Source organism: Schistocerca gregaria, chromosome 2 (genome assembly GCF_023897955.1).
Source record: "Schistocerca gregaria isolate iqSchGreg1 chromosome 2, iqSchGreg1.2, whole genome shotgun sequence".
Lineage (NCBI taxonomy): Eukaryota > Metazoa > Arthropoda > Insecta > Orthoptera > Acrididae > Schistocerca > Schistocerca gregaria.
The window spans coordinates 219,326,645-219,398,733 of record NC_064921.1 but is presented as its reverse complement, the minus strand read 5'-3'; the positions used below and the strand labels follow the sequence as shown (position 1 = coordinate 219,398,733).

Sequence of the window (72,089 nt, the reverse complement as noted above, 5' to 3'; positions counted from 1 at the left end):
TTCGTTTGTAATCAAAACGTCCACGATCCCGGGCTGGAAAAATGCAATTACTTAAATTTTGAATAAAAATTGTCAGGTAATCAGAAACGCCAGCTGAAGACTTTGGCTTTAGGAATTAGTCTCATTCGACCAACAGCATTGTTAAAGAGGGCGCATGGAAAGACAGAGGTTCAGGTCACTCTTGTACCCTTGAGGTGATAAACTGACCCTAAAAGGACGAAGACTCAGCAATGATCGACGGCATGACGTCGTCCAAGGCAGTGGAACGACTGCATTAAAGACATATAACCTGGCCTGTAATTGAAAAAAGTGTCTTGATGATGATCTCGCCATTGGCAAAAGATTCCAGACTAGTATTGATCACTACGGTCTGCGTCCGTGGCACGATGCATGTTCAGTGCGGCCGTTTGCCGGGATGACGACTCACTTATACGACAGAGCGCACAAGCATACCAAATGGCAAGACTGGTAAACCAAAAACGAATATGAGTGCCCTCGGCAAATGAGTAGTCTTAGAAGTTTGAAATCACACTGTCGGTAGGGTAAATTCGCCACAGGTTACCCAGTCTAAGCTATTCGCAAGTGAAGTCCTCAGGACAGGTCCCAAGAGCCAACCACACATACCAGAGCATCGACCAGAAGTTCTTACCAGACCAAAGGACTGCACCCGAGTGCTTCGCACCTCCCCAGAAAAAAAAAATTGCGTTTTCCTGCAAAGTGCAATAACGACACTTGTGTCACCCCATCTTGAGCCAATGACAAGGCTCTAGAGGTGCTAAACCTCCCTCGCACATGAGAGCACAGTCATGTCGAACGAGGGCAAGAGTTAAGGAACCTGCATCTTTGAAAAAAAAAAAAAAGAAAGGAACCGCCAATTACTGGCCTTTTTATGTTTTCGCAGAGGGGTTAGAGATGATTTTTTCAGAAGTCATTTCTCTTCCCACGACAACAAGTGAACTGATACAGTCTCAAAGAACTTTATCTAAATTGCCTCTGCCTTGGAGCTTGTTAGTCCTAGCTATAAGGTGTAATAAAGATTCTATCTCTAAGCATTCCTCAGACGCCATAGTTTCCTTATACAACCGAGGCAGCCAAGGGAAGTGGTTCATTGGCCTATTTGCGTTATAGGCGAACACGGAAACATGTGAATTTTTACTACACGTGGCTCTGCACACAATGCTCGGCTTATGACTCCACTGGGTATACACGTTCCTTTAGACCGTCGCCCCTGCCCAGGCTTCTTCTGGCACCAAGGCAAATATCGCAGCATTGTTTTGCTGGAGCCCTATCTCGACGAAGGGCTGCTCTGTAGGACTGTTGGCCTAACCGGTAGGATTTACTAGGGGACGAAGTCGCAACCAATTGCTTTGAACGCCCAACAAGCCGTTCCATGAGCTAAGAATCATAAAAGTATCTCATGTTTTTAACTCCCTACCAGGCTGCATCAACGTCTGCTCAGGCCAATAACTTTCTAGAGTCTCGCTCAAGGTGTGTCACATTGTAATGAAATTGTAAGTAGGCTGTTTAGGTTTTTATATTGGTAACGTCACGTAGCTCTCTGTATGAAAATCACTGGCTGTGCTTTGTGCAGTCGATGGCTGGTTTGCATTGTTGTTTGCTATTGTAGTGTTAGGCAGCTGTCTGTTAACAGCGCGTAGAGTTGCGCAGTTGGGGGTGAGCCGCCGGTAGTGGAGGATGTGGGGAGTGAAATGGCGGGGTTTTGAGAGCGGATGGTCTGGACAGAGACAGTAAATTTGTAATATTGGATATAATGGACTGATATAGATATTATGACCTTTGAACACTGTTAAGGGAAATACATTGTTCTCTATCAAAATCTTCGATTTACTAACTAGTGCCTTCAGTAGTTTGAATCTTTTATTTAGCTGGCAGTCGTGGCGCTTGCTGTATTGCAGTAGTTCGAGTAACAAAGATTTTTGTGAGGTACGTGATTTGTGAAAGGTATAGGTTAACGTTAGTCACGGCCATTCTTTTGTAGGGATTATTGAAAGTCAGATTGCATTGCGCAAAAAAAATATTGTATGTTAGTTTAGTGTTGATCAGAATAAGTAAAGAGGGAAATGTCTGAGTACGTTCAAATAACGTAAGGGGTTAACCAGCATAGCAATTTTCCTAGGGGACGTTTCAAAACCTTTGACAATTGTCCATATGCGAAGAATAGGTGAGAGAATAACTTGTTCCCTCTCGAACTGATGCAGGAAGAGCTTGCGGACACGTAAATTAGCCGCGGATAGGATGAAAGTGTCCCATCGACTATGTTATTGTTATTGGAACTAGTTCGTTAAATTTACGATGCCAAGAAGAGCTACATCAGGGCATGGCTAACATTAAGGGCCATGGTTGCCTTACCAACAGTTTTATAGCTCCTGTAACTTTCCACAAGAGCTACCACCTTCAGTAGAATTGTTATCTAAATATGTATACACAGTGTACCAGGTACTATGTGTTATATAATAATTTGTTGTGGAAGTCGATTATCCCAAATCACATTCCCAGACGAGGCCCATTCCAAGTGAATTACGTCCAAGTATCTTGTTTTTATTAAACTGTCAGTTTTGGGCCGTAGAGCATTTTGCAGTTTATATTAACTTTGTGGGGTATGAAGTTTGTTTAGCTTTCTGTACAGTAGGATAGGATTTACTCTACGTAATTTTTCATCTTAAAGTTTCCTAAACAAGTTTCATAAAGAAAGCTTTTTATTAAATAAGAATCTGCCGTTAAAACAATCAATGACAGAATTATAACGTGCGTATAGCTGTCTGTAAGTAAAAGTTACAGACGGCAGTATTATTTCACTTTGAACAGGTTTACAAAGTTTTAATTGTTTGTTCCTTTTTAAAGTGATTTTTGAAGTTGTACAGTCGTTTATGAAGTCAGTTTGACTTTGAGTCCAATAAGAGACTGTTTGCTCGGTCCCCTTGTTAACTGTTGAGCTAATTTGGTATTACTAATTATACTTAAAGATGTTACTAATGGTGTATGACATTTTTTTAATTTTATGTTACCTTTTACAACTGGTGATGGTTCTTGACGCTACACCAGTTTAAGGGACCCCGTAAGCTACTTACCTTTTGTTACAATTGAAAGTAAAATCTCTTTCCGAACAAGTGCAGCAACCATTATGAGCTGTGGTGCCTTTGCGTTAGTAGACTGTGTAAGTAGGCTGTTTAGGTTTTCTTATTGGTAACGCCGCTTAGCGCTCGGTATGATAAATCACTGGCTGTGCTGTGCGCAGTGTGTGTTTAGTTTGCATTGTTGTCTGCCATTGTAGTGTTGAGCAGAGGCAGCTGGATGCTAACAGCGCGTAGCGTTGCGCAGTTGGAGGTGAGCCGCCAGCAGTGGTGGACGTGGGGAGAGAGATGGCGGTGTTTTGAAATTTGTAAGAATTGGTGTCATGAACTGCTATATATATTATGACTAGTGAGGTAAATACATTGTTTGTTCTCTATTAAAATCTTTCATTTGCTAACTATGCCTATCAGTAGTTAGTGCCTTCAGTAGTTTGAATCTTTTATTTAGCTGGCAGTAGTGGCGCTCGCTGTATTGCAGTAGCTTGAGTAAGGAAGATTTTTGTGAGGTAAGTGATTTGTGAAACGTATAGGTTAATGCTAGACAGGGCCATTCTTTCGTAGGGATTTTTGGAAGTCAGATTGCGTTGCGCTAAAGATATTGTGTGTCAGTTTAAGCACAGTCTTGTATAATATTTCAAAGGGGACGTTTGTCTGGCGCCACTGGCTCGGGTGTAATGGTATCGACTATCCCTCTTGCGGCCCAATTTCCAATATCTATGAGGAAGAGTTGGTATCTGTGGGTTGTGCCCTTAGAATGTCTTTGCTTGCCGATATATATATGGAGTTCTCTGGCCCGAGAGGGAGGAGACACGAAGTTTGGGAATGGGCGGTAGCGCCGCGACAAGAAGTGGTGACGAGACGAGCTGCGCAACGAGGGCCTACACAGAGCGAAGATAGCGGAGTACTTTAACGGGTTCAGCGTCGAATACAAGCAGCAGGTCGAAATCCCTTAGGTTGGTTAGCAACATTCGCGTGGACGACCGCTCGTGGCCTGGCCCCCCTTTTCTACATTGCCTTCATCTGCACCACTCAGTAACCGCCGTGACGCGCCGTGGATCCATGGAACTGCTTGCTGATAAAGGAGAGTAACATTCTGTAATCCTCGTGGTGATTTCTGTCATTGTCTACCTGCCCTCCTAATTATTTTCTGGTTTGTACTCCACCCTCAGAGTTTTACTCGGTCGACTCTTTGGTCGCTAAAATATGCCGTAATATTGTACTACGGCACTAGTTGTCGGTGGGAAATTTGTCCCGCTACTGTATTGCCTTACCTTTCTGGTTTGTACCCAATCATTAATGTTCTAGTGAATCAGCTTTTGTCGTAAATACAGCCGGAACGATTGTAGTAGCCGGCCGCTGTGGCCTAGCGGTTCTAGGCGCTTCAGTACGGAACCGCAGACTGCTACGGTCGCAGGTTACAATCCTACCTCGGGCATGGACGTGTGTGATGTACTTAGGTTAGTTAGGTTTAAATAGTTCTAAGTTCTAGGGGACTCGTGACCTCAGATGTTAAGTCCCATAGTGCTGAGAGCGAGCAATTGTAGTAAGGACCAGGTTGCCATTAAACCAAAACAGGGGTCTTGGGCTAAATTCAGATGTTAGCCGGTTTAATTCTTTGGTTGTAATTGCATTAGTTATAATCTGAACATTCTGTTGTACTGAGCTGTTCGTGGTCTTTGAAAGACCGGGTCATTGTTGGTGTATTTTTAGCTGAATCTTGTGGTTCCGCCGAGTGAGTCCTCTAGTAATAAGTTTTCACTAGAAATTTTTAAGACGTTCCTTCTGTGCGGTCTGAATAACTGACAATCAGTTTAACTTTGAAAATATTAACAACTAAATGTCATCATGGATTTTTACAAAATAAGAGTATCAAAAGGGACGGGTTGGGATCCAGTCGCACATTGGTTGCCGATTGAAGTTCAGAGCTTGGTTGCTTTGAAGTAAGACATATCATTGTTATATTGTCTCCTAATGTCTTTAACCTTTAAGCACAGGTGCGCATCTTAACCCCGAACCGCTCGACATATAGCTTTGATATTAAAAGTTACATCACATGTTCGCTTGTCATCAATGGTGCTTACATAGTTTTCATGTGTTGCACAACGGCATCTAATAACAGAAACTGCTTCCAGCGCGGTAGTAAACACAGCTGTTTCAGCCGATAACGAACGGGCTGCAGATCCGTCCGTCTTGTAATTACTGTAATATTGTTAGCTGTTGTGATTTCTCTTCCAAAAGCTTATTCATTTCACAATTTTTTTCATTTTGTAGCATAAAGATTTTATAGTTATGTATTGTTAAAAAAAGAGGTTGTGTGAAAAGAAAATTATATAGGTGAGTCCTCCCTTCTAAGTTCCCCTAATTACAGTGAGTACCCACGTTTCATGTTACGATATTTTATTCTTCACCAAAACTTTCCTTATAAGTAATAGCTGTATTACCAAATTTCTGAAGCCCATAGTAGTCAAAATCATGATATTTGTTGGTGAGAGTTAATTATAACAGTAGTTCGCGCAATTGCCTGTCAGACTTTGTTAGTAGTTCCATTCTGCATTTGTTCATTATACTACATATCAGTTTTTGCCAGTACCAAGAGCCATTGAGAGACAGCGTGTACCGGTGCATTTATACACTCCTGGAAATAGAAAAAAGAGCACATTAACACCGGTGTGTCAGACCCACCATACTTGCTCCGGACACTGCGATAGGGCTGTACAAGCAATGATCACACGCACGGCACAGCGGACACACCAGGACCCGCGGTGTTGGCCGTCGAATGGCGCTAGCTGCGCAGCATTTGTACACCGCCGCCGTCAGTGTCAGCCAGTTTGCCGTGGCATACGGAGCTCCATCGCAGTCTTTAACACTGGTAGCATGCCGCGACAGCGTGGACGTGAACCGTATGTGCAGTTGACGGACTTTGAGCGAGGGCGTATAGTGGGCATGCGGGAGGCCGGGTGGACGTACCGCCGAATTCCTTAACACGTGGGGCGTGAGGTCTCCACAGAACATCGATGTTGTCGCCAGTGGTTGGCGGAAGGTGCACGTGCCCGTCGACCTGGGACCGGACCGCAGCGACGCTCGGATGCACGCCAAGACCGTAGGATCCTACGCAGTGCTGTAGGGGACCGCACCGCCACTTCTCAGCAAATTAGGGACACTGTTGCTTTTGGGGTATCGGCGAGGACGATTCGCAACCGTCTCCATGAAGCTGGGCTACGGTCCCGCACACCGTTAGGCCGTCTTCCGCTCACGCCCCAACATCGTGCAGCCCGCCTCCAGTGGTGTCGCGACAGGCGTGAATGGAGGGACGAATGGAGACGTGGCACACAGGGCCAAAACCCGGCATCATGGTGTGGGGAGCGATCTCCTACACTGGCCGTACACCTCTGGTGATCGTCGAGGGGACATTGAATAGTGCACGGTACATCCAAACCGTCATCGAACCCATCGTTCTACCATTCCTAGACCGGGAAGGGAACTTGTTGTTCCAACAGGACAATGCACGTCCGTATGTATCCCGTGCCACCCAACGTGCTCTAGAAGGTGTAAGTCAACTACCCTGGCCAGCATGATCTCTGTATCTGTCCGCCATTGAGCATGTTTGGGACTGGATGAAGCGTCGTCTCACGCGGTCTGCACGTCCAGCACGAACGCTGGTCCAACTGAGGGGCCAGGTGGAAATAGCACGGCAAGCCGTTCCACAGGACTACATCCAGCATCTCTACGATCGTCTCCATGAGAGAATAGCAGCCTGCATTGCTGCGAAAGGTGGATATACAATGTACTAGTGCCGACATTGTGCATGCTCTGTTGCCTGTGTCTATGTGCCTGTGGTTCTGTCAGTGTGATCATGGTATGTATCTGATCCCAGGTATGTGTCAATAAAGTTTCCCCGTCCTGGGACAATGAATTCACGGTGTTCTTATTTCAATTTCCAGGAGTGTAGGTTGCAGCATGTATAGGTCCTTCTCGTTGTGCATAAGGGTTAGTTGCAGTATTGTTTGATAGGGCAAGTTATTGTATGATATGGAGAGTAACTGTGTTAGGAGACACTAGTTAGTTTATCAAGGAAGGTTAATTTTCTTAGGTGACCTTTATGTCCGATTTGGCATTAAACTCGATACCGCATTGCCTAATTAGGTTAACGACCGCACGTACATATAATTACAGTTTACTTTCGTAATAGTAGAATGTCAGTTGAAAATCAGCTTCCTGTGCTGTTGTTGCTGTTTCACTAACCGCGATACGAAATTACAGTCCGAGTTCATGTCATTGGGTACAGTCACCGTCAGGCTAAAACCCTACCCAGAAGGTCGACATTATCGGCGATTATCAATTTGTTAAGCGGTGGTAGTGTTACACTTAGTGCCCCGTGACAGGACATTTAATTAGGTTTCGTTCGCAATGTGCAGCAGATGGCATAAGTAAGAAGCAGGAAACTGTCGCGATTCGAGCATTGGATATCCGGAGCCGGGAGCTTGCAGTAAAGATCAGTAAGATAGACAACACGACACGTTATGTAAGAAGGTAAACTGGAGTCCATATTCCAAATGGAGAAAGATTCGAAGACGGTAACAGAACCAAACAAACAGATAGCAGCGGTGCAGGGAGCGATGTGGGACGCTGGTGGCATATGGCGCCAGTGGAAGACTGTGACAGTATTAACTACATGGCACGTACATAAATGAACAAATCCTAATGTTGAGGCTGTCCCAAATTAAACAGGAGAGAAAACACTACGAAAATGATGAGGATTTCGTAGATGATTGCTGTTATGCGAACGTTCACTTAACATGTTTAGTTCGCTACAAATATCCGAGGAACTTAATGAAACATATGAGATAGATTCAGAACACGACCGTTTGGGACAACAGGACAGTGAAAAGACTAAGCACGAACGACCGCTTTAAACTTCTATCGAAACAAATTACAGCGAAACTTATTAGTCTTCATACTCAAGTTATTGGTGTTGCCATTGAACCCAAAACTCAAATTAGTGGGCTCAATAACCAACTTAAAATACAGGCAAATGGCATCATTGCCTTTAATGATCAACTTAATGCGCAAGGAGTTAAAATTTGGATGAAGTTTGAAAACGTTGAAAACGTAGGTACTTTGAGTACTGCAGTAAATGACATGAAGAATTTAATTAAGACTATAAATGCAAATATTGCCACTGTGCAGGGACAAATTAACGATATTAATGAAATGTTCTAAGTTGAAATTGTAATTATCCAACAGAAAGTAGAACCTTTAGTAGTCAGAATAGTGGACGAAAATTTTTTTGGTTTGAAAACGGTAATTGTTGATGTATGCAAAAATTATATCTCAGACTTGAGAAAATCAGTTTCTGACTCCGAAGATTTAGGTAGAAGAGTTACTGATTTCGAACATAACTGTGATACAAATTTCTGGCCTTGAAAAGGAAATAAGAGACACCAAATAATAAATTATCGGAAGGCGAGGAACGTTCGATCACGCCAAGAAAGATAACTGTTGGCATCCTTTAGGTTTTACAAAGAACTGTGGAAAACTTTTCCTGACTACATGTACAAGCAGGAAGAAATAAATGTAGTGATCAGTGCCCTAGCAGGTGACGCTAAGAGCTGAGAACTTAACCTCAACACTGATCAAATGGGTCTTGACAAATTCAAACAGATGTTTACCGAAGAGTATTGGTCAGGAGGTGAATCACCACCTGCAGGCAGTAATGCCATACAATACTGCTTATGACGAGAGTTTACTATGGCTAAACTTCATGACAAAAGAGTCAGGAAATGCCGGATTTCTGCGGATATTGCTACTGTAAACTGATTCATTGAAGAAGCAGACAATCCGAATCAGACATAATGGAAAAAACTCCCAAAAGATTCTGAGAGGTACGTAGGAAGCAAACAAAGGCTTCCCCACGTTTCTGGAAAGAGTTGAAAACGAAGATCACTGGCGAGGAAATCATCAGAATATTAATAACAGGAGTAATATACAAAAAATGTAGTAACAACGAACAAAAGGTGGCTATTGATATCTCGTCAGTATGACTGAGAGGGGCAGGGGCAAGTGTCCAGACATCTTTGTAGGGCGCGGTAGAGGATTCCCCGCTCTTAATAACAAAAACAATAGCGCAGAAAACTAAAATCTGCGTACCTTAAGGGCCGAACTCTCAGAATCAATTTAACCAGCCAAGACGTAGAAAGCCGTACGGAAGTAGACTGAACAGAGTTATAACAACGCAGGAGACTGGCAGCACTGCACAGCATGCCACAGCAAGTGAAACACCTCGTGTGCCTGGAGGTGAAGGATGCATTAGAGGATGGCCAGAGACCCCGCTAGCAACGGACGATACAAGTCGATCAGCTGTTCCGAGGCAGCGGAAGCAAATGAAGGCGTCACAGAAGACGTCATTGAACCCGCTACGGCGAATATTAATTCCGTAGCCAGGGCAAACGTGGACGGATTCGTTGGCGGACGAGAAAGTGCCGATGACAATGTAATCAGTCCTGTACGGGGAAAATGAGTTATCAGAGATTACGGATTGGTGCCTACAGATAGACGATCTTTACGAGGCTTATAAAAATGCGAGTGGGAGGGTTTTAAGAAACAATTTGCAACCAAGAAGTATAGTGGTGATAAGAGGAGAAGAAAGCGAACCGAGAGTACGATGTGGTCGAATTTAAGGAGAGAAAAGTAATAACGCCGCTCAGAGTTCGTGTGCTGTTACAATGCAGGGAGTAGGCAGAGAGATACAAGGCACCACACAAAGTAGGAGTGCCGCCAATAATGTGGTCGCTAGGGATAGGACTATGTTGGAAAGCGAAATCCTCTGCATTGATAATGGAGTAACCTCTGTTAACAATTCGCAAACAAAACAAAGTTCTGTCCAAAGGTCTGATAATGTTGAAGCAGGCAGTTGTCTACGTTGTAAGAGGTCCATGACTAAGGATTTTACTGGTAGCGCACTGGAGCAGATGAGATGTAATTTCGATGGATTACTCACGCGCTGCCTGCGATATGTAAGCTATAAGAGAATCTCAGACCAGAGAGCAGTGTTGGCTGCAGTAGGGACTGTGTGGCAGTAGGTGTAAGTAGTAGGTAGCAGTCGTGTGTATGGAGTTGGCAGGGCCGGTCGTGGGGAGCGATGATGGTGCCTGAGCGATGTATTTTAAGGTAAAATCAGCCTCGCGCATATGTACTATTGTTATACCAAGTCCCATGTAAATGTTTTTAAAGAAATCTCTTAACGATAATATTTCTTATAAAACTAACTTTTGACTATCATTCATCTCAATTTAAACAGTTTTCCAATTTCTCCAGCCTATGGTCATCCCAATTATTGTAAAGAAACATCAGTTTTTTTTATACATGACAAATCCATCGGCTAGCATTGCACTGGGCTGTGCCAGAAAAATTTATTATAGGAGCAGATATATAGGCTTTATCCGGCGACTTCTCTTAGGTAAGAATTTTCAAATTGTTCAGAATTATCATTCAGGGCCATGACGAATCACTGCTGACGTCCAAATTTTAGCAGTTTAAATTCACAGTCAATTATTGAAAGGTTATAAGTGAGCCACAATTTTATTGAGAGAATAGTCACGTTATTATTCCAAGGCTACAGAAGTAAACTGTTGGTTAGTTACACTGAATGCGAATTATATGTATTTTTTTTATGTTACAACTTGTCCTCAAAGTCCATGGAAATTATACTAAATACGATGCAGTTGTGAACGTTATGAGGGTGATGAGGACGCCAGCTCCACAGAAGAGCCTGCAATGGACGAATAGAAACCAATACAGTTCGAAGAGAACTGTAAGTTTAATTTAAAGCCTGATGAAAGGCTAGAGGAAAAAGCCCGTCTTAGTAAAGCTTTCCTGCTATAACTAGAGAGCGACCCAGAATGGTCGGAATCAGATGATGGTTCGGAAGACGAATAGTCCGGTATCTCTGAAACTAATGAATATGTAACTAAGAGTAATTTAGTACAACTTGATGATGAAATTTCTGAACAAAATCCAGAATCAGATATCGAACCCAAACAGAAGAAACCGCTGGACGATATAATACCTAGTAAGCAGCGAGTTCAAGTAACTAAAGTCTTTCAACTCTAGAAACCGTAGAGACCTCCATACTTAGACAACCTGTAGGTTAACAACATGTCTTGGAACGATGTAATGGTCCACCAAGATTCGTTGTGTGGAAGAATAAGACAATACTAAAAGTTTAACAATTAAACAGATCGTTATTGCTGTTGACATTTATAGCATTAGACTACATATACTCCTGGATACTGATTCAAAGATCAGTCTTACCTCCCAGTAATTTTTCGAGTATATGGTTGACCTACCTAAATTGATAATGAGGTCCGTAAATGACTTGAAAATCTTAGGACATACTGGTAAAACCATTAAAGGAACAAAAAATCAGGTACTGACTGAATTCAGCATTAAAAGTCAGGAATTTGAGCATGATTTCTTGATCGTGCCAGACTGAAATGCCGAGATGATTTTAGTATAGATTGGCTACACAAAGCAAAGATTATCATCGACTATAGTCTAGGAATAGTCCAAATTAACAGCAAATCTAAACTTTTAGACGTAAGATTTCAAGAAAATAAGGTTCCAGTAGACAATATATTTGAATCATTGCAGTTAGGGATTGATCAAGAACATAAGGGAAACCTACCACGTTAAGAGCTTTATAGATGACAATTATAAAACGGAAGAATATTTCAAAGGAATTATTTAAAGCTGGAAAGATATTACCTCCGAACAAAAAGCACAACTGCTCAAAATTTGGGAATGTAATAGTAAAACATTTTTTCTGACAAATTTGGACTTGGTAAAAGCTTCTGGTATTGCATAGAAACAATACGACATGAACCATTATTTCTAACACAATGTTCGATACCTTTGTAAAAGAAACAGGCTGTCCAAGCAGAAATAAATAAAATGATACATTGCGACGTCACTGAACGTAGTAATAGCAAATACTAAAGCTGCCTCATTATCGTAAACAGGAAAGATGGAGGACTGCGTGTTACTATTAGTTCATGGACACTGTAAAAAACTGTAAAAAGACAGACAAATAGACATGAAAACTTGGACGAAATGTTACTAAGATTTCTGAATATGAGACACATAACCAGCCTTAACTTGATGGCCAGTTACAGGAAGATTCCGTTGAATGCAGAATCTCGCAAATAAACAGCATTTTTGTTTGCAGGAAAATGCTTTAAATACAACATTTGGACTTAATACGTCTGCAGCAGTTTTTATTACAGCATTAGACTTTGGGCGGGTATTATGTGGTCGGTTGACAATTTATGTAGATGACCTTTTAATTGCAACTGAAGATTGGCAATAGCACTGTAAGTTATTGAGTATGGCGTTTTCTGGTCTTAAAGCCAGGGGGGGGGTGACCTTAAAACTGAAAAAAAACTCAAGTTTGTTAAAATAGAAATTAAATTCTTAGGTCATCGTATCACCATAACTGGAGCTGGGAAGGACCCAATAAATTTAAGTGCCATAGAGAAGTGTTTCCCACCCAAGAATGGAAAGCAATTAAACACTTTTCTAGGTCTCTGAGGATTTTACAGAAAATTCGCCAAGTGGTAAGCTTTTAAGAGTCAGCATTTGAACTGAAGAGCGCCAAAAAGATTTCGAAAATTTGAAGAAAGAACTTAAGCAAAACTAAAACATTTCACTACCGTATATTATCAGAACTTTTTCACATGAATACCTCTAGTAGTGCTTATGGAATTAGCATACAGATCGTTCAGGGAATGTGTAACGAAGACAATCCAGGGCAAAAGACGATAGGTTTTATTAGTGGAACTTTAACAAAGTATGAAAGAAATTACACATCAGAGAAAGAGGCACTAGCAATTATATGAGGTTTAAAAAAATTCCGAAATTATTTGTGAGGACACAAAATCATTATACATACTGACCATAAGGGACAAACTTTTCTTGAGGACTGTCACCTACTAAATGGCAGGCTAACCCGCTGGGCATTATACCTGTAACAGTTTAACAAGGAAATCTGTTACATTAAAAGTACTGAAAATCACGTTCCAGATGCTGTGTCTAGATTGCCAACGGTAGTGAAGATGTACCAAAAGAAAGCAATGAAGATGGCACAGCTCAAATGAAATTCGTGAAAGAGGTTTCGAGTGCAAAGAAAATTAAATAAAGATGTATGAATATGAGGCACCATCAAAATGAGAACCAAACGTGGAAGTCACTGAAAGTAAATTTTGATAGTGTAAATTATACTCAAGTTAGAAAGTACTACCACATTTTCAGAGATATATTACATAGAAGCAACGATTTGAATAGCGACTCAGGGATGGTATTTTGGCCATCTCAATTTGATACTGAAGTTATATTCCACTCCCACCTGGTACTGGGGCACTGTGAGCCGAAAAAGTGTTCAGAGAAACTGGAGAGCATATTAGTAATCGCCAATAATACAATTAAAAAAAGTAGCTGAGAATATCTGGTCATGCGATTTTTGCCAAAGAACTAAGGTACCTAATAAAATTAGACGTAGCCCCACGCAAAACACCTTACCAGAACACGCACTACAATTATTGTCAGTGGAGCTATATGTTCCCTTCCAAAAAACCTCTGGATATTGTGCACATATTTTCCTAATATTAGAGGTACTTCCGAGATTCGTAAGATTGTATCCTCTTAAGAAAGCAACATCAAAAGCAATGTTTAACAAGTTGACTGAGTACTCCAATATTGTTGATAAACCTAAATCAGTACTGTGCGATAATGGGCCTCAATTTATTTCCAAAGATTGGAAAGACAGGATGGAACAAAATAACATACAAGTTAAATAAATTTTTGCCTACCATCCAGCAACAAAACTCAGTTGAACGTTACGTGCGAGAGGTAGGAAAGTTGTTGAGAACTTACTGTCACCGCAATCACCGAACTTGGAGGAGGTTTCAATATTTTACACCTTAAATATATGTGTTTTACACCTGAAGAGATGTTGCTACGTAACAAGAGTAAAAGTGTGATCCAAGAAAACCTAGAATATCCTGTGTAGGATTACGACTACTTTGCAAAATTTATTATTCATTTTATGTTGTCACCATCAATACAGTGTTTTAAAATTATATTTACCAATGTAAATTTGCTAATGTGTTTCTGTAAGTTTCAGATTATAAACATTGTATATGTGTCAAAAAACCTGTTGAAATGACTGTAATGCAAATTGTGCTGCAACTAAAAACAAAATTGGGATTTGCCAAAAACCAGTACAATTGACAGATAAAGTTTCTGCCAAATGAATGGGACAAGGAAAGAAAAGCATTTGACATAGACGGCCATCTCCTGAGTGGGAAGCCAAGCATTTAAACTGTGGTGTAAAGACGAAAAATAAAAGTGAAAATGGACTGCCAAATATAAAACACATTCAGTGAGAAAGTTCTATATATTTTCTTAGATATACGTGTTTGTTTAATCTTGTCTTTAAACTGGACTGACAGTTTTAAAACACAGACAGTGGAAATGATCTATATTTATTCTAAATTCTGTTCAAATGGTTCAAATGGCTCTGAGCACTATGGGACTTAACATCTTACGTCATCAGTCCCCTAGAACTTAGAACTACTTTAAACCTAAATAACCTAAGGACATCACACAACACCCAGCCATCACGAGGCAGAGAAAACTCTAAATTCTGTATGTGCCACTATGCCTTGATTAGTGGATTGGTATAAGGTCAAAGCAGCCACAAATGTCATTATTAACAAAAATTTAATTACTAGAAACTTATAAAGATTTAATGAAGTATTAATAAAGTAATATATTGTTCAAAACAATATATGCTGTGCTTATGTAGAGGAATGCAATGTAAAATTCTCTTTTAGTATAGTATGATGTGTATATAGGTTTCCTTATCGTATGTTTTTATCCTGAGTTACACTGTTTCCTTTGTAATACAGACATTTTCTATAAATAATAATTATTTTTGTCAGTGCAAGTATTATAATGCTTATGTGAGAGAAATGCCAAAATTATTCCATGTTCTCTAACGATAATTGTGTAAGGTGTATGTTATATTAATGTGTTTGTAATGAAACTTCTTATGCCTCAATCTAGTTGGTTGTTAATATTATTTTTCTATGCCGAAAACTGCTTAGGTGCTATGGATGTTTCATTGATGTGTACTTAACAGGAAAAGACAATGACCCATGGCGCATGTGTAACATCAATAATCGAATGGTAGTGTATAATTCATATAAGTTCTCAGCTGATATTGTATACAATTATACCTACATAGGATATATATATATATATATATATATATATATATATATATATATATATATATATATGTGTGTGTGTGTGTGTGTGTGTGTGTGTGTGTTAATTATTTAGGCGTTTTTAAGAAGTTATGTTGTAAGAGTACTTCTGGTTTTATATGTAATACTCTGTGATTGTAATAATTTGCATATTCACCACATTTTACTGGTCGATAAGGAGGGCAGCGAAATGTAAATCATGCAGGGATTTCTACATTGATTTTGAGGGTCGAAAGTGAATTTCAGTGTAAAATGAACTGCATAACAATGATTGTATTGTATAACAGTCTACTTTAACTGTCTAAAGACGTTTGACTCTCATTAGGTTTTCAAATATATAACACATAATGCCAATCTTGGGCATAAGATACAAATAACGTAAAATCAAACATACTAACAAAAAACTAATGTAAGCATAGAATGCTGCAGAAAATCTGGCCCTAATTCGTAGCTAATACATATTATAGTGATAAAATCAATGAAAATTTTATTCGTTGTAGCTCTAATGTTCATTCAATGAAAGGCATATTCAATAAGGGGTCTTCAAAGAGTTTCCATTCCAAGGCAACATTAACTCCTGGCCCAATTCTTGCTTATACGCTGCAACAACGTCCTCAAAGGGAGGCTTTTTGATTGCCCCTTATATATTTTCTGATGAAAAGATAATGAAACTGCTATTGTTCAATAGCTTGAATAAATTAGCTTGCAATCGCGATTCATACGAAGCGTTTATATGTCCAGTTTTTATGGTAATATGCTCAATACAATACGTTTCATTCTGAGGGCTCTGTTCCATCTGATCGTATCTGTATAAAGTCAGTGGCCTGGATTGCCTAGGACATGCCGCTTGAGCTGGTCGGCGAATAAGGAAGTGTGTTAATGAGCAGCGTGTAAGCTTGAAATGTTTAAAATTTTTCTTCCGACGAGTATAGCGACTAGCAGAATTTATGCGTAAGTTCGAGAACATAAAGAGGCTATAGACATCTGCGACCATCGACTCTGAACAGCTGAATAATAGTAAACTTCAAATAATTCAGGATCCTTACGTCAGGGACTGTGAATCTGAACTGCAGCGTCTGAATGAAATACCTGTGAAATTTCTGTATAGGTGCGTGGACTTTAACTTTGAGCTGCGTCGTTGTGATTAGACTTGTGAAATTTCGGCGTACCTTAGTGAATTTAAAGAGCCATCGACAAACGATTTTTTTTGAAACTTCCAGTTTGAACAGCAACATGATGTTCCATACTTTGTGCTTAACTGATTGAGCTAGAGCATCAGTCTGTTGATGCACTCACAGTATTAAGCAAGGTTTCAACATAATATTTTATTTATTAAAGAGTACGAAGCTTGTGCTGAGAACGTCCATTAATTTCGCCAACTGTAATCCTGCCTGCGATGTAATTAAGTCATATGAAGTTAACAGAACAACGGCAGAGCAAAGGGGCAATTGTGTGACCGTCCACTTGACGATAAAAAGTCAACGGACTTTAGAATTTAGTCGAGGACCTTTGACACAAAAAGTCAGTATTTAATGGAAAAAACTTGAGTACGTTGCAGTGGACCGCAAGGTTTCCACACAGTCACTACCTTAGCTTAAGATTAGTGTCAAAATATATAATCACTAATATCTGGGACGAATATGATGATTTCAGTTCCGGTGTAATGTATCCAGAATGAGATTTTCACTCCGCTGCCGAGTGAAAATCTCATTCTGGAAACATCCCCTAGACTGTGGCTAAGCCATGTCTCCGCAACATCCTTTCTTTTGGAGTGCTAGTTCTGCAAGGTTCGCAGGAGAGCTTCTGTAAAGTTTGGAAGGTAGGAGACGAGATACTGGCAGAAGTAAAGCTGTGAGGACGTGGCATGAGTAGTGCTTGGGTAGCTCAGTTGGTAGAGCACTTGCCCGCGAAAGGCAAAGGTCCCGAGTACGAGTCTCGGTCCGGCAAACAGTTTTAATCTGCCAGTAAGTTGCAAGGTGTAATGTGTTTCCCAATGAAAACCATGGGCCACATAATGCACTCAGCTACTTGTTTCATAATCAACATCAATCTCTGTCGACTTAACAGTCCTTACCCTCTACAGCTCCCTCAAGTATGACGAAAGTTATTCTTTGATGTTTAAATACATGTTATATTATCCTGTCTATTCGTATTCTCAATGCCTTAGACGTAGATGTGTTCCTAAGGCTAGGGAGTGGGTGGTAGGGATGGGGTGTGGGAAACCTCGTCATTTCTTATTAGGTCACCTAATTTTCAACAACCTTCAATAGTCCTACTTCTCAAATGCTTCAATTCTTTTCTTCTGTTGTTGCTTCTGTAGTTTGCTATTCCTTTCCATAAAAGTCGTGCACCTAACGCAATTTGGCGGGACTGGAAGAGGAGGACGTGGTGCACAATCTTTGATTCCCTTGTGGCGAGTGATACAGTCGAGTTTTGACTGTGTTACTGAGCAATTAGCGGCTATTTTGCTCAGATGTTGTGGCATAAGCTAAGGCAAGAAGAGCATACGAGCATGTAAATTAGCCTCGCATGAAATGTTAAGTGGTCTAACGACCATGGTATCACTATAGGACCCGTCTGGGTTAACACCAATAACCATAGTTCCTTACTGCCAATTTTATAGCCACTGTAATTTGTCACAGGGGCTACCACCTTCGGCAGAATTGTTATCTAAATATATACATGCCGTGGGCCTAGTAGTACGTATTCAATAATACATTTTTGTGTAACTCACTACTTACTTGTGCACACACAAGATTAGCCCCTGTGACATTCCTTGACAGTGACCTTTCCAAGTGAATTAAGCCCGAGTATCCTGTTTTTAACAAACTGTCAATTTTGAGGCGTAAACGTGTTGCATTTTTATTAACTTTGTGGAATATGAAATTTGTTTAGCTTTCTGTATATTAGGATATGATTTTTAACTCTTCAGGCTTTCCCGGCGATCTAATGACATCTTGGGTTGTCGAGAGTTCTGCCGTTGGTGGAGGGCGAAGACCATAGGCATAAATACTCGACCAGGTCCACTCGAGGAGCAGTCTCATGTCGCACCTGATGAAGGTTACGAGCTACGTGACCGAAATATCGTGCAAGTACGACGCTGATATCTGGCAGAACACCCGACAACCCAAGATGTCAGGATATGATTTACTCTGCATAATTTTTCATCTAAGAATTTCGTTAAGTGTGTTGATAGAGAAAAATTTTCATGAAATATTTATCTGTCATTAAAACAATCAGTTACAAAACTGTAACGTGCTTAAAGCTGTCTTTAAGTAAAAGTTACAAAAAGATGGCAGAATTATTTCACTTTGAACAGGTTCGTGAAGATTTAATTGTTTGTTCCTTTTTGTATATTGTCTTAAAGTGCTTTTTCAGGTTTTTCAGTCGTTTACGAAGCCAGTTGGAATTTGGGTGCAATGAGAGACTAGTTCCTAGGTCCTCCCGTTAATTGTTAATTCTGTATTATTCATTACACCTAAAGTTGTTGTTAAATGTATTTGCAATTTTCTTAATTTTGTGTTACCGTTTTCAAGTGATGATGGTTCTTTAAACTACACCAGTTTAAGGAACCCCATAACTTCTTAACTTTTGTGATAAATGTAAGTAAAGGCTCTTTCTGTGCAAGTACAGCAACCAGTACAATTAGTTATTGTGCACCAAATCTCTCCTTATAAATAATAACCGTACTTCCTATTTGTATACAGTAATTTCATGTGCAAATTTATGAAGCCCACAGTAATGAGTACTGTTTCAAAATGGTGATAGTTAATTAAAATAATAATAGTTCATGCTATTGCCGGTCAGATTTTGTCGGTAGGTTCATATGTTCATTCTGCATTTGTTCATTATAATGCATAGTAGTTCCGGCCAATAGCAGGTGTTGTTGTGAGATAGTGTGTATTTCTACATTTATTAGCCGTTCTGTGTTCTACAGAAAGGCTACCTGTTGTATTGTTTTCTAGGGCACTTTACTGTATAATATGGAGAGTAACTTGATACCTCATTGCCTCATTAGGATGGCGACAGTATGTATATATGACTACAGTTTACTTTCGTAATGGTAGAGCGTCAGTGCTAAGCTCGTTTGCTACGCTGTTGTTACTGTTTCGCTAACTTCGTGATTGAGAAAGTATAGCCTTACATCTTGTCATTGTGTTCGTGCTCAAACCGTTCACGGAAGGTTAACCTTATTGGCGGCTACCAATTTGGTAGGAGCCGGCAGTGTTGCACTGCCACAAGAACTCATCATAAATCTGACGGTCAGTGTTGGAGTTCATTGCCGTCCGTGATGATGACATACTCTACTAAGAACCACACCTCACCTTTTGTTATTTGCATGGGACCGTCATGAATAGCGGTGACTTCAGTATAATTATTATCTTTGAATAAACTTGTCCCTTCTGTCCGTCTCATTCCCTATTTCTTCTACTTGCCTACTTCACTGTAGCAGTTCTTTTTATGTATTGTCCTATTCCCATCGAGTTGTGTTACTTGGCAGTGATACATTAGGCGGAAATTGCTTTCATCTTTGCGTTTTGTAGTCCAGTGTACCTAAAAATATCGGAGTACCAATTTATGTGGACATGATCTCTGTATATTTCCAGGATGTTTGTCATTGACGCACCACGTATTGCGGTGTTTGTTTGCGCTGTCATTTCTGTCAGATTACTTAAGAGGCGTGTTTAAATCCTACTGGTTACTTAATTGTATTTTGTTACTGAATATTTTGTTACTGACCCTGGATTGGGATTCATCGGCAACAAAACCGTCGTACTGTCAGTGAAACTGCTTGGGAGGCTGGTACTCACTAATAATTCCTTAATCGTATTGGTGATGGTCTCTCATTATTGGTCTAGGAACATGTATCCTATGTTTTCACAGTTATTCCAATGGTGACCGGTGCTGTATGGGTTGCCGCCACCTTGATAATGTTTGTCATGTCCTCCCTGGTGAAAAACCCGTTGCGTTACTTTTGAGTTTTAGCTGAGCAAATGAATGTCTCTTTCTTATGAACTTCCTTTATCGGGGTAGTGGATGGAAGAGATCCCCTTTCGACCATAAAAGCACAAAATCCACTTCTACATATCTTTAAATATAGCACATGCTAGATTCTACATCCACATCTACATCTATATCAGCATACATTCGCTGCGAGCCACCATAAGTTGCACAGTGGAGCGTAATTTGTGTCACTGCTACTCATTCTTTTTTCTGTTCAGCATGAAAATAGAGCGAGGGAAGAAACGCTCTCTGATTTCCTTTTTCTTGTCTTTGTGTCTCTAATGCGAGATGTTTGTTGGTGGCAACCTGTAGCAAATGGCGGCACGCTGAACTTCCTCAATAGTCTTACGCGAAAAGAACGTCTTCTTCCATCCAGGGTTTCCCTTTAGAGATCACGATGCATTCCCGAAAACTCACAGTAACATATAGCAGCACGTCCCTGAATTGCTTCGATGTTTTCCCTTAAGAAGAATGGCGATATCACAAACATTTGTTCATTACTCAAGAATGGGTCGCACAAGTGTTCTGTACGTGATCTCCTTTAAAGCTAAGCTACACTTTCCTTTAATTATCGCAATAAACGGAAGTCAAAATTTCTGTTTCCGACAGCCGCTCTTACTTGCACGTTCCAGTTCACGTCGCTTTGCAACGATGTGCTCGCAAATTTAACACTAGAATGCCGACCGTAGTTCCACTCACTAGAAGTCCCAATGGGTATAATCTGGACAAACACATTTCAAAACAACTTTCTTTCAGAAAATAAGACGTTATTTCGTTTTTATTGTCATTAATATGATGACACTAAATTAAATGAAACAACAAGTTCACTGTTACCAGTCACCGTTATATTTATTTCCACGACGCGTTTCGAAGGTTTAAACCTCCATCATCGGGTGGATTTATATTAGTAAGTATTACATTTTTGTGTGTGTTGTGTTACGATTTTTGGAGGATCTTGTGACACTGCCTAGTGGAGAAACAAGACACAATTTCAGAATATTGGTTTAGGACTACTTTTGACAAAAAAATGAAACTGACATCTAATGGTAAACATTAAATAAGTAAAGTACAGTACCTTCAGTGGTCACAGGTTCCTTTTGCTGTCGTAACACATCACATGTATACTGCCACATTTGTAAACAAATATGGCGTCAGTTATCAGCTGGGTGTAAGGATCGTATAGCAGAAGAGAAGACATAATCGCAAAGTGCAAAGAATATACATCGTAACAACATTATTACAGAATAATTGCTTTAAGCATTTGGCGGTGTTTGTTTTGAGGTGTCAAATGTTTGTGTGTGTACTTCAGGTGGTATATAAATCCAATTCCGACAAGTTAAAACAGCTAAACATTCATACTCCTTTATACAGTCAGCTGAAATGTTAAAATGGCTTAAACTTCATACTTGTTCATAACAATTAGGTGAAATGTTACAGACTTAAATTACAATGATCATATCGGCTACAACAGTAAAGTCATGCATACATTACACTGTTTGATTGGGATTAATAAACAGATGTGAAATGAGGGGCTGGAGGCAGAAGGAGAGGTAAAGAGAGGAGGAGTGTGTGGGGGGGGGGGGGGAGGGGATGGAGAGAGCGAGAGAGAGAGTGAGAGAGAGAGAGGGGGGGGTAAGAGTGATTATGAGAGCAAACATTTACATGGTTTGCAGTCTTAAGATTGCATGTTGCATATATTAACTGCCTAAAGGTTGGGGTAATACATCGGTTAATGCTATAAAATATGCAGATAGATATACACTTGTGCCAGTAGTTGATGAACATACAGTTTTAAGCTGACAAGGGGTACAAGCTGTTGGCGTGGTGAATTATGTGTGAATGAGGCCAATCTCTTGTACTCTTGGTAGCTGTCAATATTTATGGTAAATATTAGGTGTGTGTGTGTGTGTGTGTGTGTGTGTGTGTGTGTGTGTGTGTGTGTCTGTGTGGGTGTGCATTTTTAAGAGTGTAGGCAGATGCTGAAAACAGAGATGAACTATTGTAAATATGGTCATTTTTGTCATTTAAGATGGATTCTGGTTGTTTCATTTGATGTTTGTATATTTGGAGTGTTTCAAGGATGTCTAGTTTTCTGCCTTTTTGTTGGATGTGTAGGATTGTAATGCTTCTGTTGTTAACATGGTGTTTTGTTTCATGCAGGTGGGTAGCTATTCCTGATGTGTGATAGTTTTTGTTTTTTAGTGCTGCCATGTGTTCCTTGAACCTAATGTCAAATGATCTGCCTGTCTGGCCTATGTAGAAGCAGTCACAGTCCAAACATGCAATTTTGTACACACCTGTGTGATTAAGTGGGTTTTCGTGTGCCAATGTCGTGTGGTAACTTCGGTCCAGTCTTGTTGTCTGTTGTAAAATATATGCCTATGCCTTTCCGTTTGAAGACATTGGCATATGGTATGAAATGTTACCCAGAAAGGGGATTGTATGGAAGATGTAATTTTCTTTTTGTTTTTTGTATTGTGATTCCTTTGCCATTGAGTGTTTTAGGGTGTATACTATGGAGCTGCTATAACCATTTTCAATAGCTGTTTGTTTTATCATTTCAATTTCTTGATCGCATTTATCTTCTGAGAGTGGTAGTTGGACAGCTCTATTAATCATGTACCGGAATGCTGCCATTTTGTGTGCTGCCCGGTGGCAAGAGGTGTTGTGGATTGTGGCATGTGTTGTGGTAGGCTTCCAATAAATTTCAAACTTACGTCTGTTGTTCTTTATTCTAATGGTAAGGTCTAGGAAATTTATACTGTCATCTTTTTGGTGTTCAACTGTGAATTTTATGTTTTCATAGGAGTTGTTGAAGAACTGATTCAACTCATTGATGTCATCTTTAGTGTCTTTGATTAAAATGATGGTATCATCTACATATCTGTAGTAGTAGATGATATTTTTGAGGAGGTGGTGATTGGAATTCAGGATTTTGTCTTCTAGGTTACTTATAAAAATTTCTGCTAGCAATCCGGAAAGATTTGAGCTCATTGCCAGACCATCTGTTTGTTTGTAGATTTTATTGTTAAATTTGAAATAGTTGTTTGAAAGTGTGGAATTCAAGCAGGTCAATTACATCATTAATGTGAGTGGAGCGGATTTTTTTGTGTTTATGTAGGTTGGCATTAATTGTCTGTAGTGTGGGATCTATTGGCACAGAGGAATATAGGTTTTGTATGTCAAATGAGGCAAGTGTGGCTCCATCAGTTACTTGTATGTTTTTGACATATTGTGTAAATTCTGTTGTGTTTTTAAGTGTTCTCTCATTATTGAATGTGTATGCTTGTTTGAGAAATCTGAAGAGTATTTTATTGAGCTTGAATGTTGGGCTGTTCCTACAGTTCACTATGGGCCTGATGGGGGTCGCGTTTTTGTGGATTTTTGGTTGTGACCTAAGGCAAGGTGCTTGTGGGCTCATTGTTACAATGTTTCTAGCTTCTTGGATGGTGAGTAGAAAGTTATTGTTGTTTTAAAATATGTTTAATCTCCTTCTGTATTCTGACTGTTGGATGTTTATGTATTTAAGTAATGTTGCTGGTTTGGAAGAAGTCTAAAGTTTTTTTATATGTATGTTGTTCTGTCCATTACAACAGTTGTGTAGGCCTTGTCAGTTTTTACAATTATTGCCTTATTCACATTTAATTTAGTCTTAATGGTTCGTGTAAGGGCTTCTTCTCTTTTCTAGTATACTGGGAATGGTTTTCCAATTTCCTTTTCAATGATTTCGTTAATTTTGTGGCAGGCTGATATTCTGTCAGTTTGCTTCTTAAAGGCGATGGTCGAGATCTGTGTTGCACAAGTGATGAGCTTTTCTTGGTTCTTTTGATCCAGCAGAGCTTGAACATTGTGTTTTAAGCCTTTGCAGAGTAGTGCCTCTTCTTCTGCAGTGAATGTTATGTTAGTGTTGTTGAGGAAAGGAGTGTAGAATGAGTGTTTATTTTGGCTGTTTTGGTTCGGTTTTGGAGGTAATTGTTGCTTTACAAGATTGGCTAAATTTTTCTTCTGTGTAGTTTTCGTTTTCTGTACAATGAACTCGGTGTACTCTTTGACTTTTTTGGTTAAGGAGTCAAATTCTAACCTATGAAGCAAGTTTCCCAACTGTAATTCTGCATTATAAAGCTGTGTGTTGAACATTTGTGTTTTAATATAAAGTTCTTTCAGTTCATTCTTCACCCAGAGTTTTCATGCGATTTCCATCGTTTTCTTCGCATTTGTTGTGTTTGTTTTGATGTCAATCTTGAGATAATTTGGGATGACGTTATTCTTGAGACAATTCCTATTGAAGTGTATGTGTTGTGTCGCCATTGCGACCTTTTCTGCACTGTTTCAGTACTAGAAAATAGCCTTTATTGCCTGACTAGGCAGATTAACTTTAAATGGGAACATTTTTAGGTTAGGCTTTACCGTGACTGTTACTGACATTAAATGAAACAACAAGTTCACTGTTAACAGTAACCGTTTTATTTATTTCCACGACGCGTTTCGAAGATTTAAACCTCCATTATCAGTGTAAATCCATCCGATTAGAATATGATTCCATAACCAAAAAAGTGAGAGAGTACAACGAGTTCATCGTACAGAAAACGAAAACTACACAGAAGAAAAAACTAGCCAATCTAGTAAAGCAACAATTACCTCCAAAACCGAACGAAAACAGCCAAAAGAAATACTCATTCTACAAACCTTTCCTCAAAAACACACACATAACATTCACTGCAGAAGAAGAGACACTACTCTGCAAAGGCTTAAAACACAATGTTCAATCTCCAGTGGATCAAAAGAACCAAGAAAAGCTCATCACTTGTGCAACACAGATCTCGACCATCGCCTCTAAGAAGCAAACTGACAGAATATCAGCCTGCCACAAAATTAACGAAATCATTGAAAAAGGAAATTGCAAAACCATTCCCAGTATACTAGAAAAGAGAAGAAGCCCTTACACGAACCATTAAGACTAAATTAAACGTGAATAAGGCAATAATTGTAAAAACTGACAAGGCCAACACAACTGTTGTAATGGACAGAACAACATACATATAAAAAACTTTAGACTTCTTCCAAACCAGCAACATTACTTAAATACATAAACATCCAACAGTCAGAATACAGAAGGAGATTAAACATATTTTAAAACAACAATAACTTTCTACTCACCATCCAAGAAGCTAGAAACATTGTAACAATGAGCCCACAAGCACCTTGCCTTAGGTCACAACCAAAAATCCACAAAAACGCGACCCCCATCAGGCCCATAGTGAACTGTAGGAACAGCCCAACATTCAAGCTCAATAAAATACTCTTCAGATTTCTCAAACAAGCATACACATTCAATAATGAGAGAACACTTAAAAACACAACAGAATTTACACAATATGTCAAAAACATACAAGTAACTGATGGAGCCACACTTGCCTCATTTGACATACAAAACCTATATTCCTCTGTGCCAATAGATCCCACACTACAGACAATTAATGCCAACCTACATAAACACAAAAAAATCCGCTCCACTCACATTAATGATCTAATTGACCTGCTTGAATTCCACACTTTCAAACAACTATTTTAAATTTAACAATAAAATCTACAAACAAACAGATGGTCTGGCAATGAGCTCAAATCTTTCCGGATTGCTAGCAGAAATTTTTATAAGTAACTTAGAAGACAAAATCCTGAATTCCAATCACCACCTCCTCAAAAATATCATCTACTACTACAGATATGTAGATGATACCATCATTTTAATCAAAGACACTAAAGATGACATCAATGAGTTGAATCAGTTCTTCAACAACTCCTATGAAAACATAAAATTCACAGTTGAACACCAAAAAGATGACAATATAAATTTCCTAGACCTTACCATTAGAATAAAGAACAACAGACATAAGTTTGAAATTTATTGGAAGCCTACCACAACACATACCACAATCCACAACACCTCTTGCCACCGGGCAGCACACAAAATGGCAGCATTCCGGTACATGATTAATAGAGCTGTCCAACTACCACTCTCAGAAGATAAATGCGATCAAGAAATTGAAATGATAAAACAAACAGCTATTGAAAATGGTTATAGCAGCTCCATAGTATACACCCTAAAACACTCAGTGGCAAAGGAATCACAATACAAAAAACAAAAAGAAAATTACATCTTCCATACAATCCTCTTTCTGGGTAACATTTCATACCAGATGCCAATGTCTTCAAACGGAAAGGCATAGGCATATATTTTACAACAGACAACAAGACTGGACCGAAGTTACCACACGACATTGGCACACGAAAACCCACTTAATCACACAGGTGTGTACAAAATTGCATGTTTGGACTGTGACTGCTTCTACATAGGCCAGACAGGCAGATCATTTGACATTAGGTTCAAGGAACACATGGCAGCACTAAAAAACAAAAACTATCACACATCAGGAATAGCTACCCACCTGCATGAAACAAAACACCGTGTTAACAACAGAAGCATTACAATCCTACACATCCAACAAAAAGGCAGAAAACTAGACATCCTTGAAACACTCCAAATATACAAACATCAAATGAAACAACCAGAATCCATCTTAAATGACAAAAATGACAACATTTACAATAGTATCATCTCTGTTTTCAGCAACTGCCTACACTCATCAAAATGCACAAACACACACAGACACACACACACACACACACACACACACACACACACACACACACACACACACACACACCTAATATTTACCATAAATATTGACAGGTAGCAAGAGTACAAGAGATTGGCCTCATTCACACATAATTCATCACGCCAACAGCTTGTACCCCTTGTCACCATAAAACTATATGTCCATCAACTACTGGCACAAGTGTATATCTATCTGCATATTTTATAGCGTTAACCGATGTATTACCCCAACCTTTAGGCAGTTAATATATGCAACATGCAATCTTAAGACTGCAAGCCATGTAAATGTTTGCTCTCATAATCACTCCTTCCCCCCCCCCCCTCTCTCTCTCTCTCTCTCTCTCTCTCTCTCTCTCTCACTCTCTCTCTCTCTCTCTCTCTCTCTCTCTCTCGCTCTCTTCCTGTCTCCCTCCCCTCCCCCCCCACACACACTCCTCCTCTCTTTACCTCTCCTTCTGCCTCCAGCCCCTCACTTCATATCTGTTTATTAATCCCAATCAAAGAGTGTAATGTATGTATGACTTTACTGTTGTAGCCGATATGATCATTGTAATTTAAGTCTGTAACATTTCACCTAATTGTTATGAACAAGTATGAAGTTTAAGCCATTTTAACATTTCAGCTGACTGTGTAAACGAGTATGAATGTTTAGCTGTTTTAACTTGTCGGAATTGGATTTATATACCACCTGAAGTACACACACAAACATTTGACACCTCAAAACAAACACCGCCAAATGCTTAAAGTAATTATTCTGTAATAATGTTGTTACAATGTATATTCTTTGCACTTTGCGATTATGTCTTCACTTCTGCTATACGATCCTTACACCCAGCTGATAACTGACACCATATTTGTTTACAAATATGGCAGCATACATGTGATGTGTTACGACAGCAAAAGGAACCTGTGACCACTGAAGGTACTGTAGTTTACTTATTTAATGTTTACCATTAGATATCAGTGTATTTTTTTTGTCAAAAGTAATCCTAAACCCTATTTTGAAATAGTTTCTTGTTTCTCCACTAGGCAGTGTCACAAGTTCCTCCAAAAATCGTAACACAACATACACACAAATGTAATACTTATTAATGTAAATCTTCCCGATGATGGAGGTTTAAACCTTCGAAACGCGTCGTGGAAATAAATAAAACGGTGACTGGTAACAGTGAACTTGTTGTTTCATTTAATGTCAGTAACAGTCACGGTAAAGCCTAACCTAAAAGTGTTCGCATTTAAAGAAAATCATGTCACTGTTTTTCCGTATAGAATAATAATGTGGGAACATTCCTATTTGAACATTTATTTTTATGTGATAAGAAACAGAAATAAGTGGCACCTTTTAGACGTACATAAAACTTCTTCATTTTCAATGTTGAAATGAAAACATTACACAGATGTTATCTTCATACAATTACTTAGCTTGTCTCTAAATATAATTTAACTTGTAATAAATAAGTACTGTTTTATTAGAATACTCAAGTGCATTTTCTGCAATTCCGTAGACCTATAGCTAGACATGAACCAGATGCAAATTTTTTAAATTGAAACAACTATGTCTACTTTTGTTTTTGTTGCACAATCCAACCTGACAAGATTTTCATTTAATTCAGTAGTCAAAGTAAACGAAGTCTGAAGTTGCTGAGGGCGAGAATTTCTTATGTTATCACTCCTTATTATATAACTTCCATTATCAGAGATAGTCGAGAGATGGCAGAACCTGTTACAGATTTGTACAGGGTATGAGCGTTAATCAGAGCCAGATTCGGAATATTGTAAAAGACATATACTGGCCAGCGTCTCGTCACAGCTCTTACACGGTTCTTACACAATATTTTCGTAAGATTCGATCCATCATATCTACGCCGCATTTAGTGGTGTTATAAAAATCGTCTCTTACTGGAGTGTTCGTTTCTGCAACCTCATTAATTGTTAGAGTGCAGCGTGCACAATTAAGAAGAAGCGCATTTTGGGTAATTTCTCCTTGGTAAGACTTTAAAGTAACGTCATCAACCTTGTGAACGGCACTGGAGCGAAGTACATCTTGCTCTACTCCCGTTCAAACTACCAACAGTGTTTATATCCCTCTTTTTCAGCTTCCTCACTTTCGCAACTTGAAGAAAGTGAGAAAGCTGTCTGTTGTAACATTTTTCTCCTTTATTGAGTAGTGTCCATGGCACGTAGCGTTATATGTTCTCCAAGACTACTACCTGCCGGTCTCGATTTGACTTTTCACAAGTAATGAAAACCTTCTAGAAAATATCTAACTTTAGCATCTGTGAACAATCAGTACTTTATGTTTTGTCACAACTGTACTGAGTGAATGGACACAAACATTTCGTCGAATATAACTGCTCACCCACAGTTATCAATTCGGTTGGCTTCTAACATTCAATGCAGTTATCTATAAACATGTACCAGATATCAGACGTCAAACAAAATTTATCTGCATCCATACGTTACTGAGGTGTGGCTTGGATGGCAAAGCGATGAAATCACATGATTTGTAAAACTTTATGTCTTGCCACTGTTTGAGTACAAAAGGCAGGACCCCGATTCACGACTCCACATGTCTCTCACACGAAGACTCCGTGCACCATATGCCCCACGAGCTTACAGTATTGCTGAAAATTCTTCCAGCTCCTTCAATGTCAAGTTCCACAAACTGTCGTTCAGTAAAATGCATGCTTGCGTTTCTGAGCATTTTATCACCAGGGCAACATATTTTGAGTAATGAATAGGCGACGTGCACCAATTGTGGGCTGTTCCCTAACAGCAGCCTTTGCATACCCTGTAGGTCCATCAGTCTCTCGAGTAAATCTGCTGAATCTTCCTGCCTGCAGATTTTGTAGAGGAAGCTGTTGTTGACCATTACCAGCTGTCATTCCAATATTTTTTACTGTAGTAGCTGCAAAAATTTGGATGTTTTTGGATTAAAACTTCATAATTATTATAAAAATAAGTTTTATAAACGTAGATCAGATAAAATTAAAAAACCTTTGCGCTATACAATTACACTTGCTGTAATATTTTACTCATCACTTGTTCTCCATTTGCGACGAGTACCAATACTAGCATTTCGTAATGCAGTGCCAGACATACCTACATTTCATCATTGTGGTTGGAAGAACTTCTTGGTTGGTCGTTATCATCGCTGCTTTATGACGAATCACTTGTTGAGCGTTAGGAAGATTTTATTCATCTTCCGATGTACCGCTTTCATCGTACTCACTCACAAACTCTTCTGCTTCGGAGTTTACTTGGAGATATTTGAAGAGCTTCTATAATTTCAGCTCCAGAAAGGCCACGGTGGCGACAGCGATTCTTTATGAGTGCCAGTCAAACTAGTAAGTACTGCTAGTAACAACAAACAGACGTGTAATAGCATTTAGACGCAACAATATATGAAACTGATCATTGCCGGCTAACAAAGACGCCAAATATACTGGGCAAACTAGGTAGTCGTGAGAAGCGTTCAGTTAATCGTCGTCTGGAACCAGTGGTAAATGTGTAATTATCTTTAAAACATGTAGTTACGAAGCAAAATTATTAAGGGAAATTAAACGTCGTCTAAAAATATTTATAGTCAGAAAATCACAGGAAAAGTGTATTTTAAATACCGAAGATATTCACATCTCAAAATACAAAATGATGAACTGACCCCTGCCGGGCGTTCTAGTGTTAACGAAATGACTGTCAAGGAGCACACCACTGACAGTCTGTTCCGACATAATAGATTTCTTCTTAATGTGTAGTGTTGGGAGAAGGGCCAACACCGTGTTACTAGAGGAGGCCAAAATGCAAGCGTTTTAGCTCACGCCGGTTGGCATGATGAGGGAAGGACTATACTGACGTGAGGTCTGGAACATGACAAGGAATTAGAATTCGCCAAGCGGACGTAATTAGATTGATACTTAACTGTAATCCATTAGTGATGAACGTCGCTCTTGACGGTACATGAGTCACAATATTATCTGTTCAGAAGACATAGTAACTGAATATGGCGCCTTGTTAGGTCGTAGCAAATGACGTAGCTGAAGGCTATGCTAAACTGTCGTCTCTGCAAATGAGAACGTATGTAGACAGTGAACCATCGCTAGCAAAGTCGGCTGTACAGCTGGGGCGAATGCTAGAGAGTCTCTCTAGACTAGACCTGCCGTGTGGCGGCGCTCGGTCTGCAATCACTGATAGTGGCGACACGGGAGTCCGACAAATAATAACGCACGGCGGCCGATTTAAAGGCTACCACCTAGCAAGTGTGGTGTCTCGCGGTGACACCACATAGTGTATTTCAATTCACATTTTACCACGTTTAGAGTAAGCTGTCATTTAATACAAAACTGGAATTCTCCTCAAGTCATAGGCAGTAAAGACAGCGTGATCCCTTATACTATAGCGTCATCAGCAGTGTAAAATAGCAGCTCATCCTATCCGTTTTGATTGTCATATCACACTTTTCTGGGGCACTTCTGACGACACCTTGGTCTCCGATGAACAATTGCCCTACAACACGACGTCTTTGAGCTGCTGACATATCAGAGAATGTATTCCGTGTGGTTGGACCTTTGTTAACAGTCATCAGTTTGGCATTGTGTCATTCTCGATCTAGCTAGAGTTTTACCCAATATTTAAACGCTTCGCTTACCACTATTTAGCGTGGGATTCACCCTTCCATTATTGTAACCTTACTACAAGTGAACAGATTTTCTCTTTCGAGCTTACTCTTAATAATTAAGCGCCCGCATGTGCTTTGCACATTATAGTGAGCTTTCACAGCAGCAGAGCTCTTATGGAGGTTTCAGTGTCCTTCGTAGGTGATTATGGCAAATCTGGCGACATAAGTGTACGCATACACCGTTGTCTAGCTGTTATTGGGATATCATTAGAAAATATCATCAGAAAATGTCCGCAAGTAGCCCCGCGCATCCACTCGCGTTCTTTGAAGGGAAGCTGCACACTGCCTGAAAGATGCAAACAGGCTCTGTGACGGCCGCTGAGTCGCGGATGTCGCCGTTGTCATGGCGCCAGCAAGGCAGGTGGATGGCTGCAATCTCCGGTCCCTGACAGCTTCCTCCCTGTGGCGCTGCGTGCCATCGCCCCTCTTCCGTCTCCGCTCGTCAGCCTTTCGCGTCTTGTGCTACCTGCACCGGCTGTCTTCTCGCTCTGCCCTCGATTGCTAGAGCACACAAGGCTCAATGCACATCCACTGTGTACTTGGGACACGTTTTTACCCATTTATACTACCTATGTACAGAAAAGTCTGTTCAGTGCTGTCACAAATACACACACACACACACACACACACACACACACACACACACACAAAACACACAGTGTTTGCGTTTTATAGCGTTGATGTGAAGAAATTATAACTGTTAATAACCTTGCACAAGTGCACAAGTGGTTATACACTGAGCTGACAAAAGTCGTGTGATATCGAAAAGCACATATACAGTGGAGTCTTCTCACACCAAACCGGTGTTACTTATGTTTTAATGTTTGACCTTTTGAAGAAATTATTTTTTTATATTTTTAATGCAAGACTTGAGCAACTCAGCTCTTAAATCACTGTACATCTTTGACGATATGTTCTTCATGTAATTACCTTACCTTCTGATGAAGTCACCGTTAAAGGTAACGAAAACTGGTCAAGGTATATAGAAAACCTGTGCAGCCGGTTGGCTGATTTTTACATATTTTCCAAATTTGTGTATACGGTTGCTGCAAACGTCAGCCATGTTTAAAGTTATATACAGATGGCGTTAGTATCGCATACACACAGTATAAACGGGCGATGCATTGGCGGAGCTGTTGTTTCTACTCTGGCGATTAGTTTGAAAAGGTTTCTGACGACGTTACGGCCGCATGACGGGAATTAATAGATCTGGAACGCGAAATGTTACTTTTAGATAGACTCATGACATATGCCGTTTCGGAAATCGCTAGGGAAGACAGTATTCCGAGATCCACACTGCCAACTCTGTGCCGAGAATACCAAGTCTCTGGCATTACCCCCCAAAACGGAATATGCAGTTCGCTTAAGAGAACCCGGAACGTAAATATGATGAAATTTTGGGTTATCAGTTTATTCTGAAATAAAATACTAGAGATCTTCCTCTTAAAAGGACATATTAATCTTACCTGCAGCTCAACTCCAAGTATTGAAAATATTATTTTCAATAATGTGCTGTAGAGGGCATCTCGCGACATTGAATTTCCATGGATACATGTTCATTGAAAACATCGTTTTTCAAAACTTCCGATCTTTTCAAAGACTTTATATTATGTTGCCAACACGATTTGATAGGCAATTGTTTTGTCTACTTATTGTAGTCTTTGGATACTGTTGTTTACATTGAGTATTTGGAGGTTTTTACACTATTTGTGTTGTATTTATATTGCGTAACTGGAACTTATCAAATATGCCTCGATTTAGTAACAGAGTTTACAAGAGGAAGAAGCCTCCTCTGAGGTACACTAGTGGAACTGTGACAATTTCTCAGACCTTGGGAAATGATTCTGAAAATAGTGAGGTTATTCATGAATTGAAATCTACTCGAGTCTCTAGCACAAGCAAGAAGTTGCATGGATCAACTGAAAAATTCTGCAGTTTATTGGAGAAGTGTAGTGAGGCTAACGTGAACGAAATAATTAACATTTCATTGCTTTCAAAGGTAACTGAGAGTTTAGTACTGTGTAAGGAATGTTGCAAATTGAGTATGTCAGTAAATGTCAATGAGACATAGGACTTGCAGCAGGAATCTGTCTCCGTTGTACTAGTTGTCATTACAGTGTTTCATTTTGGAACTCAGAATATGTCCAAATAGGCCACGGTGAAACTGATGGTGAGAAAAGCAAATACTATGGTGTAAATATTAGATGTGTTTAGGCTCTAAGGTCAGTCGGTAAACGATACTCTGCTGGTCAAATGTTTTGTGGTGTAATGAATCTAGCACCACCACCAACAAAATACACAAAATATAACTCGGTTGATGGATCCTGTGTTGAAGATATTGCCCAAGAATCCATGAAAGAAGCAGTGGAGGAGGCTGTGGCGGCGAATGAAGAAATTCGAGATGTTCAGAATCCTCGGGACCTGACTGTCGCACTAGATGGTGACAGAAGCGTGGGCACACTTCACATAATGGGGTAATAATGGCAACAAGTGCTGATACTACAAAAGTTATAGATGTTGTAATTAAATACAAGCACTGCAAGTGTCCTAAAAAAGCGAAGGATGAGCATGCAGAAAACTGTCGAAGGAATTACAGTGGGTCTAGTGGGACCATGGAAGTATCCGGTGTGAAAGACATTTTCAGTCGCTCTTCTCTGTGGTACAAGGTCAAATACCTACAATCCCTGGGTGACGGCGATTCGAAGTCTTTTGCTGCTGTATCTGAGCTGAAACCTTATAGAAATGATGCTACCATTACTAAACAGAAGAGCATGGTTCACGTTCAGAAACGTATGGGAACAAGGCTGCGTCGACTGAAGACCACAATGAAAAGCCAAGTACTCAGTGTTGGAAAACCTTTGGGTGGAGCTAAAAGATTGAGAGACGAGGTAATCAACAGATTGCAGAGAGACTATGGAGGGCAATAAAATACTCACAGTGTTGATGCAATGCAAAAGTCTGTTGTGGCACTTTACTACCACACATTATCGACTGACAAGGAACCACTACATGGGCTATGCCCACAGGGACCTAACAACAAATATCAGGAATCTGAAAGTGTATACAAGCATCAGCACAATCTACCAGACACTGCCATGAAGGCTATAAAACCAATTTTCAGATATCTTTTTGCAACTGAAATTTTGGGGATATGTCTCCATGGACGTGCACAAAATCAAAATGAGAGTGTGAATAATGTAATTTTGACCTGAATCCCAAAAAATGTGTATGTGGAAATTCATTTCATTTTGGAGTATATGACGCTATTGCTACGTACAACAAAGGTAACAGTAAAAAGTGCAGTGTGCTGTAGAAGTTGGATGTGATGCCCAGAAAGTACATGGTGAGTGCAATGATGTCGATAGACAATGATGCTGAAAGGAAAGAAAAGGAGTGTGAGAGGCAAGCCAAACAAAGAACGGAAGGTGTGAAAAGAAGGCTAGATAGGGAGATGTCTAGTGGCAGTGAAAGCCCATCTTATGGTGCTGGACTCCACTAAAATGTTAGTGAAACTTTGAATTTCGTTTTCCACAAGTTCACTTTTTTGCCATATAAAGAACATTCTCTGCTAAACTATTAGAGATAAAGACTTAAAATTTTCAAGGAATGTAAATAGCGCCAACATACACCATGTATCATAGCCTTTTTGTGATACATAATTGATAACAGATTTTATTTCAAAGATACTATGCCGAAAAATGTGTCAATTATTTTCAGTAACAAAATAATTAATATCTCCCAAAAAAAACCAGTAAATTAAACTATATGTAATATACTGTAAAAGTTTCATCATTCTGGTGTTAACAGTTCATAAGAAAATGTTCCTTACATTTAACATTGGAGGTAGAGGATATTCTGGGTCCCCTTATCCACCGACAGCAGCAGGTTTTGCCTAATTTGTTGGTGATAACAAAAAGCAACACTGCGTAAAATAACGGCAGAAATCAGTGTAGATTGTACGACGAACATATCCGTTAGGGCAGTGCGGCGAAATAAGGCTTAATGGCCTTTGCTAACATGACGATATCACCTGCAGGGAATCTCCTGAACTCGTGACCATGTCGATTGCACCTTAGACGACTGGAAAACTGTGGTCTGGTCAGATGAGTACCAAATTCATTTGGTAATAGGTGATGGTAGGGATCGAGCGTAGCGGAGACCCCACGATGTCGTGGACCAATATCTCTGTAAGCTGATACTGGCTCCTTAATACTGTGGGATGTGTTTACATGTAATGGACTGTGTCCGCTGGTGAGCTGAACCGATAATTAACAGGAAATTTTTATTTAGGAGCCATTTATGAACTTCATGTTTCCTAACAATGATGAAATTCTTTCCTATGACAACTGTGCTATCACCAGGCCACATTTAAAAAGTATTAACAACTGGTTTGAAGAAGATTGTGATCCATTCGAGTGAATGATTTGGGCACCCACTGACATTAATTGGGCATAATGGAGAGATCAGCTCGTGCACAAAATCCTGCGCGGGTAACACTTTCACAATATTGCCAGCTATAGAGGCAGCATGGAACAATATTTCTGCAGGGGTCTTCCAACGACTTGTTGTGTCCATGCCACGTCTAATTGCTGCACTACGCCTGATAAAAGAAGGTCTGACACGATATTAGTAAGTATCCCAAGACTTTTGACACTCTCGTCTAATACATGCATTGTATGTCAACAAATGGTGTCTCTTCATTCTTACAGTCGTACACATACATACCAGAGGAAAAATGCTCCTATCCGACACAGAACAGGCGAGTATGGTCCTGCTTAAAAGCTTACCATAAGCGGGGCACCAGCTGCCTCAGTCTATCTTCCAAAACACCTTCACAAACCTTCCCAAGACTTTCGGCATTCAGACATATTCGCGCTCTTTTCAACATGAAACTCTCATCTCCCTTCCAGAACCTCCTCAGCACCTTTACAAACTTTCCCAAAAATGTCGACATGTGAACGTATTATCGCTCTTTTTAACATGCAACTCTCATTTCCCTCACAGAAGCTCTCGTTATTGTAGCTCGCTCACACACTCTAGTCCATCTATGTAAGTCGCTCATCCTCATCCACTCCCATTTACCCATTTTCACTCTTTCACTCAGACCAACTCACAGACATTATCTCTTTGTGTCTTTGTGTCTCTCTGTCACGTGCTCTCCTGTTTTCCCATCCACATTCCTCTTCGTTCTTTCCAACTACAACAGTTTCCACTCACTGTCACTGTCTCTCTGTCTGTTACTGCTGCTATCTCATTCAGTACATTCATTTGCTATTGTCTATTCTCAGTGTTACCATCTCGCTCTCCCTCATATTATCACAGACTCTCCCTCTCATTATCACTGTCTTTCACTCCCCACCACTTTCTCCTTTTTATTCCTCTCCCACTGGTACTGTCTCCCTCACTTTTTCCTAGCACTGAACTGTCAGTAGTGTTTCACTATGTCCTTCTCTTTCTCTCATATTACCATTGTCCCCATCGCTCTTTCTATATCACAGCAGTTTTCTGCTGCCTTCCAGTCTTTACTACTTTTCCGTCTCTTTCCCATTGTCATTGTCTTCTTATCTGACAGCATAAATGACCGCGGGTATATTCGCATGCGGAAATTTTTGAAAAATATGTTAAGGTGCTGATGAAGGTAGAATGAAACAACTGAAACTCCACTTTTCAGTCACAGTCTTTCGAAACAAAAACAGCCCCAGTAGGGGCCTGTCTCCACTGGTTCCCTTCTTGTCCCTGCTACAACAGTGCACATCACTCATATGAAAAGGAATTTACAGTCAGTAAAATATTGATAGATTACTAATTAAAATAACACAAAATTAATTTAACATCTCAGACCAGATTTCGCATGCACAAAAATTTTGAATGTGGTTCAGTATTACAATGCGTGGTTCCCAGAATCCTTCTGATGATAACTAAGGCTGTTTAGAGCACATACTCCTATCTCCGTACTACGTCACATCATAAACTACGTTTTCATCTCACACTTGACATTAAGAGGGGATTTTCCTTCTACAAGTAGAGTAACTTAGAACCTCTGATATTGGAAACGGATAAAGATATCAAGGAAATTTTCAAGGTCTTCCCATATCGGTATCTTAGTAAAATACCTTATTAATTTCAGCAATTTTCTGTGAGCACCCATCTTGGAATCTGCGGTTCGGTGTTGGTGCCCTAAAGCTATTTTGTTCTGGTTTTCGCAGGAACTACCCGTGAACTAAGTAATGCCTCCACAAGCCCCGTAAGGCACACTCTAGATCACATGTAACACACAAAGAACCAACTGATTTTCTCCATTTGCCCAAGCTGGAGGAAGTGTATAATATTCAAAGTCTTATCCTGTACTGTAGAACAGCTACTATCCTTCTGTTTGATATACTAATGGTCCCTGGACCAAGGGCTATCCAAAATACTTTGCCCTGCCTTTCGGTCACCAATAGACCCCGAGGTTTGAGGCCCGTAAAATGCCTTTTCTTTGTTCGGCGTTTTGGAGCATATACTTTCACCATATGCTGGCGCTACCATACCGATATAAAGCTTAAAAGTTAGCAATAATAAGTCCATAAACAGAACTGAATTCGGTATTAGTTTTTGAATTTACGAGTAAGAGAAAACTGTAAATCGATTTTAGATGTACTTTCTGTATTAAACAATTACATTGGCCACATGTGAACGCTGAGCTGCCTCTGTGAAGCTGAAAGTGAATGTGTTACGCATATAAATGCGGACAGAGAGCTACAGTTTCAGTGCACCTAGATTGTTGTTGTTTATAGTTCCCTAACTCTGCCGTCAAAGCATTTCTGCTCAAACTAGAGAGGGTTCTTGGTTCACTTTATCGGAAGTACCAGAAATTAATTATATGCGGAGACTTCAATATTAATTCCGTATCAGATTTTTCAAGAATAGGATGTTGGTAGATCTCCTACACATATAGAATCAGATGCAGGCTGTATTTTATTCCAACTAGAGTGCAAGGCAACAATACCACAGCCATAGACAATATTTTCATTCATTCTTCATTACTAGATAGACATTCTGTTAGTAAAAAGGTGAATGGCCTTTCAGACCATGATTAACAAATTTCAAAACTAAAAGGCTTTTGTACTCAAACAAATGTCACAATAATTACAAACAATGTAGAAAGATAATAAAATGGCAATAGAGAGTTCTTTTAAACCTCGTTAATAACATAGATAACAAGTATAATAATTTCCTTACTACATGTCTCATGCTCTTTGAGAGATGCTTTCCATTAGGACATTCTAAACAGGGTACTAGCAGTAAATGGCAGCCTCGGTGGCCGACTAGTGGGATATGGATATCACGTAGAACAAAGCGCGAAATGTATCAAAATGTTAGAAATAATCACAATCAGACTACAATAGCCCACTGTAAACAGTATCTTAACCCAGATAACCCTGACGTCCTTCTGGAAAGACGGCGTCATTCACTGTTGAAATTATTTATTTTTGTGAATAACGCATTGCTGCAACGGACTGTGACGCATTGTCACATGAAGTAGGCGGAGTCAGTTTAGTGCTGCGACAGTCAGTTTGGCGCTGTCGTGAGAAACTGTGTCTTGAAAATAGGGCCGATTTTACCATGGACGAGCTGACTGATCTTGTCAAAGATGTGTATGTATATTTTCTTTCATATTGCCTCAATAGTTCTGAAATTTGTCATATAACATCTTCAAGAATTAACCTATATCATGTACGGGTTCATATTACGACTGAAAGCTTTCGTCAGTTATAATTCAATAATGTTTTCTACCGTTCTTGCAGAAGGACGTCAGGGTAATATATTGTCTTTTTGTATTCACAGAAAACGATGTGCACTGATGGAGCTTTTGGACAAGTTAGAATCAAAATATGAGGAAATACCTAATGCTGGTCCGTGTAGTAAGGATTATGAAACTAAAGGTATGAGGTATGGTGTGGTAATGACTTATGTTGACCATTTACTTCCACATGTTCCATATCGAATATACTTTGATAACCTCTTTACCGGTGTTGAACCACTACGTCACCCAAAAGAGAGGGGCGTGAAAGCAACAGGAACAATAAGGGTAAACAGAGCTAAGAATTTTGCTCCATCATATTTAGATAAAATGATAAAAGAAAATAGAGGATCATATGAAGTTTGTTCTCACTCAGCATCCGGGATTTCCATTGTACGTTGGAATGACAACAATGTTGTTACTGTAGCTACCTACTTTGACAGAGTGCAATCTCTACGCTCTGTAGCAAGACTTTCCAGGGAACAAATGAAAAGGATTAGCGTGCCTCAACCTAACTTATTACACTCCTACAATACTCATATGGGAGGTATAGATAGAGCTGACCAAAATGTATCCCTATATAGATGATCTGTAAAAGGGAAAAGTGGTATTTCCAGATCATTCCACATTTTATAGACATTGCAGAGCAAAATGCCTGGGATCTTTACACGCACAACGAAGAACCCGTAGATCATCTGACATTTCGTAGTCAAATTGTCACGGCAATTCTTGATGGAAGAGAACATTAGGTTGATGAGTTACCAACGGACGAGATAACAAAAAAGAAGAAGCAGCTGAAATGTCGAAGTTGCCAAAAAAAAACTACTACTATTTGCGTAAAATGTGACGAACCACTTTATGTTTATTGCTTTTTGTCTTATCATACTAATGCATAAAATGTGTGCATAGGTTATTTTCTTTATTTTCTGTATTTCATAGCTATTTATGCCCATGATTCAAATTTATTTATGTTAATTTGAAAGTATAAAAACCAAAACAAGTTAATTGTGCAATATCATATACTTTAAAAACATTTTCCCTTATTGTCCTGACGTCCTTCTGGAAGGACGCCCATTTTTGGAAATACTAGATAAAAATAAATACTCAAAATTGTTTTTACTTTCTTCCTTACAACCTTGTGAATGAATGTGGATAAGATATACATCCATTTTGAAAAATAAGTAATTCAGAAGTATCTAGGTTAAGTTGCCTAAAAATGTTATTAGGAAGGCAAAGAGTATGTAATACGCAAATGGAATAGCTAATTCACGGAATAAAATTAAAACCATGTGCTACACATGCTTGCCTTTTACTTAGCCATGTTTATAATTTTTCCTTTCAGATTGCACAGTTTCCTGAACGATTAAAGTTCTCAGTAGTAAATACGCTTTATTAAAAGGGAGAAAGGGATAATATAGAAAATTTTAGGCCTGTATCTATGCCATCAGTGTTTGCTACGGTTACTGAAAAGGCTTTGCATGTGCGGATAATTGATCATTTTATATCACATAATTATCTGTCAAATGTGCAGTTCGGCATCAGAAGTCGTTTAACAACTGAAAATACTACATCACCTTTTCTCTGTTAGGTACTGGATGGTTTAAACAAAAGGTTCCGAACACTAGGCATATTTTTTTATTTGACTAAGGCCTTTCATTGTGTTGATCGCAAATATATTGCTCCAGAAGTTGGACCATTACGGAATACGGTGAGCAGCTCACAGTTGGTTCACCTGTTACTTTAACAAGCATAGCAAAAGGTCGTTATTCACAGTGGTGAGAATGGTTGTGACGTGGCGTATGGCCAAATGGTCAAATAGGGTATTATATTATGGGGTAACTCTTCCATTCTAAAATGATATCTCTGGCTCAGAAACGGGCAGGTTAGGCAATAAGTGATCTAAGTCCGCGAACCTATTGTCCGCCCCTGTTCACTAGTCTTTCGCGAACCTCTTGTTGGCCCATGTTGACTAGTCTGGGTACTTTGACATCGCTCTCTCAATACATTTATTCTCTACCGTAATTTCTTGTTAAAAGTACCAACTTATTTTCAAGAATTAGCAGCTTTTACTCAGTCAATACTCGGCAGAAATCCAATCTGCATTTGGATCACACTTGTTTAGCTCTCGTGCAAAAAGGGGTGCAGTGTACTGCTGCATCCATTTTCAATAAGCTACCACAAGAATTTAAAAATCTTAGCTGTAATCCAATCGCTTTCGAATCGAAATTGAAGAGTTTCCTCATTGGTCACTCCTTCTATTCTGTCCTTGAAAAATAAAGCCGAGTCCTGTTGCTTTGTTAACTGCCTTTACTTAAACTTATGGCTTGATTTTATTGGGTTCGTAAACATTTTATTTTATATGTTACTACTTTTATGTTGTCATTTCATGTACTGACACGTTCCATGACGTTAGAGATTTGCTCCGGAATGTGGTCCTACGGAACTAGATGTGTAAATAAATAAATTTAAAAAATACTTACTAAACGTAAGCGTACAAGCCGGTAAACGTAGTTGCTTAAGGAATTATTATTTTCACAAGGTAGCCGCCGCGTTCAAAGTAAGTCAGATGGAACGTAGTATTTATGAAGATACTAATGCATCAGCTGACTGAAGGTCTGTGAAAACCCGAAACACGACGAGGCATAAAGGAAGCTATTGAAATGGTGCCAGCTGCTGGTATATAATAGAGGATGCCAGACGCCATTTAGATCACTTTATTTATTCAGATTACCGGCTGCCACCTTAAATTTCCTGTCATCATCGGAAACTTGAAACTTAGTTGCAAATGTCTAATATCACGATGTCTATTGTAGATTTCCATATGTCGCTGTTTCTTTATTCAATAAAAACAATGGAATTTTTCATATGCAAAGCACGATACAAAACAAACCTGACCTCAAAACCCAGACGAGATAGAAGTTGATCTACAATAATCCACCAATCAGAAAAGACAATTGTCAGCAAAAAGTACTAAATACATCATTCGGACGCATGAACAAATTTTATGCAAGACGTGGAGGTGGAGAATTGTTTAGTTATGTAGCGTTTTAGTGAAGAACATAGACTTATTTCCCCATAGGCGAACCAAGAGTAAGTTATTTTTCGTCTTTTAATATGAAGTAGTGTCGTAAATATTTTACATGTTGCTACTGGTTGTATGTCCCCTCCACTTTACACGATATTTACACTGTCGCTTCATCATGTTCAAGTAAGAGCATGCAGTCTTTTTACGACTCTACTCCCTCTCAAAAGACGGAATATAAGCTACGTTGCCCTTGGGCTGCCGTTATGGAAATGCATCTGTGCTGTTGACTGACTTTACCTATGTTACTAAACAATTCTTTACCTGAAGATGAGAGCGTAGTGACAAAATAGATAACCCATTATCGCAGAAAACTGTTTTATTTCTGTTCATGCCTATCAACAGTCGCAACCCTCTTGATGCCGTCCAGGTCCTAGGCGCTTCAGTCCGGAACCGCGCGACTGCTACAGTCTTATGTTCGAATCCAGCCTCGGACAGGGACGTGTGTGATGTCCTTAGGTTAGCTAGGTTTAAGTAGTTGTAAGTTGTAGGGAATTGATGACCTCAGACGTTAAGTCCCTTAATGCTCAGAGCCATTTGAACAAGCATGTTACTACTAGGTAAAGAGTATCTGATAATGGCTAAAAAGTGCTTGTTAACAGTGCGTGTCACATTTCCTATAATGGCTCTGAGCACTATAGGACTTAACATCTGTGATCATCAGTCCCCTAGAACTTAGAACCAATTAAACCTAACTAACCAAAGGACATCACACACATCCATGCCGGAGGCAGGATTCGAACCTGCGACCGTAGCGGTCACGTGGTTCCAGACTGAAGTGCCTAGAACCGCACGGCCATAACGGTCGGCCACAACTGCTGTAAGGTATGAATGAGAATAATGAGAAAAAGTTATTTCTTATTTTTAATTCACTCACTGACAACAAATATACAGAAGGCGGACAAAAACACGCCGGCCGTAGTGGCCAAACGGCTCTAGGCGCTACACTCTGGAACCGCGCGACCGCTACGATCGGAGGTACGAATCCCTGCCTCGGGCCTGGATGTGTATGATGTCCTTAGGTTAGTTACGTTTAAGTAATTCTAAGTTCTAGGGGACTGATGCCATCAGGAGTCCCATAGTGCTCAGAGCCATTTGAGCCATTTTTGAAAAAAAAAACATAACACAGTATCACGCCTAATACGGTGCAAGGAGACCGTTGGCAAACAAAAAAGCTTCCGGTCATCTCGAAATATATAAACACTGGTCACGTATGGTTTTCAAAGGCATCTTATGTTATTCTTCCCGTAAAACTGTGGCAAGTTCGTGTAACTATGTAGAGGTGGATAATTATCTCGCACTCTTCTCTCTAAAGCAGACTACACCTGAGCAACCGCAGTGACTGGGGTGGCCAGCAAAGATGCGTAAATTCATCCTCGTGCTCACAGAAATAGCCCTGGATAACACGAGCTGTGTAAAGAGAGGCTTTGCTGTCTTGGAACGTTGGATCACAAATGAGGAACAATAGTCGACAGCTTTCCCTTTCGGCAAATAAACTTGGCCAAAAGTGAGAAACAGTATGAAACAAGACTCATCCGAGTACAGGTTTTATTGCTTCGGCACTATGTTTTCTAGCTGGGTGCAATTACGCTAGCACGCTTTGAAATGCCCTGCTCATGGAGTTCTTTCGTGTTTCGGTGCTGGCAGGGTTCCCGAGTGCGACATTCAGTTCTACACAGATTTTTTCAGCTGTCGTCGGCTTACTTTCCGTTGCAATCCTCTTCACTGACCGTCAGTCACTATCAATCAACACACACTTTCGTCCGCTTTGTGACTTAGCGGATGAGGTTTTTCTTCTTTCCCTGTAAATGTTCGATACTATGCCTCTTGAAACTGTGCGGGATGGTCGGATGGGAAGGCTGTGGGCGTGGAGGAATGATTAGGAGTGTTGAAGTAATACATCTCTTATTGACCCCTTTTGCGCTATGAATTGTCACATCGTCAGGCCTAGGGAGGCGAGGATGAGACAGGGCATATAGTTTGGCGAAACATAGTTCACGAAGCTAAAAACAGTTGGTTTCTGCCAATCGGGCAAGTTTGAGCGGCATGCCGGCTGTGGAAACAAAGTCCATGGCGCCGCAACACCGGGAGAAGTGGGAGATGTCCACTGGAGTCCTGCATGACCGAGTAAGTGAGCACAAAATACGAGATGGGGCGAGCACACCCTCACTGGATAGGCTGCCCGCACTAGTTCTACTTACCGAGCGTAGAAGCCCTGACAGAATAAGTAGTATGTAATTTCAAACACATTACACGTGTCATTATCCGTGTGAGACTGCAGCCAGTACGGGCTAGTCTTTATGTTGTGCTTTCTCTGTAATCATGCAGCGCGAGGAAGCCAGTGCAATAAGACATAAGATTGAAACTAATGTTTACACATTGAAAAAACGGGACGGTCTAAAAATCCAAGTATGGAGTACATTTCTGTTGGTCGTAGACGAGAACAGTGCGTCTACTGGTTACGTATCGTGCATAAACTGCTCCACATTATTGTGTTTCCAGTCCGGAACCACTCATTTAAAGAAATATAGTTGCAAGAACTGGACGTTAAGAAGACGGAAGTAAATATTATGAAATAAATTGAAGAGAGGATTTCTGATTGGGACATTTCGTCGGACATGTTACACAGTTTTGCTTTTTTCTGACCAGAGTGCCAATGTAATAAAGGCTTTGGAAAATCACGAAAGGATTCCTTGTGGTGCTCATTGTATAAACACAACACTTAGCCATACTTTCGATGAAGATAACTTCTTGTTAAATCATGTTCTGAACATCGCATCAACAATAAATACTCCAAAATGTGTTAATAAAAGTGACCTCTGCTCGTCTTCGAAATCACCGTTGAAACAAGAGGTCTGCACACACTGGAACAGCTTGTACGCTATGCTGGAATCCTTACACACTCAGTATAACGAAGTTGCTGCTTTGCTGACGGAAATGGACTCCGCTTACAGATTGCAAGGATATGATATTAGCTTGCAGGAAAAATTGCGAATTTTCTGAGACCATTTAAAGAGGCCACAGATGAATTAGAAGGCGAAAAAGAATCGACAGTCCAGTTAGTATCATAGATCCTTCAAGTATTGTGTCATCAATACCCAGAAAGAGAGACCTTTTTAAAGAATGGAGGAACAACAGATCATCTGCAGCAGATGAAGTAGATCTCTACATTTTTATACACCCCGAAGATGATGATGACATCTTCAAGTAGTGTAGCCGAAATGAAACAGATCTGCCAGGCCTGGTAGCAGTTGCAAAACGTATTTTATGTATCCCGGCAACAAGCGCACCTAGAGAAAGATGCTTTAGAAAGGCCGGCATGTTACTAACAAATCGCCACAGCCAATTAAATCCGGAACGCGTCAGTGATTTACTGCTAATCAACAATAACTATAATTTTATTTCTGTTGCAAACAAGTGTAAATTGTGACAAGTTACGTGAGAGAGAGAGAGAGAGAGAGAGAGAGAGAGAAAAGCGTAGGATTTGTACAGAGCAGTACAGAGCGCTGGTGGGAGGCGAGGTGAGACGTCAGCGGTGACCGATCATGCTCGGTTATCTGCGTTTTCGGAATCCGGACAACAGACATGGGGCGAGTACGTGACCGAACCGAGTCGTATGGGGCCGGACACAAGCGGCGCGGTCCCCCCGTCAACAGGCGAGCCCTGACGGGTCAGACATTGAGTGTTGCAGCACTCTAATGTCCACTGCTACAGGGCGCGTGTCCAAGAGGGCCCCATTGGCTTGTGGCTTGGTACATCCAAGGCGGCCACGTGGCTTCCTCCGCCCTGACTTGTCAGGACCGAGAAACCCGCGGGGGCGGCAATGGAACTTTCCTTAGCGTGGCTTTGTCAGTGACGCCTGGGGTGGCGGTACCTCGTCAGCACACAGGGGAGGTGCGTGATCGAGGTAGCCTTCCTAGGTGCTGACTTTTTGTCGCCAGACCGTGGGCCTAGAAAATTTACAGGCAGCTGACTCTGCTGGCCGAGGCTTGGCCGTAACAAGAAAAATAAAGTTACCTTTTGAAAGCTAATAAAATAAGATAAAATCCCGTACTGTCTGGCTCATCCTTACAAAACACAAAACACTTTGGCTACCTTAGTCACGGAAGCACCCACCGTACGAGCACCAACGATTTTCCCACGTTATAATTCGTGTATCTCCGATACAAACACAACGACACAAAACACTGTAATGGCCGCGAATGACTCGTGGTATTGTACGTGTTCAGTTGCAAATGTCTATCCTTCAGCCTGGGCTAACATTTACATTTCATGTTCACAAATGCTTACCTCGCCGTGTTTCCATATTTTTTACTCAACGATCTACAGACAGAAAGAGAAGAGTGAACCCATCACAATGCCAAATCATCACAAGGTAACAGAAGAACAAGTTAACTACCGCATGGTTATAATTAAACTTTCCCTATTGAACATAATGTAACACGAAAACTAATTACCGTACGAGTATCCAACTTGTAGCATTAATGTGCAGAGGATAGTGTGCGCGATTTCTATGCATCACAGTGCCAGCGTCCAGTTCTAACTATGGCCACCAGGTGCCGATATCAGTCATCTAGATTCATTGTCTCACAAACCTGACCAGTCACAGTGGACTTGTTGACGTGTAAACATGAGCGTGGACAAAAGGAAGAGGGCATTATCAGTGAAGCTCTATTTTGAAAACAACAGTTAATCTGCAGCTGCTGTTTGAGAATATCGCCGGCTGAAAAAATTACGGAAGGGCCCTCTTACTCCTCGTGCTGTGCGGAGAATGATGATGTCAGAATCAACTGGAGAACTGGGTGTCACTCAGGGAAGAGACCGGCGACCGGTTGGACCACAGGTTGTTGATGAAATCGCTGTTGTTGTGGTGGACAACGCTGCGCGCTGTTCCCGATCGCAGGCAGTGTGCGAGCTGTGTCACGATATGAAACTTCCTGGCAGATTAAAACTGTGTGCCCGACCGAGACTCAAACTCGCGACCTTTGCCTTTCGCGGGCAAGTGCTCTACCAACTGAGCTACCGAAGCACGACTCACGCCCGGTACTCACAGCTTTACTTCTGCCAGTACCTCGTCTCCCACCTTCCAAACTTTACAGAAGCTCTCCTGCGAACCTTGCAGAACTAAGCTGTGAGTACCGGGCGTGAGTCGTGCTTCGGTAGCTCAGTTGGTAGAGCACTTGCCCGAAAAAGGCAAAGGTCCCGAGTTCGAGTCTCGGTCGGGCACACAGTTTTAATCTGCCAGGAAGTTTCATATCAGCGAACACTCCGCTGCAGAGTGAAAATCTCATTCTGGATGTATCACGATAGTTCAACAACCCGTGGTCCACTGAACGGAAAGTGCTCACAATCATTCTCAGATGATACCTGTACAAGATTCCTATCGTACAGCAACTTGCACCACAGGAAGCAAAACGACGTGTGATTTCGCTCTCTCTCGCAACAAGTGAAATTGGCGAGGGCTGGCCTTGGACCATCATATGGATAGACGAAACCCATTTTTCTGAGACGGGTGAGGTGAGCACACAGAAAAAAAAGGGTCAAGTGGCTCTGAGCACTATGGGACTTAACATCTCAGGTCATCAGTCCCCTAGAGCTTAGAACTACTTAAACCCAACTAACCTAAGGACATCACACACATCCATGCCCGAGGCAGGATTCGAACCACCAGCGGTCAGCCGAGCACACAGAACTGCCGAGTGTAAGTATCTACACTTCCAGTCCCTGTGCATGAAATTCCTCTGCATGGTGAACGATTCGCCGTATGCTGTGGCTTCACAGTTACGTTCATCATTCGCCCATTCTTGTTTGAACGGGTTGGTTGGTGCTCAAGGACAAATAAGTGGGGTGTGATCGGCAACGTTACTGCGACATGTTTCGTTAGCATGTCATACCCGTCCTACAGGGGAGACACGCATTGCACTCAACAGTGTTCATGCAAGGTGGGGCTCAATCGCACGTCGCTGGCGAAGTTCACCTGCTTCTACGAAGCGCATGTGAAAAAGTTCTAATTTTAAGCCGACCGTTTCCAAATGCTGCACTGGCACAATCGCGTAATGTCACTCAGTGTGATTTCTTGTTGTGGGGCAACTCGAAGGGGAACATTCACACATGTGCTGAAATGAAACGCAACATATCACGAAATGTAGCCAGCATACATAAGGAAATGCTTCGTTCAACTGTGCAGAATGCAGTCCTGCGCTTTCAGACTATTCTGGACATTGATGGGCGCTATATTCAGCCCATTTTTTAGGAGCAATGTACCGTAGCAGCGCATTGACAGTGTTTCAATTGAATTGCTTCTGCATTGTTTCCCTTCCCCATATCCTGACATTAAAGCTTCTAAGTTTTGTGCTCCTACGGTAATTATTTTCCGTGTTATAACATGTTCAATAGGAAAAGTTTAATTATATCCATCCCCTAGGAATTATCACAGTTTTATTCAGACGAAGAGGATGACCCTTCATTTTTTATGTTAAGATTGTTTCCATGTCGCAGGAAGTATCAGTAACTTTATGTACATCAAATTTAGTTCAGGAAAGCTGTCAGATTACATCTCAAACGTTTTCAGATTAAATAATATACACATTTCTAAAATCTCCATTGGTCATAAACATAAATTAGTTTAGACAAGGACCATTAGCAAATTATAGCTAGTTAACAGCGCCAGAATTATGAAAACTTAACTTTACAGTTGAATTGTAACTGAATTTTTGCCCTCCTTAAAAATTGTGATTCAGAGTATCTGAATGTAGATCTGACGATAACCAGTAGCAAATGTCGAAATCACTAACTTGAATAAATATAAAAAATGATACAGACGTTGTGTGTTCCCTCATTCTGTTCGATAAGGCATTTAATTACTTTTTTTTCTACTAAAGACGTTCTGTGGTGAGATTAAACACAGCAGTGACGGCATGCGTTCAACGAAACTCTCTCTCTCTCTGTCTCTGTCTCTCTCTCTCTCTCTCTCTCTCTGTCACACACACACACACACACACACACACACACACACACACACACACACACACACACACACACACATACATAAATCTTTTTGATAACAATAATTGTAAATATTATGTAAATTTAGCATTGTTGGCGATATAATTATTTGATATTTACTTTCGACTTCGTACCTTCTAATGCCCCATCGCTAACTGCATTGTTTACAAACTACATGTATCATAAGCAAAGTAACAAAATAAGCCTGATACAAGAGGAAGTATTCGAATTTATATTACTGTTCATATCTGGAATCTGTGATCTACGCAAAACTTTGAGCGTCATAGAAAGGTAGAGCTTTTTTCCAGACACACAGCATTCAGAAGTCCTTCACACATGACATTCGTGGCTTATTAACTGACAGAAACTCACCTGATGACGTTTAACCCTCCAAAACGAATACTAAAAATGAAAATTTACTTTGATTAGTTACTTAACTTTATATTGACGTTCATTATAGTCATGGTAAAACGTGAGCTAAGGAATTTCATCTACAGGTATATTACGAAACTCATTAACAATCTCAAACCACCTTTTATGGATTGCTACACCACTTGAATACATCAAATAAAAACTTTTTGGGAAGGTAACGGAGAAAACATAACTAAACTGGCCTGAAGAGACAATTGCAACGTACACATTTTCATGCTCTGATTAACGAGACTAAAGATTACAGTTAACTATAGAGTAAGATAGATCTTTTCATTTTTGAATCGTAAGCATACGACAACAAATATTATGAGTATAAAATTGGTGAAAGCGTATGCGTGGTTGATGGCTTAGAAGGTACTTTCCAGGACCCCGTTACATGCGAAAAGTCATGAAAGACGAACTAGTGTCTATGGGAAGGCGGCGTTACAAAACAAGGAGCAACATGGATACGTACCGAGTAAAATTATGAAATAGGCCTTCATAGCCTTTATCCAACGTTGTATTTCATAGGGATGATGGCGATCATGATGATGTCGATGACGGTTACTCATAATTTGTTTTGGTGCGCTCAACGTATTGGTGACCGGCTGATGTGGCCGAGCGGTTCTAGGCGGTTCAGTCTGGAACCGCGCTACCGCTACGGTCGCAGGTTCGAATCCTGCCTGAGCAATGGATGTGTGTGATGTCCTTACGTTAGTTAGGTTTAAGTAGTTGTATGTTCTAAGGGGACTGATGACCTCAGATGTTAAGTCCCAAAGCGCTCAGAGGCATTTCAACGTATTCGCAAGATTTATAAACGAGTCTTAGTGTCGAGCTGTCTTAAGTTCAAAGAAAGGAGGATATTCTCTTGTCGAAAACTTCGGTGAGACAAGGCAACTGCTTCGTAAAATTCTAATAATTCAATGGCGGCTACCAAACAACTTTCAGTTTAATTTGCTGGACATCGTTATCAAACACGTTGATATTAATCTATATCTGTCATTACAACGTGGTCCAAGTAAAGGTCTCTTGGTACACAGTCTCAGTATTTGACAATATGGAAAGACATTTATGTACCACACATATCAGTTCGAATTATTGGTACCGTGTTCCGTTCGTAAGATACGTTACCGCGTTGTACTCAAACTTTGGTCCTTTATTCACTTCCACTGATCTTTTATTAACTGCCTTTCCTTAACTGAAACATTTCTCATCTACAAGCAGAAAGTTGATTGCTAACAAGACACTAGTGAGCGTCAGAACTTAGGTACCTTATCGTAGTCAAAATGACGGACTCTCCAGTGGCGGTACTTGCACATGTACTTCTGGTCACTTTTCCTAGAGTGGGAGAGTGTTGTCGGGCAGTAAGCTTAGCGTCACCCAGAGTGACACACTAGAAACAGATTGTCAGCAACTGTAGCCACGATGCAAACGGTCTCTACTTTTAATCAGTGGGACCACTTTCTGTTACCTGAAATGGTGGCCATTTGTTTGGATGTCGAACTGCGAGCCTAAGTTCGGCCCTGATTGGATCCGTCAGACAACGACAGCCCAATCAGACTTTTCAAAGGGCGTCGTTGTGGCCGCAGAGCTCAATAGACTCTAGTTAGCGCGGTCTTGGAGTCGCTGACGAGTTTTCTTCCACGGGCGCAATTTCCCGGTCGCGTCCGACAGATTGGCTCGCTGCCAGGACGAGTGGACGGAACGCAAGCCCCGACGTAGCTGACTACTGTAGCCTTCTGGCCCACTGGGGAGGCGATCACCACTTGTGTCTCCATGTAACCAATCTCTGTTTTAGTTAAGGATGTGGCAATGTAGTGGTCTATGGCTTTATCATTTGAAACATTTAGTTCAGAAAATGTTCCATTATAAGCCATTGTGATGCGAGTGATATCCAAATGATGTCGATTATTTTAAACCAGTGTAAGTGAAAGCGCAACGTTGTTTTTCTTTCATTTTATTTGGCAAGATTCAGACATCAAGCCAGGATCGGCTGTTTTGCCTGTGCTATACTCAAAGCCGCAGGGGGGGGGGAGGGGGGGGGGGGGATGGAATATTTGCTGTTATTTGTTTATTCTTTTCGACGACATCCTATCCCAAACCTCGTCGATCTTCCCACTCTTTGCCAGATTTATTTTGTGTGTTGTGTTGGACAATTTTCCGATGCTTATTGAGTATGGTAATATGCGTGTCTGACGTTTTGAGTATATCGTCTACTACATGTGGTGGCGGAAGTATGGATGCTGCCACTGTAATTCCAAGTCGCTACCAACTTATGACTACCTTCCATTGGTGCAGAAGTCAAAGATTTGAACGGAACTGCAGATGCAGTGTGCCGCGGTTGGCTACCGATAGGATGTCGAGCTCTCCTGTCTAGAAGTCTGGAAGGACCTTCGAGGGCGTCTTGTTACACACTTGGGAGCTGACTGTGAAGGAGTGAAGCTGAGTTTTGTATGTGCTCCTGATGGTCGCTAGAATGTTGGTATTGTGTGTCGTATTTGTAAGATAAATGACCTAATAATCCGCTTCTTACACAGGAACTGCTTGCAGTAAGTAAAAGAGAAGATTTGTTTTGTCGTTTCATGTTAGAATAGTCGGTTAGGAAAGGTTTTGTTTGTTAGGTTCTTGTCTTGATAACGGAGATGAAGTAATGCGTACGCTTAGAGATAATTATGTACTGAGTATGGTAGAATAGATCCTAGATCCTAGATGTAATGTGTATGTGAAATGTTTTGCTTAGGCAAGCACGATTTAGTGATGAATAATGGATTTTTTTTTGCTCCAGCAGAACTCGTGGTCGGGGTCAGGACAGACATGGTGAAGGATTTGTGCTTTTTCCGTGTTAGTTCAAGTTAGGATGTATAGTGTTAACCCTTACAGTGCGAACATATTTTTAATAAAGTGTATTACGAAGAGGGGTGGGTCGGGGTGGGGTGGGGGGTACTTCTTACACAACCCAAAAATTTTTATAATACAAACTTCTTTAAATTTTTTATCTTTATTAACAAAACATTCTATAAAACGCTACTGATGTATAATAAAGGTCCAGAAACGGTAAATTTCTTTTAGCACACTCTGCAAAAACTCATTTAGAAATTTTAAATTTTCGTCATTTAAGTTTATATAGTCTTATTTTCTTGAGTAATATCTCTTTACACTTATAGTAAAAGTCGTTACAGAGGTACTGAAGACCACTTTAACACAATTCAAAAATATTTCAGATGTTTTAGGTTAAATACAGCGTTTTACATTGCATACTTTCTTTGATCACTTATGTATCAATTTCTTAGGAAATATTTTCACACTTGGAACATACAAAAGTTTTCTTGCTATTTTTACTACGTGTGTATCCCTTACAGTTCACTTTATTCTACTGCACTGCTTCTGTAGTGTTTTCACGACAACACAGGTGACATCTTCTTCTTCGTTCTTCACTTTCCTTTGCAGCGAACTTGATAATCCTCAGAGAATACCTCTCATGGCTGGAACCACACACTTCTGGAGTACACTGATATTCATAGTCCTTTCTTCGATCTATGATTTCGTGAGCTTTAGTCCCAGTTCTTAAAGAAAAAGCCGTCGCTTTTTAGATTTTGTCTTATTCCACTCTGAGGAGTTGGAAAGAAACGATGAATAACCATTTAACGCCACTACGTACACAAGAGTATAGAAAATAGATAGCACCCACATCATTGTTTTCCTCTGAGTAGAAAATTTCCTCACCATTTGGTGGATTATGTCAACGCCACTTTCCGTCTCATTATAATACAAATTTGTAACGGGTTTCTTCTTACTATCAGTAGGTGAACCAACTGGAGCGTCATAATAGTAAGTCTACAGGAACACGGGGGACATAAGAAGCAATTGTCATTGGGAATCACTGAATCACTGGAGTATATTTCTGTTCTTGAGGCGTCTTACAGTTCTGGAGACATATGCTTCCTATTAGCCTGTAATGTTCCCAGGAGAGTTAGCTTGTGATTCCTCGACTTATCTTCGGCCAAATCAACTGAAGTGTAATATCTTCCTGTGGTGACATTGCACCCTGAATTATATACAGAGACAACCAGGCGTTTCTCTACAGCTACAGCCGAATTTGATTGTTATGAACTATCACTTTTCTTCCCTGCATATGGCAGACACTCAAATAACGCGATATTTGTGACCTTCTGAAAAAGGGAGATAAGTGCCCGAAACCGGTAAAGAAATTAAATTTCCTTTAGGAAACTGGTTGGTTATTGTTTAGTTATACAGGGTGTTTCAAAGAGAATGTACGTAATACAAAGTATTATTTTCTCCAAATTATCAATCGATGCCCCTCGGCTCGGCTATTGGAGAAACAAATACATAGTCTAGTTTATATTAATAACCGCTAGATGTCAGAAGTCTTCTGTTTTGCTTGGTAATCGTCATATGTTTAAAATGGCTACTCCGCAGCAGAGATCATTTCGTGTTCTCGAGTTTGCCAAGTCCTATTCTGTAATTGCAGTGCAAAGAAATTTCAGGGTGAGGTACCAAATTGATTCTCCGAATGGTTGGAATGTTAGCAGATGGTATCGACAGTTTCTAGATACAGGATGTATATGTAAAGGAAAGGGTCATGGCCGCCCTCGAGTTCTTGAAGACGATGTTGCTCGAATTCAAACTGCTTTCGGAAGTAATCCTTCAAAATCAATCCGTCGTGCCAGTCGGGAGTTACAACTGCCTACAACAACAGTTTGGCGTGTTTTGAGACGTGAAGCTTTACAAGTTACAGCTGTTGCAAGATCTTCCTGATGACAAACGCAAACGTGTAGCATTTTTTAACGAGATTCTTGATGCTACTGGAAATGATAACACTTTCGCACAACGCATCGTGTTCAGTGATGAAGCGACTTTCCACGTTAGTGGTCAGGTAAGGAAACAGAGTGTTCGAATTTGGAGCCTACAGAACCCACATGCAGCCACTGAACAAGTACGAGATTCGCCCAAAGTCAATGTGTTTTGTGCGATTTCCCGATCATCTGTTTACGGTCCATTCTTCTTTGATGGAAACACGGTTAACGGTCAGCAGTATCTCTCTATGTTAAAGAATTGGTTGTTTCCGAGGCTCCAGGAAGACAATTTCAGTTTTCAACAAGACGGGCACCCCTTCACCTGGGGCGCCAAGTGAATGAATATCTGAATGAAACTCTGCCACACCATTGGACTGGTCATCAAGGAGCTGGTGACTTAACATTTATCATCGGGGCCCCACGGTCACCGGGTTTGACACCCTCTGACTTTTTCCAGTGGGGTTTCCTCAAAGACAACGTTTATGTGCCACCACTCCCACAGAACCTGGAAGACTTGAAGAACCAGATCCATACAGCCATAACATCAGTAACGAAGGACATGGTTGCTCGAAGATAGGAGGAATTTAAGTATCGATGTGATATTCTTCGTGTCGCTGATGGAGAACCTGTAATCTGAACTTGCGACGTTCGTAAATATGTGTGTAAAGTTCCGTATACCTATGTCCTGAATTTTCATAAATACATGCATTCGAAATAAGTATATTCTTTTTGCAACAGACTGTATATACCGCACATTCCATGATTTTCCTTCATAAATATCTTGAAGGTACACCTGCCACGAAACAGCCACAAGATTTCGTCAGTAACATTGTGCATCCCAGCAGAATAATATCTTAGCAGTAATTCATTCATTTTATCAAATAATTTGGGTACTGCAGCACACTTGTCACGTTTCCTGCTCTCATTTCGCATTTCTCTGTCTCAAATGTTGCTGTTTTAGTAAACTGAAGGAATCTAGCTCTACCCATAGTAGCAGCATAAACAAAGCTTCCCGAAGCGTTCGACCATAAGTGTGGAGTATGGGAATAACTATGGCCCTCCTTCCCCTTAATAATAATAAGTAATCCGATACAGGGTGAGTCACTAACTATTGCCATCAAGAGAAACACCGAAGGTATAATGAGAGCTGAAAAGTTTGTGGGACAAAAATGCATTGAACAACGGGGGCCATAATATGACGTTGATTATTTGTTGCTAGGTGAGGTCACTTCAGACATGTGAAGGTCAACTTTTTTTTTAATGGGATGCTATACTTTGGTACTTATTTCTCTTATAGCGGCTATCGAGACGAATCCAATCATGTGTAACACGAAGGGCTTTTAAGGTCAACGAACGTCAAATAGACTGGGTGTCCGGCACATTTTTCGCTGATAACTGGAAATGAGTTGCAGAGACAATTCTCAATTCATTGGATTTTACGTGGCCGGGTTATTCGCCAGCCTTGATGGCTTTGGACTTTTTCTTGTGGGGACTCGTAAAAGACATTGTTTATATAAATACGTTCCAACTACACCAGAAGATATGCGAGACAGAATTCTCAGAGCATGTTCTTCTATGAGTGCCGAAGTGATAAGGAATAGCACTCAATGATAAGAAGATTGGAGCACTGCATTGATACCAGTGGTCATCACTTCGAATACCTTCTGTGAATGAACGTTCATGCTAGATTTTTTACTTTCGTTTACCTCCAAAGCCTTTGGTGTTACACATCACTGGATTCGTCTCGATAGCCGTTATCAGAAAATGGGCTATAAAGCATCGCATCTCATTAAAAAAAAAGTTTACTTCTGTATCTCTAAAAAAAAAAAAGAAACCAATGTCACATAATACCCCTGTTGTCCATGCAACATTCGTCCCACAAACTTTTCAGCTACTATCGTACTTCCGGAGTTATTTTAGGAGGCAATAGTTAGTGACTCACCCTGTATATGCCATGAATTCAGATCTGTCCTCTTATTGTTACTTTTACCTACATTATCTATGCCTTTTCACTCTTTCCCTATGTTTTGTGTTATTCGCCTTGTGATATGAGCAGGTTCGGACGTAAAATATTCTCCAGTGGTTGTAAAATCCGTCTCACTGGCCTTGCTAGCTGCGTCATAATAAGGTGACCAGATTTTGACTTCAGATTCTATCTGTACACTATCACGGTTCACGTTCTCTACCTCAAAACACTCCTCTTCAGCTTCACACTTCACTTTATCACTATCGCGAAGTTAAATTTCAGAATCTGTAGTTTCTTCTAAGGTGTCTAACACTTCTGTCTCAGTAAGTGAGCGACGGTACATTTTCAATAGCAGTTACCTCGAATACTGGACAAAAAGGCGCTGAATAATAGGCAACAAGAAATACTCAGAAACCAAAGAGAAATTTACCAGTTTTCAGAGCATTGTTTTTCACCCACACAGCAAAACTCAATGCTCAGAGTGTATACACTGCCGAAGTGTTATACACACCTGGAAATTGAAATAAGAACACCGTGAATTCATTGTCCCAGGAAGGGGAAACTTTATTGATACATTCCTGGGGTCAGATACATCACATGATCACACTGACAGAACCACAGGCACATAGATACAGGCAACAGAGCATTCACAATGTCGGCACTAGTACAGTGTATATCCACCTTTCGCAGCAATGCAGGCTGCTATTCTCCCATGGAGACGATCGTAGAGACGCTGGATGTAGTCCTGTGGAACGGCTTGCCATGCCATTTCCAATTGGCGCCTCAGTTGGACCAGCGTTCATGCTGGACGTGCAGACCGCGTGAGACGACGCTTCATCCAGTCCCAAACATGCTCAATGGGGGACAGATCCGGAGATCTTGCTGGCCAGGGTAGTTGACTTACACCTTCTAGAGCACGTTGGGTGGCACGGGATACATGCCGACGTGCATTGTCCTGTTGAAACAGCAAGTTCCCTTGCCGGTCTGGGAATGGTAGAACGATGGGTTCGATGACAGTTTGGATGTACCGTGCACTATTCAGTGTCCCCTCGACGATCACCAGAGGTGTACGGCCAGTGTAGGAGATCGCCCCCCACACCATGATGCCGGGTGTTGGCCCTGTGTGCCTCGGTCATATGCAGTCCTGATTGTGGCGCTCACCTGCACGGCGCCAAACACGCATATGACCATCATTGGCACCAAAGCAGAAGCGACTCTCATCGCTGAAGACGACACGTCTCCATTCTTCCCTCCATTCACGCCTGTCGCGACACCACTGGAGGCGGGCTGCACGATGTTGGGGCGTGAGCTGAAGACGGCCTAACGGTGTGCGGGACCGTAGCCCAGCTTCATGGAGACGGTTGCGAATGGTCCTCGCCGATACCCCAGGAGCAACAGTGTCCCTAATTTGCTGGGAAGTGGCGGTGCGGTCCCCTACGGCACTGCGTAGGATCCTACGGTCTTGGCGTGCATCCGTGCGTCGCTGCGGTCCGGTCCCAGGTCGACGGGCACGTGCACCTTCCGCCGACCACTGGCGACAACATCGATGTATTGTGGAGACCTCACGCCCCACGTGTTGAGCAATTCGGCGGTACGTCCACCCGGCCTTCCGCATGCCCGCTATACGCCCTCGCTCAAAGTCCGTCAACTGCACATACGGTTCACGTCCACGCTGTCGCGGCGTGCTACCAGTGTTAAAGACTGCTATGGAGCTCCGTATGTCACGGCAAACTGGCTGACACTGACGGCGGCGGTGCACAAATGCTGCCCAGCTAGCGCCATTCGACGGCCAACACCGCGGTTCCTGGTGTGTCCGTTGTGCCGTGCGTGTGATCATTGCTTGTACAGCCCTCTCGCAGTGTCCGGAGCAAGTATGGTGGGTCTGACACACCGGTGTCAATGTGTTCTTTTTTCCATTTCCGGGAGTGTAATGTAAGGAATAAGACATTCGTTGTCCAGTCACATCTACTACCAAGAAGGTAGACTTTATGACGACCGCCATTAGATTTAAGTTAGTGTATTAAGTTTATTTGAAAAATTAATATATTTGTAAAAGTTCGTAGACGAAATAATGAAAACCAACAAATACTTTTTTCAAAATTTTAAAATATGAAATACCTATGAAAATTACAACTTTCACAAATGTTGTGCACAAAATATCCGTTCATCCGCTCACCCCGCTGTGCTCCTCCACCCCCCCCCCCCCCCCAATTCCCTTGGTTCTGTAAGGCTTAAGTTGAAGTAATTGTGTGTGGATAAATTTCTGGGTGGACACGAGCGATTTCGTATCAACTGGGACGTTGCCCCTGGTTTGCCACATGGGTATCAGCCGTATGGTCAGTGGAAAAGAAACTTGCTTAAACCAAATTCAATGAGCTTCTTTCCGTGTGTAGCTATAAGTTTTATAGCTTGTTTGTAACTTCTTCCTAACTCCCAGGAACGGACACATGGTCATCAATTGGCATCGCTATCACAGCCCGTATATGGGCATGGTACAGGGCGATGTGAAGTGCCTTTCCTGAGACATGCAAACATGCAGTGCACCGAGTGTGGCACACTTCAGAAAAAAACTCGTGTGTAAATTATTCAGCCAGGATTTGAAGAATGTGAGTGAGATAGACCGGAAATTGCCTGCTGATCGACGCAATATAGAAAATTTGGTTGCGCCACCCTTGACTGTGTGAGAGAATACGTTTAATTGGGCGATAGAATCTTTGTTGAATCTTCGAAGTTGATTATGGGAAGAAGATTACTGTCCTTTGGGGACTCACGGGCTGCAAGCACTTTTGTTATATACGCAGTGGGACTTTATACGTTTCATTAATACTTTTGTGCTAGAAGAAATTTCAGTGGATAATACAGTACGAGTATGTGAGAATATGTGAAGGTGTAACAGGGTGTAAACAATCCCAGTCACGTAAGAATGAAGGCTCGTCCTGACCCGTATTTCCTTGTGCAGTCACGACATATATTTAAGATTGCTTAACTTTTATTTGAAAGTGGTCAGTAGCAACTGATGATGAAATTGTTAGTTTAACTCGAAGCGATATTTCTCTGTCATATTCAAGGTTAGATTATTATTCTGACACACTCTTTTCATGTAAAATGTAGGTGGTTCTCAAAATGAATAAATCGCCATGTCGTTCTAAATGAAATGAGATTGGCGCCCATACTATCTGTCCCCTGGTTAGAAGAGATTCTTTCCCATCATTTTATCCCACCATTCCAACATTGTTTCACAGGTCCAGAATTCAGCTGGCAGTATACAAGATTTTGGATTGCATAAGTAGGATGTGGACGACATGTACGTCGTATTTATTAACACCATTACTTCATTTGTCTTCCCTGTTAGCATTATTCGTTCCGTAGCTAAACCATAAGTAAGGGGGATTGCGTAATCAGATACGGCCGATGTTTCTCCGCGGAAGAGTCAACATTTTGATGGGAGCTCATCACTGAGCTGATCTCAATACTATTCACAGTCCACATCTCCTGTTTAGCAGATATGCACCTACATACATTATGGTTGGAGAGTATGTGTTCCAGTATGAAATGATACCAGCTATTGAACTGACAATTTACCAAGCAAAAGACCAATAACTGCAAACGAGTAACGACATGTCGTCTCAGAGCACACGCATGCATTTAGAGAAATGTAATTGTGACACATACCTTTGAACACTAAAGTCAGGCAAAGATGTCCCTTGCGGCCAAGAGCATAGCACTCATCTTAGTACAATGACGAACAGTGAAAATAATAGATTTTGTTACGATATCGGAGTTTGGCGATGAGTTGAGTATTGAAGTTCTTTATTTAATAACGGTAGTTTTGACACTATTCATCACAAGGAAACTTAGATTACCTGAAAACGCTTTACGTCGTTATCTCAGATACATCTGAAATTAATGGAGCGCGTAAGTATGACAGGCCAGGAGAAATATGCAACAAGATAGCTTTTTGTCGTGGGAAATCGCAGCTGGATAGCTTCCAAACCTTGTTTTGTATTCTCTCGGGAAAAGAAAATGATTACGAGAGACCTTATACGGCGTCTAGAAGGTCTTCATTTTGGAGTAAAAGTAAAGATCGGCGGAGCTACAGCTCTAGAAGTAGATCATAAAGACTAAATTAGAAAAAATGAAACTTCCAATACAGCTTTATAAGCGGATAACCATCCGTTGCATCCACGGGTGGCGTAATTTACAACGAGAAGAAACCATCTTCAAAAATCTTCCAGTGATAAATAGAATATACATTTGGATTTTTATGGCGATGACAGTGCAGAGATATACCACTTTCGATCGGGACTGATGCAGGTAATGTAGGATATATGCAGCACGTAAGATTACTCATTTGCAAGTCAGATAACGCAGGAATGTTGAAAAGTCAAAGAACACACATTGGGGAGAAATGGAGCTATTTCCTTTAGTTCATTAGTCGTTTCGGTTCTGGCGTATCACACTGTACAAACGATGTCTGAGGATTTGAAGACGATTAGAATAGATAAAATATATGGTCTACGTTATGTCAACCCTGAAGGGACAATTAGTTGTTGACGACGGCAGTGGCCTCTTCCTCTCTCTCAGATTTTTTGCGGCCCGTCACGAATTCCTCTCTTGTGCAAGCTTCTACATCGCGGAGTAGTACTTGCAACAAACGAACTAAATTATTTACTGGATGTATTAAAATTTCCGTCTTCCTCTTCAGTTTTTATCCTCTAAAGCACCTCTAGTACCATGGAAGTCATTCTCTGATGTCTTACCAGATATCCTCTCAAAATGTCCTTTCTTCTTGTCACCCTTTTCCACATATTCCTTTCCTGTCCCATTCTGCGTAGAACCGCCGCATTCCATACTTTATCAGTCCATCTAATTTTCTGTAGAACCCCATCTCAAATGCTTTGATTCTCTTCTGTCCCGGTTTTCCAACAGTACATGTTTCATTACCACACAATGCTGTGATCCAAAGTAAATTCTCAGATTTTTTTATCAAATTAATGCATATGTTTGATACTAGTAGACTTCTGTTGGCAGGAATGCACTTTCTGCCAATCTGTAATTGATGTCCCCCCTGCTCCGTCCGTCATTGGTTATTTTTATGCCTAGATAGCAAAAAAATGGTTCAAATGGCTCTGAGCACTATGGGACGAAACTTCTGTGGTCATCAGTCCCCTAGAACTTAGAACTACTTAAACCTAACTAACCTAAGCACTTCACACACATCCATGCCCGAGGCAGGATTCGAACCTGCGACCGTAGCAGTCCCGCGGTTCCGAACTGCGCGCCTAGAACCACTAGACCACCGCGGCCGGCGTCTAAATAGCAGAATTCCTTAACTGCATATACTGCGTGACCATTAATCCTAATGTTACGTTCCTCACTGTTCTCATTTCTGCTACTTCTCATTACATTCGTGTTTTTTTTCGATTTATTCTCAATCCACATTCTGTAAGCATTAAACTTCACTATCACTAAGGACAGCAATGACATTATCGAATCTTTTCGTTGATATCCTTTCACCCTGAACTTTAATACCCCCCTCAACCTTTATTTTATTTCTATCATTGCTTCTTCGATGTACTGGTTGAACAATAGGGGCGAAATACTACATCCGTGTCTTACACTTTTTTTATTTGATCACTTCGTTCTTGGTCAACCACTCTCATTATTCCCTCTTGGTTCTTTTACATGTTGTGTATTATCCGTCCTCCCTATAGCTTACCCCTATTTTTTTTAAAATTTAGAACGTTTTGCTCCATTTTACATTGTCGAACGCTTTTCGGCTTCGACAAATCCTGTGAGTGTGCGTTGATTTTTCTTCAGGCTTCCTTCCGTTATCAACTGAAAAGTCAGAATTGTCTTTCAGGGATCTTTAACTGCCCTAACTGATTATCATCTAACACATTTTCAATTTTCTTTTCCATTTTTCTGTACATTATTCTTGTCAGTAACTACTATGCATGCTAAGCTGATTCTTCGATAATTCCTGCACTTGTCAACTCTTGCAGTCTTCGGAATGGTTTGGATGATATTTTTCCGAAAGTCAGGCTCAGAGATTCTACACACTAAGGTGAATAGTTGTTTCTTGCCATTTCCCTCAACGCTTTTAGAAATTCTGAAGGAATGGTATGTACCCTTCTGCCTTATTTAATCTTAAGAACTTCATAGCTTTCTATTTCTTCTAAATCTATTCCTGTTTCTTCTTCTATCACATCACACAAATCTTCCTCTTCATAGAGTCCTTCAGTATTCTCTCTCCCCCTATCCGCTATCTCCTCTGCATTTAAAAATGTAATACCCGTTGCCTTATTGATATTACAACTCACACTTTTCATTTCATAGAACTTTTTTTTAACTTTCCTGTATGTAGAGTGAGTCCTTCCGAGAATAATTTCTTTTTCGATTTCCTTACATTTTTAATGCAGCTATTTCGTCTTAGCTTCCCTGCACTTTCTATTTATTTCATTTCTCAGTGACTTGTATTTCGTTGTTACTGAATTTTCCTAAACAGTTTTGTACTTCCTTCTTTCATCGGTGAACTGAAGTATTTCTCCTGGTACCCATGGTTTCTTCGCAGTTACCTTCTGTGTACCCATGTTTTTCTTTCCAACTTCAATCAGTGCCCTTTTTAGAGATGTCCTCTTCAAGTGTACTGCCTACTGAGCTATTCCTTATTGCTGGATCTACAGCCTTAGAAAACTTGTCATTCCTTGGTACTTCCGTAACCAACTTCTTTGCATAATGGTTCTTCCTGACTAAGCTCTTAAACGTCAGCCCGCTCTTCATCACTACTGCATTATAATCTAATAACTGATACTGCGTACGTCTTAAATTCGGAATCTGATTCCGTAATCTATGTCTGATCACAATGTAATCTAACTGAAATTTTCCTATATCACCTTGCATTTTCAAGTATAAGTACTCCTCTTGTGATTATTGAACAAAATATTCGCTACTATTAGCTGAAATTAATTACAGAACTCAGTTAGTCTTCCTCCTCTCTCATTCCTGGCCCTAAGGTACATTCTGCCATAAGCGTTTCTTCCACTGTTTACCCTACAACAACATTCCAATCTTGTGACTACTAGATTTTTATCCCGCTTTACGTACTGAATTACCAATTTCATATCCTAACATAATTCCTCTATCATTTCATCTCCTGCTTTCGACGTTGGCATGTTCACAAGAGCCATTGTTGTTGATGAGAATAGCCCTATCACTGAACTGTTCACAGTACTATACTCTCTTCCCTACCGTCCTATTCATCACGAATCCTACTCCCGTAGATTTTGATGTTACCGTGTACTCAACTGACACGAAATCCTTCTGTCCATTTCACTCCACTGATCACTACTATACCTAGATTTACCTTTGCATTTCCTTTCTCTAGTTTCCCTACAATGTTTATGCTTCTGAAATTCCACGCCCCGACTGGTAGAACGTTATCCTTTCGTTCGTTATTCAATCTTTTTCTCACTGTCATCTCCCTCTTGGCAGTCCCCTCCCGGAAATGGGAATGCGGCAGTATTACGCAATGTTGTGCCAATGGGGATATGATTGTGGTCACCCCATTGTTCGAAGCTGGTTCTTCCTACCTTAGGGGCAGTTTCCCGCCCCATGGATAAGAGAGTGCCTTGAATCTCTGTCCGCTCCTCCGCCCTCTTTGACAAAGGCCTTTGACAGAATGAGGATGACTTCTGCCAATGCTGGTTATTAATCAAAAGCTAAGACATTGCGGGTTTCGAACCCGGAACGGAGAACATTTCGATTATTAATCGAAGGCGCTACCCCAAGACCACAGGTGATGGCTGGCTATTGAGGCGCTATTCCAGCGTTAGTTAGTCGGTATTGTCGTGGTGTGTAGAGAGAGTCAGTGAACAGCAATGACAGGCCGTTTCCTCTAGTATCTACCATCTTAGTCAAGATACTTTACTATGATGCCTGAAACTATTGTAGTGCTTAATTATTTACAGGAGACGACAACGGAGTCATTTTCTACATCTACATCTACGTGATTACTGTGCTGTTCACAATAAAATGCCTGGCAGAGTGTTTAGTGAACCACCTTCAAGCTGTCTCTGTACCGTTCCACTCTCGAACTGCACGCGAGAGAAACGAGCACTTAAATTTTTCTGTGCGAGCCCTGATTTCTCTTATTTCATCATGATGATCATTTCTCCCTGTGTAGGTAGGTGTCAACAGAAAGTTCTCGCAATCGGACGAGAAAATTGGTGATGGAAATTTCATGAGAGAATCCCGTCACAACGAAAAACGCCACTCCAATTCACGTATCATGTCGGTGACACTTTCTCCCCTATTTCGTGATAGTACAAAACGAGGTGCCCTTCTTTGTAATTTTTCGATCTCATCCGTGAGTCCCACCTGATGCGGATCCCACACCGCGCAGCAATACTCCAGAATAAGGCGGACAAGCGTGGTGTAAGGAGCCTCTTTAGTAGATCTGTTGCACCTTCTAATTTGTCTGCCAATGAATCACAGTCTTTGGTTTGCTCTGCCCACAGTATCATCTGTGTGATCGTTCCAATTTAGGTTATTTGTATTTGTTAATCCCTAAGTATTTAACTGAATTTACAGCCTTCAGATTTGTATGACTTATCGCGTAATCAAAATTTAGCTGATTTCTTTTAGTACTCATGTGAATAGCGTCACAATTTCCCTTATTCAGGGTCAATTGCCACTTTTCACATCACACAGATGCCTTATCTAAATCATTTTGCAGTTTTTTTTATTGTATGATGACTTTATAAGACGGTAAATGACAGCATCATCTGCTAACAATCTAAGACGGCTGCTCAGATTGTCTCCTACGTTGTTAATATACTGTAGATCAGGAACAATAGAGGGCCTATAACACTTCTTTGGGGAAAGGCGGATATTATTCCTGTTTTACTCGATGACTTTCCGTCTATTACTACGAACTGTGGCCTTTCTGACAGGAAATTACGAATCCAGTAGCACAACTGAGGCGATACTCCGTAGGCACGCAGTTTGGTCAATTCTCAATTTATAAAATGTTACAGATTTAGCTTTACTACATTTTTCTTACGTTTTCAATGCGATACCCACGAAAATAATTTAGAACTGATCTGAATTTTCTCGCGAGGCGAGAAGACAATTTTCCATTCTCCTGAGATTTAAAGATCGCAAACTAAACGTTTTTCAGCACGTTAGGGGTCTAGTGAACTTTACTTCAAACAAAAACAAAAAAATGTAAAAAAGGACTAAGAAAATGAGATATTTAAATTCATTTTACTTTTCATTTATTAGGTTTCCTCCTCATTAATCAATTATTGATTACACATTCCATAAAACTAACTTATTATTTATATATTATTATTTATTATTATTATTTTATTTGGCGCTCAAAACGAGTCGCCACAACGTAAGAATAAGTGTATGTGAAAATTCAAATTCCATTTTCTGATATAAAATTTGTATTTCTTTTTGATATAACCATCCGATGTACTGTACCACTACCTGGAAAAAGTCGACCAATCCAGTTTACGGCAAATTGTACATCTGTAGGATATAAACTCATTCAAATGAATTTCTTTGGTCTATCAAGACAGTAGTTTTCTTCAATAACATTTATTCTTTGATTTTCTACAAAAGTAAAATCGTAGTTACTAGCAGTTTAGTCCAATGATTTTGGAAAGGTGTGTTAAGAAAAATCCAACTTTGCGTGTGAGGATAGAGAACACAAAATGGCCGATTTAGCCGCTCAGTGATAAAAGAGCATCGTAGTCAGGAAAATTATTTATTGTATTAATATTATTTACTATTATATAGGTATATATGTTACTGTTAAAAGTTAACATTCGCGTGACGAACTTTTTCCAATTCTTCAAAATTTCAAATTACTGTCAAAGTCGGTAAAAAGGAAAATTTACCAATTGAAATCATGTCTTCACCATCAGATTTCGGAAATTAAGCTATGAATCTAAAAGAATCACTCATAGATTTTATCATAAATGAGTTGGAAAAGCAAACCCCGGACTTGAATATGTCCGCCGCGAATTCGGAGATCGCGCAAAACCTAGAAAATGGCCGTCCGACAACTGCAATTAATAAAACTGCAGAGGCTACGGATCAATTTAGCGGAATGACGGAAGACAGTATTGCGCTCGACCCGCTTACCGCTTCCCTGAAAAAGGGTAAACTACGCGATCGCGAACTCGATCAGCGGGAGAAAGAGAGGGAAGCTCTGCGCTTTCAGCGAGGAAAATAGAGAGACTCACGCGATCGCGAACGGGAACAAAGAGATAAAGAATCTAGAGATGAAATAAAAACCGAATTAACCAGCATCAGGTCCGAGTTAATGGAAATGAAACAAGCCTATGCTCCAATTTTGGACCAAGTCGATCAACTGCACAGTGATGTTAAAAAAATAAAAACTTCACATTCAGTAATAAAATCGGATGTGGCAGGATTAACATCTGACGTTGCAAATCTGAAATTAAGCAATCAAAAGACTTTAGACAAACAGGCAAATAAATATTGGAATATCCAATTGGATAACCACTAAAGAGATGGAACTTGATACAAAGATTAATGTTGCCGTCGACAACGCTGTGCAGCGCGTACGGGAAGAAATATGTTCTGCTGTACGCTGTGCACAACCCGCGAAACGGACGGAAGGAACCAAACGAAGAAATGCCTATGTGGACACGGGAAATAAACGCTCGCGTCCATAATTTGGAGAAAGCCGTTTCGACGGAAAGGGAACAGAAATGAACTTCCCTATGCAACCGTCGAACGACTACAATGCACGAATAACGACGTTCGGGAATGAAACAATACTCTAAAAACCTGATTGGTCCCCAAACAAATGCAATCACGAAGATGAACATATAGTACGTTCAGCGGAGATTGAGCAAAGTTTGCTCAAGCACCACCATTTTCAAACATTTTCCGAGCACAAGAAGTCCGTCCCTCCAATTGTATTTATACGCCCTTACAAGAATATCTTACCCAGATACTGGTCAGAATATCGAAAAATTCAGTTCTTGATGTCACACCACCGGTGACGTAGCCCTATGGGCTGGCGATACCGCTGAACTATGCAATACGCTTGCCGAATTCGAGAAAGCTTGCCTTGCAAAATATTGGTCTGCAGGAATCCAAGAACCTTTGTGCAAAGAAGTTTATACCCCGGACCTGTATAATCCAAAAAAAGGGGGGCCTGCGCTAATATTTTGAACGATACATTGCGAAAGCGAGATATTGTTCTGAGCGTACCTTGCACAATGAAGTACTACGAATATTGAAGACAAAATTACCGATCCTTCTTAGGTAAAAATTAATAAATGTACCAGACGAAGATTAAGAGCATTTCATTTCGGTGATGGACTCCTTAGATCTAATTCAAGAAGACGCAAAGTCTTACCAAGCATTCCCGAATAACTGTAACGGTTGTCACAGTATACATAATCCGGACAGTAATGAACAGAGTAAACGTAACCAAGACAGATAAGGTCAATACGACAAAGTGAATATGCCTGGTTACAACCATAACACGAAACATGCTTCGAATGACGCGAATACCGGTTACGTAGCCGGTAAATGGAATTGTAGCCACGGTAACTCGGGGAACGGCACGATCCATAAGCGCATATTCAGAGATGGAAATCATTACCATGACGCTCACCACGATAAAAGGACACCGCGGAAAAAGACGAATGGCAGTCAATTGGGTAACAACAACAGTCCTCTGAATCAGCCAAACACAAGTAATCGGAACAAGAACCAATATCCGAATAGTTATAACGGCAATCATTTGTCAAACCAGCAGCCAATGTATGGTTCGGTAACCAGACACCGAATGTAATGCAAGCAGTTTCCGTCATTCCAGACGCGAATGGTCAGAGTCACATTGACAGTAATCGTCGTACTACAGCGCGAGTTTGTGAAGCAGTAGAGCAATCAGGCCAGCAGAACAGTCAAACTAAAGCCGATCGTTCTGAACAGTCTTCCGAGCACGGTCGGATCTATAAGTAGAGGCAATACCACAGTAAACCTCAAAGCACTACGTTACAACGACGGTGCCGACATCAGGGACGAATTATTAGAAGAAGCTAATGTCTGTAGCATGGCAATGAATACATGGTGCTAGCTGCAATTATGGTCACTATTAACGGTGTTAGAGTGGAAGTATTCATTGATACAGGTGCCACTACAATGGTCATAAATCAGATGCTGTTCGACCAAATTAATCGCATAAAGAGATTACCTATATTGCCCGTGCAAAATTGCCGGGTTTCTGGCGCATTAGTCATGCCACACAGATACTTAAGCAACAGGTTCAGGCCGATCTAGGTTCAGGCCGATCTCTACGTAGAAGACGACCAACTTACGTGCCACTTCTTGCTAATTAAAAATTTATTGGTTTCGTGCATCCTGGTATGGGATTTTCTATGCGGTAGAAATGCAAAGATTGATCTACCTGAGGGAAAATGGGTGGTTACAAACAAAGGCAAAAGAATTGCACTACGGTTAATGACGACTCCAAATGCACATAACAGATACCGTCGTAATGGTACTGTGAAATTGGTAGGCCCAAGAATACTCCACATTTCTAAAGATTTAGAGACGTCAGAGTTTCTGCTCTCGAATGTGAATAACGCAGCAGTATCTAACAATTCAGCATCAACTGTAGCAAAAGTATCAGAGTAGACCTATCTGAACAGAACAAAGAAGGAAGAACTCGCAAATCTCATTGAAGACTATATGCCTATATTTGATAGTAAACCTGGCATTATAAAGTACTTTTTGTATAACATGGAGGTTGCCCCACACAAAATTTTTTTTGGACATCATATGCCGTGCTGTGGAGTAAAAATGAATATGTAAAGGCACAAATACGTAATATACTTGACTGGGGATTAATCGAACCATCGGACTCCCCATATTCTAGTCCCCTTTTGACGGTATCAAAACCGGGGGCAAGATAAGATTAATGCTTGATGCTCGGAACTTAAACAAAATTATCATTCCAGTCCAAACCAGACCGAAAAACTTAGAAGAACTTTTGCAACGTTTTCATGGTGGTCATTTCCTTTCAAGCTTAGACCTCTGACCTTCGTACTGGCAAATCCTACTAAGCGAAAAAGAAAGAAAATTCACTGCATTAGTTTTTGTCGGACTCAGCTACCAGTTTCGCGTTCTACCCTTTGGTTTGAAAGTCAGAGTAGGAGTTTTCATTGCAGCATTGGACAAAGTTCTGGGCCCTGCGCTACTCGACAAAGTCGCGGGATACATAGACGATTTGTTAATAGCCACTGCTACGTGGGATGAACACGTCATTGCAGCATTGGACAAAGTTCTGCCCTGCGCTACTCGATAAAGTCGCGGGATACATAGACGATTTGTTAATAGCCACTGCTACGTGGGATGAACACGTTGAGATACCGCAGACAATTTTCCGAAAATTCAAAGAAGCAGGAATAACTGTCAATCTAGCCAAACCCAAATTTGGGAGGTTGGAGATAAAATTTCTTGTGCACATTATCTCACAGAATGGAATCATGCCTGAACCAGGAAAATTAGAAGCTATAGAACACTTCGCTGTACCAACAACCAAAAAACAGCTGAAGCCTTTTCTCGGATCCGTTTCGTTTTTACAGCGTTTCATGCCCAATCAGTTATTGAATGACGAAAATCTTTTATCACTTCTATGAAAGAATAATCCTTCGATCAGGAATGATCAATGTCAAACTACATTTGACAAGATAAAAGCAGCACTTACGAATGCAAAGCTATTATATCATCATGACATGCTGCAGGATTTTTGCATTGCAACTGATGCTTCCTTTTGCGGTTTGGGGGCGTGTCTGTTCCAACCCGTTAAAACCGAAGAAAAAACTGGGATAAAAATAATCACTTATACTGGCAGAACTTTGTCAGCATGCGAAAGGGCATACACGGTAACTGAGTTCGAAACTCTTGCTGTTGTATGGGCCTTAAAGAAGTTTCACTATTATGTATACGGGAAACGTATACGTGTATACTGTGACATCAAGCTCTCAGCTTTCTGTTATCAGGTAAATTGTTACACACGCGACTCACCCCGTGGGCACTAATGTTACAAGAGTATCGTCTGGAAATAATGCATGTTAAAGCAAACTACAACGCGATTGCAGATGCTTTATCAAGACTCCCACAAGGCCTCACTGAATTTTCCAACAGGACTGAACAATCTGAGAAATTTACAATTTTAACAATAGACGCGACACATTATCGCAGCCGGTTTCTTCATCTCTGTAAAAATATGAAAAAATTACAGAATTCCAACCCCCAGTGGGGAGAGAAACTAATAGCTTTACAATAAACTCCAATTAATAGTTTTAATATACATTCCTCAGTACAAACTGACTTATTTTATCACCGCAATGATGAAAGTTCTCAAAACTGGTGTATCTGTGTGCCGGACAGCCATATTGTATATCTAATTTGGTATACTCACAGCGTCTGGGGACATTATGGAGCCGAAGAGTGTGCCATAAAGCTCCAAACTCATTCTTATTTCCCAAATTTACATCGTGTTGCCTTGGACGTCTTGAAAAATGTACGACATGTCAAAAGTGCAAACCATGCAACGTTAGCAATCAGATGTTATCGCAACCTATCCTTCCAACTCAACCATTGCAGACAGTCTCAATAGACGTCACAGACCCTCTACCTAGCTGCAGAGGAGGTGTTAAATACCTCATTGTTTTATATGATTTTTTTTCGAAATATTTAAAACAATGTACTGTTCGAACTTCAACCTTGAAGACTATCAGCAAGAGACTTGCAAATGATTACGTTCCCAGTGTTGGCAAACCCGACACGATAGTTTCTGAAAATGCTACATATTTTACGCCTTTCTACTGCGAAAATTTCTTACCAGAAAACGGAATTAACCATACCCTTATATCCTCTAATCACCCACAATCCAACGTGGTAGAAGGAATTTTTCGAGAACTCAACAGGTATATAAGAACCTACATCCCACAGCTACAGACAAAGAGGATAGATTACGTAAAACCGTTTGAGCGAATATATAATCACTTACCAAACTCATCGACACATTTTACGCCACATGAATTAATGTTTACTGAACCTTCGGATGATAATTGGATAAAACGTTGCCGGTAATTCACCATCCCAGGGTAACTCATGAAGACAAAATTACTGAAGCTTTGAAAAACTTACAAAAACATGCCCTCCAACGTAAGAAGAATAAAGATTTGTGTGTGCACA

The 72,089-nt window shown here is 40.5% G+C and overlaps 1 non-coding gene across 1 annotated transcript; it reads left to right on the top strand.

Moving 5' to 3' along the window:
• Positions 1–47,787: 47,787 nt before the first annotated feature.
• Trnaf-aaa (transfer RNA phenylalanine (anticodon AAA)) lies at positions 47,788–47,862 on the top strand. The gene has a single exon. It is a non-coding gene; the product is annotated as a tRNA-Phe (tRNA).
• The last annotated feature ends 24,227 nt before the right edge of the window (positions 47,863–72,089 follow it).